Source organism: Mytilus edulis, chromosome 1 (assembly GCF_963676685.1).
Source record: "Mytilus edulis chromosome 1, xbMytEdul2.2, whole genome shotgun sequence".
NCBI lineage: Eukaryota > Metazoa > Mollusca > Bivalvia > Mytilida > Mytilidae > Mytilus > Mytilus edulis.
This window is the reverse complement of record NC_092344.1, coordinates 79,378,944-79,451,032: the sequence shown is the minus strand read 5'-3', so window position 1 is coordinate 79,451,032 and position 72,089 is coordinate 79,378,944. Positions and strand designations below refer to the sequence as shown.

General features: G+C 31.5%; 1 protein-coding gene across 6 annotated transcripts; it reads right to left on the bottom strand.

Annotated features, from left to right (window-relative positions):
• Nucleotides 1-13,919: 13,919 nt before the first annotated feature.
• LOC139491211 (serine/threonine-protein kinase TBK1-like) lies at nt 13,920-58,884 on the bottom strand. Of its 6 annotated transcripts, none has more exons than XM_071278701.1 (20): nt 58,767-58,884; nt 51,111-51,176; nt 48,268-48,400; nt 44,759-44,899; nt 44,103-44,232; nt 43,276-43,366; nt 42,664-42,757; nt 41,716-41,879; nt 40,453-40,563; nt 39,400-39,579; nt 38,683-38,894; nt 37,060-37,210; nt 35,144-35,348; nt 34,618-34,742; nt 32,915-33,031; nt 29,896-29,994; nt 27,880-27,979; nt 17,405-17,562; nt 16,953-17,024; nt 13,920-16,221 (listed from the first exon to the last, which is right to left on the bottom strand). In XM_071278701.1, exons 3-20 carry the CDS (start codon nt 48,358-48,360, stop codon nt 16,176-16,178), a joined length of 2,289 nt encoding a protein of 762 aa, XP_071134802.1. In that variant the 5' UTR covers nt 48,361-48,400; nt 51,111-51,176; nt 58,767-58,884; the 3' UTR covers nt 13,920-16,175. The 6 variants fall into 6 exon arrangements, with proteins under 6 accessions (XP_071134802.1, XP_071134794.1, XP_071134812.1 ...); XM_071278693.1 differs by lacking the exon at nt 58,767-58,884 and adding an exon at nt 58,410-58,521; XM_071278711.1 differs by lacking the exon at nt 58,767-58,884 and adding an exon at nt 58,401-58,501 and having other exon boundaries at nt 51,111-51,310.
• Between the last annotated feature and the right edge of the window lie 13,205 nt (nt 58,885-72,089).

Here is a 72,089-nt window from a genome sequence, read left to right as displayed (position 1 = left end):
TTTCTATTCACTTATACTTAAGTTATGGTGCGAAAACCAAGAAAAATGCTTATTTGGGCCCCTTTTTGGCCCCTAATACCTAAACTGTTGGGACATCAACTCCAAAAATCAATCCCAACCTTCCTTTTGTGTTCATAAACCTTTTGTTTAAACTTCATTGATTTCTATTTACTTATACCAAAGTTATTGTGCGAAAACCAAGAAAATGCTTATTTGGGCTGACCCGTGTTAAGAGAGAGCCATATCTCTTGCACGTTAAAGACACCCTTGTAGATTTCGAAAAAGAGTAGGCTAATGCCCCTACAAGGCATCACTCGCACCCGCAAAGTGGAAAGGGATTAATGTAAGTTGCAAAACTTGTTTCCCAATCCACTATAAATAAATATGTTTAAACTAATTCGGTATCGTGTTACCTTACTGGAAATGTTGGAAATGTGTGTGTGGTCAGGTGCGTAGCAACGTTTACATCAAAACGCCCGGGCGTACACTTGAATTTTGATAAAAAAAAATATATTTTAATCTAAATACAAGCGTGGACACAGATGAGTGTGGATAGTATGTTCGGATGTTATGATAAAAGGGGGTTCTATGTTTTCCTATATGGTGTAATTATACTGTGTTGCACGATGACAACCACCTGAGCATTAGGAGTATTGTTTATTTAATATTTATTTTTTATGTTCAAGACGGGCATGGAAGAAACAGTAATTACATTAGTTGCCAAATGATTTTGATAGAATATGTTCCTCATCTTTGATTTTGAATACAATTTGTAGGTAGAACAACACATTTATAGGTTCATTCTTTCATGTGTTTTTTTTTCTAAATGGGAGATGATATATAGATTTGATAACATGATATAAGAAGCCTGTAATTCAATGGTTGTCGTTTGTTTCTGTGTTACATATTCACTTTTCGTTTATATTTTGTACATAAATAAGGCTGTTAGTTTTCTCGTTTGTCGTTTTACATTGTTATTTCGGGGCCTTTTATAGCTGATAATGGGGTATTGGCATTGCTCATTGTTGATGGCCATATGCATGGTAACCTGTAGTTGTTAATTTCTGTGTCATTTTGGTCTCTTTGTGAATAATTGTCTCGTTGGCAATCATACCACATCCTTTTTATATTTATTTGCTTACTATTTGTATGGTTCTATTTATATTATTTTGTGGTGGATCATCAGTATCACATGTATCATTAGTAAAAGATTTTGTTAAAATGTTCCTCAGATTAGAATACATTAAATGGTTTTTAGTAATGACAATGCCTGACATGATGCTTGGGGCTAGATGATCTAGGAAGTAAACCTTTGTGCTGATTTTTATCAATTCTTTGATAATATCTCCTCCAAATCTGGTCGAAGCAAAGAAAATTTTTGACCAATATGACAAGGACTTCACCAAAAGAACCTTTGTGAGCATGCTTCAAAGACTCATAACTGCTCCAAAAGTAATCTGATAGAATTGTTTGGTTCGAGTCGAAATAGAAAGCTTTTACCTCCCTATTACATGTACTTACATTGTACATAGAGGTAATACTTCTTCTACAAATCCTTGTACATGCATAGTTGTCTGTCAAATCTTTATTTCATAAAGAATGAATTGCATAACAATGAACTGAGCTCAAAGCAAAGTACTTTAATAATACACTTAGACAAAGAGCTAAATCCAGTGATATACTTTGTACTACAGGTCCTTCATGAACATCCATTGACCAAAACCATATCTCAATAACATGCCATTCTACATGGTTGGATAAGAAGTCCTGAAAAAGACATGATTTTTTTTTATCGTATTTTAAGTATAGATATGCACAAGTTAAAACTTTCTTGTGGTATAATCATTCACTATCTAGCAACTATCAATTTGCTTCATGCACAAATCTATATAGGTTGAGTGCCCCTCTGTTGGAAATAAGAACACACCTCCACCTAATTTTAGTAAACTGATAAACAAACATTCAAAACTATCAAATGTTATCCAAGACTTGTCAGTGTCTATTTACCATTGCCACTGAATCAGTGATATATGTTAATCTAAATAAAATACAAATTACTAATCAATAGTACATCAGCCCTTTTTCAATTGTGAATAAAAGTGATGAATTTTACTTTTCAAACAACAGGTATCATATTATATAGATCTAAATATCTTTCAAAGTCTGAATCTACTAGTTGTGAATCTTCAGAGAATTCTAACAACTTTCCTTTTATTTAAATGAATTCATTATCTTCTGTGATTCGATATGTGATTTGCATTTTTGTCGAGCCTGTGACATTTCTATACAAAAGCAAGACATATATAATTCTAAATTTAGTCAGTGGTGTCACTCTTGAGGAGGAGTCGGAGGGGTCCTGATCCTGAAATCCTGGGCTTAAAAACATGAAATCCAGAGGTCCCGAATTGAAAAAACAATAAATCCCAACATCCCGAAATTAGAAATCCTGGATCCAACAAGGGTATATCTCGAAATCCCGAGCCTAAAAACACCCTATCCAGACGCCCCGAAAAAGGTCTCCCCCTCCCCCCCCCCAACTCTTTAGGATAAGTATGTGGTTAAAAGGTGTTTTTTTTAATATTAATAAAAAAATAATGATGAAATTATCTGTACAATTTTGCCATATTTAGAATTAAAAAAATCTTGTTGCACAAGTAGATACAGTCTGGGATAAAACTTTTATCCCAGACTGTATTATTAAAAGTTTGTTATATATCAATTACTTTGTCAAACCTTTATTGGATTTAATGATGGAAGAAGTTTTTTTTATGATTAACATGATTCATTAATTTTGAAAGCATTTTTTTTCTTCCATTGTTTCAGTATTAATCTGACAAAAGGGCTTATCTTTACGCAATTTAACATCCTGGGACCTTTTCACATGATAAATTTATAAACCTTAATAGATTTTTTGTTAAAGTTGGGTTGAGTCAATATTCGGAGAAGAGTAAAAATATCTAAAAAAAATGTTATGTTTTTTTTTAATCCTGTAAAAGATTGATAAAAAATGCATTCACTTTTTGCGGGGAGCAATTTTAGCTGAGAACCAGGATTCAATAGAAACCTTCCGAACATTAATTATTTCATGTTCATTAACGACAATTACCCCATGGCTCCTTTAAATTATATTTTAAAGAAACTGGTTTAGACATTTTGTCTATATCCATTGACCATTAGATTCCGAATTAACACGATGAATAAACTAAACATTAAAAATAAATCATTTAAATTCTTTAAGTACATAACATGTATGTTGTTTTGATGAGAATTTTTAATAACAGGAACGGTATCTCATTCTTGATAACCTGTTAGCTTATGGGGAATTCGCCCCGTTGAACCAATTACCAACAGGTGCTATGACTTACGGGCCCTCAGACCCCTCGCCCAGGTTCAGGCGTACACGTAAAAATGACCTAGCTACGCCACTGGTGGTGGTGGTTTGGGGTGGTAGTCTGTAAAGGTGAGAGTTTGTTATTTGCCTTATTTGGCCACAATTATTCAGTCTGTGTAACATAATGTTAAAAGATTTTTTTTTTGTCAATGCATGTGCTCTAATGTTCCAAGTCTAGAATTTCAATGACAATTGGAGCACAGTCGTTTGAATTTTAGTGATAAATAAACAAAAAAATTAGAAAAAAGTCGCTAGATATATATATAATAGGGGAAGTTATGAAATGGATTTTTGCGCCAAAATGTAAACATTGCAAAGGAGTATGTTTGGTAAGGTCCTAAAATGGCCCCCATTTTTAGTGTCAATTTCAAATTCGGATTTATTGACCAATATCACAATAAATTATAGCTTATACAGTGACTAGATAGGAAATAAGCCATTTTGTTGAAAATTTTACGTTTTTGCGTTTCATTATGACGTCACAACTCACAAGTTGTACTCATATTGATTTTTCACGAAAAAATCAATGAAAATGGGTAAATTTTCCATAGATTATTAGACAGGAAACATAGAGCGCATACGTCGACAACAAAGATCTTTTAATATAATGTTCAATGATGTTTGTGAAGACATTTCACATGTTTTATTTGAATATTTAGTTTGTCGACGCCTGCGCTCTATCTTTCCTGGTCCTTAAATTGGTTGAAATCCAGCTGTTTTTGTCAAATTTCACCAAAACCCTTTATTTTGACCTATTTGGGATATAAAAATCAACGTGTTAGAATAAAATTTTCACAAAAAACAGTTCTGTTAAACTTTCTCACATGTCTTTAAGGCAACTTAAAACATTTATTGTCTTATAACTATGAACTTTATAATTGGGGCCAAATATGGCCCTTACTGAACTTACTCCTTTGACCTCAACGGACGCAAAGGGATAGGCTACATGGATGAATTTCTATACCAGACATGTTTTTCTGTTCATCGATGGGGTAAGTACCTTCATTTTACCTATTATTTATCTAGCGACTTTTTTCTATTTTTTTTGTTTATTTATCACTAAAATTCAAACGACTGTGATTAGAGTTTGGACTTTTATCATTGAATTTTCATGGAAATTCCAAATGTGTGCTATGTGGATGATGTGTGACTGCAACTATCATATTTACTAAAGTTTTGCATTGCACTTTGGTGAATATGAACTAGCTTTCTGTATCTGTGAGTGCTCTTAGTTAGGTTGTAACTTTAGGTCTTTTCTAAGTCATTTCAAACTGATTTTTATGATACAGTCTGTTCTAATATTAATAAATGTGCTGTAACACCACTGTCTCAGGTTAGGCAAATGTTGAGCTATCATGTATAACCCAGGCACATTCTACTGCCTCAGCCCTGTCCCAACTGAAGAGCTTTGAAATTCAAACTATAAAAAAAAATATGTTGATTTGGGTTCAACCTATCATTTAATTTTTATTTCATTATTAACTTGGGGGGGGGGGGGGGGGAGGGGGCTCTAGTGAAAAATTCTGGATCTGCCACTGCCTTTGAGCTCTGGGCCCCTGATCAGCTGAAGGGATCAATTAAGTTGAAGTTGATTACCCAACTGGCAACTGCAAATTATACAAGGGATGATGCATTAATTACATCTTTATAAATTTGTAACACACAAACACCCAATATAATCTTACTTTTTTTCTACATTGTTCTTAGTGTGAGCTAAGGAGAACCAGTAACCAGTTAGTCTCTGTTATATTCTCCCCGATTGAAGGATATTGTTTTAACCTGTAATGTTCGTTGAAACCTCTTCACTATCTGGTCAGTTAGCTTGATAAAATCGGAATCAGCTTTTACATGCAATGACAGCATCTTTTCTGGGGACCAAAGTAAAAGTTCTAACTAGAACTATGACTAAAAGAACCAAACAAACTGCTGCCAGTGTAATGCATATCTGTTTGCAAGACATACTTGTTTACGTCTCGTCTTGTCGGCAAAGTTCAAACAAATATAGGGTAGCGGAATCTGGTTCAAGGCTGTCACATGAACCAAAAGGGCCGAAATGAAAGGTTTATAATATCGCGTTGAAATACGGATTGTTCTCCACGGATATCCATTTCAGATACCATTAAATTACACCAAAAATAAATCAGAATAACAACGTCTCACAACGTACTTTATGCACAACGAATATATATTTTATTCCTTTTGTTAGTTTACATATTGTTTATTTTTATGAGTTAACATCATCTTAATTAAATTCATTTACTTTTAAAAGGATATATTTCCTCCGTTGAGTCATTCTAATTATTATTTAAGATCGTTGCTTTCTATGTTTATTTATGAATTGCAATTTTAGCTAAATTTTAAATGATTCATAACGGTCGAAATCGTGGATGAGTTTAAAATATCAAAATTAGCTCCAGTAAGATTGCTTATTCACCAAACCTTTTTTGATATAACTATGAGAAGAAGCAAAATTTAAATAACAACAGACTACAAATTTCAAATACTTATTTTCTTTTTTTCTTTAATTGCAAACAAAATGTCAATTTTATTGTTGAAGGATATTACTTCGCGAGTTTTTATGCCTTGATATAGTTTTAAAAAATTGTTCATCCTTAATATTTTACAAGTATCAACTAGCACTAAAGTAGAATAAGAGTGCAAACACTGAAATGTCTCGCCTTCTTTACTAATCACTGATATTATGTTGATAGTCTTAAATATAAAGCTTTACTACAACTGTCATATAAACTTAGCATGATCCAAGAAAATGAGTCCAAGGTCATATATAAACCAAATAAGAAATACATGTACGCCTTACAATCATTCAATACACTAACTATAGTTGACCTATTGCTTATAGTTTCTAAGAAACAGACTTAACCAAGAAAACTAAACATTGACCAATGAACCATGAAAATGAGGTCAAGGTCAGATGAACCATGCCAGGCAGACATGTACAGCTTAAAATTCTTCCATACAACAAATATAGTTGAATATAATTGCTCATAGTTTAAGAAAAACAGACCAAAACACACACGCAAAAATTGTAACCGCTGAACCATGTAAATGAGTCCAAGGTCAAATAAAACCTGTGAGACTGACATGCACATCACAAAATATTTCAATACACCAAATCTAGGTGACCTATTGCACAAAGTGTTAGAAAAAAAGGACAAAATCTCAAAACTTAACCTTGACCACTAAACCATGAAAATGAGGTCAAGGTCAGATGACGCCTGCCAGATAAACATGTACACCTTAATTACAATCATTCCATACACCAAGTATAGTGAACTTATTGCATACAGTATAAGAAAAAAGACCAAAACACAAAAACTTAATTATAATCACTGAACCATGAAAATGAGATCAAGGTCAGATGACACCTGCCAGTTGGACATGAACACCAAATATACTAGACCGATATTAGATATACTGTTCCCAGCTCTAGGTTAAAAAAAAAAGAAGCAAAACATTGTTTTTTCATACACCTATACGCTTTTCGAATTCCTAACAGATGTAACCATTGAGGTCAGTAAAATTAATGTTCTTCTACTAACAATAAACGTGTTTAGTGTAAAGTATACTAGGTATATTATATAAACCACTAAATCGTCGTGCTGAGTATGATAAAAACTAGAGGCTCTCAAGAGCCTGTATCGCTCACCTGATTCTACTTGGGTTTTTGAAATCATATGAAAAAATATAAAATTTGGCTAAAAGTAACAACACTTGGCCATAAGGAAAGGAACATTCATGCTATGTTTGATTTCATTCAATTCAGTGGTTTCTTTAAAAGAAGACTTGTGTATGCATTTCCCATAGGGTCCTATGTTAAACTAAGTCCCCCACTGGCATCCATCTTGGATGATGGATCGGCTACAAAGTAACAACACTTGGTCAGCACCTCATAAGAAAAATTCATGCCATGTTTGGTTTCATTCCATTTAGTGGTTCTCTAGAAGTTCAAAATGTAAAATGTTAACGACGACGACGACGACGGACGACGATTTGTTTTGCACCTGTACTAAGTCAGCAACCGGATGTTCAGTGGTTGTCATTTGTTGATGAGGTTCGTAAGTGTTTCTTGATTTGTTTTTATACAGATGGTTTTCCTGTTTGAATGGTTTTCCACTTGTCGTTTCGGGGGCTCTTTATTGCTTGCTGTTCGGTTTGAGGAAGCGGGTGTGAGCAAGGACTCCGTGTCGAAGACCGTACTTTGACCTATAATGATTTACTTTTAAAAACTGTGACTGGGATGGAGAGTTGTCTTATTGGCACTTATACCACATCTTCTTATATCTATCCAGTACCGACAACAGATATAAAGTAATGAGAGAAAAATCACAAGAGTCTATAGCTTGACTTGATGATCCAGTAAAACGTATCCCACTGTGTGAGGTACACACTCATTCATTGCATTTCCATGTCATAAAGATATTGTTTAAGATGTATCATTTTCCCTTATCAACATCTTAATTTGTTAAAAGATTCTGTTTAAGGTGGTATGGGTGTCTTCCTCCATCTTGGATTGTAAAAAAACAGAGAACCAAAGGTCAAGATTTTCTATCAAGTCAGCAAAATTTGATGCAGGAATGCAGATATTTAATGTGAATTTTCATTTAAAAGAACAAGTTTATAAGAATATAAGTTATAAATATTATTTTTTTTGCAAATGTTGATTATTTTTGTCGTTTTTTATTTTTTTTAAATTGGCATTTTAAGGGGAGGTAACTCTAAAACAGTGCGTTTTCTGAAGGATTCTACATGCAATTTTCGCCGGAAAAAACGTAAAGTGACCCTATCTTTTCTTTTGATATTATCAAAGCACTGTCTGAGAGCTAACTTTTCCTTAAGTATTTAACAATTCTATCATTTTGTTTAGTTTCTAATCACATAATGGTGTATTTTTCTGTATAATTCATACAAAATGTGTCATTTTGTCACGTCCTGTAGCTTGAGAAAATGCGCGGTGACCTATCATTTTGATTATATTTTTCAACATATATCAATAGATACTACGTTTTGGCAAAGTATGAACAATTTCTATCATTTTTATTTTAGACTCCCATACCACCTTAAAGACTTATGTTTTCCACTTAATGTTTCACACACCATGATGAAAAAAAGATGTATGATCATGTCTATTCGGTCTTCAACAATGAAAAAAAAGATATGCAGTATGAAAAGCTACCATTTCAGACCATTGGATGATGTAAAACGGTAACACGTCAAAAGAGTTTTGTTTTTGTTTTGTGGTAATTTTCCATCCATCTTTAGTGTAGTTTCATAATTTATCTTCTCCTATATAACTTCATGATTAGTTTGTGAGATTGATTTCTCCTACATAACTTCATAATCAGTTTGTGAGATAGATTTCTCCTATGATTCTCCTATATAACTTCATAATCAGTTTGTGAGATTGATTTCTCCTATGATTCTCCTATATAACTTCATAATCAGTTTGTGAGATTGATTTCTCCTATATAACTTCATAATTAGTTTGTGAGATTGATTTCTCCTATATAACTTCATAATTAGTTTGTGAGATTGATTTCTCCTCTATAACTTCATAATCAGTTTGTGAGATTGATTTCTCCTATGATTCTCCTATATAACTTCATAATCAGTTTGTGAGATTGATTTCTCCTATATAACTTCATAATTAGTTTGTGAGATTGATTTCTCCTATATAACTTCATAATTAGTTTGTGAGATTGGTTTCTCCTATATAACTTCATAATCAGTTTGTGAGATTGATTTCTCCTATGATTCTCCTATATAACTTCATAATCAGTTTGTGAGATTGATTTCTCCTATATAACTTCATAATTAGTTTGTGAGATTGATTTCTCCTATATAACTTCATAATCAGTTTGTGAGATTGATTTCTCCTCTATAACTTCATAATCAGTTTGTGAGATTGATTTCTCCTATGATTCTCCTATATAACTTCATAATACTACCTTTTCCTTCCTAATATAAATCCGCTGAGCTTGTTGGATTTATTTCGAGATTTCGGCTAGGAACAATGTGAAGATCAAACAAGCACTGAATGGCATTATATTTATCAGTAAAATCTTGTGATCCACAGTTGCGCTTGATGATGAATTAGGAAGATATTTAAAGTAGATCGCTTATTGGAGTTTCTACATGTACCTTGGACTAAGAGAGGTAATCAGTGACTTAAAAAAAATATCAATAAAATGTCTCAAGATGTGTAATTTTTTATGTTTATACAGCCACCTAAATATTTTTTTTTCATATTTCTCTCAATTGTCTGGAGAATGGTAAAGATATAAATCGAGTTTACAGAAAAAAATCGAGTTTACAGAAAATCATCTGTTCCAGACAATATTTGATATCATCTGTCCATCTACATTTGATCGTTGTGTTAAGGTTGCCACATCCTGTAGTAGAAAACAATTGTGCAATGAAAACTGCACTTTCTCAAAAGGCATATAAGCCTAAGTCATCAATGTCACTCTGAGACACATTGAATCAATTGTCAGCACCATTTCCAACCCTGGGCTTTCATACTCTCTAGAATGTTAGGCTTGTTGAAACTAGAGTTAGAGTTGAATACACAAATATGTACCTTTTATTGAGCATGGTGTTGGCAATTGGTACATATCTTGGAAATCAACAATTATACAAGGATGATTGTTAGCAAATGCACATTTTCAGATTATATATAAACATTCAAGAAAGCTTGATTTATTCATTTAAAACTTTTAACATCCAGTGGCAAATATTTCATTAATATTCAGTGTATCAGATTTACAACAATACAGACAGCCAACCTAGATCAATTTGAATAGAGACTGAGACTTGAAAAACTAGGTAATATTATTGTTTGTATAATAAATTGAACAGGTAAAAATGCAAAACAAATACGGTAAAAAAATTTCATTAAAGGGCAATAACTTCCATAAGGAGTCAACTGTTGTTTTCAGCATGTTTACTATAAACTTATCATTTTTGCCATTTTAAGCTTTTCTCTATCTGTTATACTTTTCATGATATTAGGTAAGAAAAATCAGTAAACTATTGGGAAAAAATAATATTTCAGGGGCAATAATTCCAAAAACAAGGAGTTAGATATCTCTCTAATTTTCCGGCTGGATGCATCTTGTCATGCTTATCATTGTTGGAATTTGCACTTTTCCTTTAGCTCCTACAGTTTTTTAAACAACAACAAGGAAAATCAATAACTTCAAAACAAGTGAAAAACTAGTGGCTCTAAAGAGCCTGTGTCGCTCACCTTGGTCGATGTGCATATTAAACAAAGGACACAGATAGATTCATGACAAAATTGTGTTTTGGTGATGGTGATGTGTTTGTAAATCTTTCTTTGCTGAACATTCTTGCTACTTACAATTGTCTCTATCTATAATAAACTTGGCCCTTTAGATACAGAGGAAAATATTTTGTGAAAATTTATAAAAAAATTACCAAATTAATGAAAATTTTTAAAGTTAAAAAGAAAATTTACAAAAACTTACGAAAAATTGGTGAAAAATTGACTATAAAGGGCAATAACTCCTTAAGGGGTCAACTGACCATTTTGGTCGAGTTGACTTATTTTTAGATCTTACTTTTCTGAACATTATTGCTGTTTACAGTTTATCTCTATCTATAATAGTATTCAAGATAATAACCAAAAACGGCAAAATTTCTTTAAAAAATACCAATTGGGGGGCAGCAACCCAACAACCAGTAGTCCAATTCATCTAAAACTTTCAGGGCTGATAGATATTGACTTGATTAACAATTTAACCCCATATCAGATTTGCTATAAATGCTTTTGTTTCAGAGTTATAAGCCAAAATCTACATTTCACCCTAAGTTCTACTTTTTAGCCATGGCAGACATCTTGGTCGGTTGGCTTGGTCACTGGACTCATTTTTAAAACTAGATACCCTAATAATGATTGTGGCTAAATTTATTTAAATATGACCCAGTAGTTTCAAAGGAGAAGATTTTTGTAAAAGATAACAAAAACTTACGAAAAGTTGGTAAAAAATTACTATTAAGGGCAATTACTCCTTACGGGGTCAACTAACCATTTTGGTCATGTTGACTTATTTTTAGAAAGTACTTTGCTGAACATTATTGCTGTTTACAGTTTATCTCTATCTATAATAATATTCAAGATAATAACCAAAAACAGCTAAATTTCCTAAAATTACATATTCAGGGGCAGCAACCCAACAACTGGTTGTCCGATTCATCTGAAAATTTCATGGAAAATGCATTGTAGATCTTGACCTGATGAACAATTTAACCTCATGTCAGATTTCCTCTAAATGCTTTGGTTATAGAGTTATAAGCGAAAATCTACATTTCATCCCTATGTTCTATTTTTAGCCTTGGCAGCCATCTTGGTTGGTTAACCGGTCACCAGTCACATTTTTGAAACTAGATACCCCAATGATGATTGTGCCCAAGTTTGGTTAAATTTGGCTCAGTAGTTTCAGAGGAGAAGATTTTTGTAAAGTTAACGACGACAGACTTCAGACGCCAAGTGATTGGAAAAGCTCAATTGGCCCTTTGGGCCAGGTGAGCTAAAAATATCAGGGTAGATTAGATACAACTTTTTGATTTGAATAGTTTTACTGTCATATTTCTCTTATTGCTGAAATTTTAGAGATATAAGCAAAATCTGAAAAGGGCATAAATGAAGAACAGTAAAAGTGACGCTACCCAAATGTACTTGATCTGAGTTTTGTGGTAATAAGTATTGTGTATAAGTCTTTTACCATTTGGTTGAGGCTAACTCAAGTTGGTGAACAGAAATTAAAAATTCAACAATTTTTCCAATTGTAATCAGACATAACTCTAGAACAGTAAAAGGGACACCAACAAAATTCAAACTTGATCTGTATTATGTGGTAATAAGCATTGTGTATAAATTTCATAAATGTGGTGGGGGCAAACTAAAGTTATAGAACAGAACAAAAAAATCAGCAATTTTTCCATTGTAACGGGCATAACTCTAGAACCGTTATAGTGACGCCACCAAAATTCAGTCTTGATCTGTGTTTTGTGGTAATATGCATTGTGAATAAGTTTCATAATGTTTGGTTGAGGCAAACTCAAGTTAGAGAATGGAAACCATCTTTCGGACATACAGATGGATGTACAGCCTCAAAGGTAAATCGTAATGCCCCCCTCTGCTATGGAGGGGGCATAAAAAAAATAGTAAATACCATTTTCTCTAATTCTTTGTCAATTTTATCTCTTCTGATACCCATGGTATAAAAAAAAATAATCAACATGCAGTTGCTGATGATCTCAGAAGATGATTGGATGAGTTTATGGTTCATAACCTTTATCAACTCATTGGATGAAACAAAATGTCCTCTAACAGGTGTTAATTTTATTTGACAACTTTTGTGAATCTATGTAGGAAGTTCTATTTGTTTCAATTGGATAAATCTTATAATACACTTGTACCAATGAAAAAATCTATATATATCTAAATCTGTGCATTACGTTTGCGCGCATTACCACTACATTTGCGCGCAAAAATCATTACGTTTGCGCGCAGCTTTCGATTACAATTGCGCGCATTTTTTTGACAGGTAAACCCAGGTAAAATACAGGTAATACAGGGTGCGGGAATTTCTCGCTACATTGAAGACCTGTTGGTGACCTTCTGCTGTTGTTTTTTTTCTATGGTCGGGTTGTTGTCTCATTTGCACATTTCCCATTTCTATTCTCAATTTTAATAATACTTATTTATTTATGATTTGTTCAATTATTTACCCTGCTCACCAACGATGAGGTGGAAGTGGGATTTCGAGCAAGATAATTCCGTTTTATTTTGCACACTGGCAAGCACTAAATCCTAGAAATCTATACAGATAAAATTGTTAAAATGCTTAAACATAGCTAATCTTAAAAAAGGTAAAGGTATAATTGATAAATTCATTACTTCACATGTTGTTACGTGCCGAAACTCCATGTTTGAGCCTTGTTGTAACTTTAAAAAAATAGTAACTTAAATTATTTACTAATTTTTAAAAACGATCACTATTCATTGAAACACTTTTTATTCTGAAACATTCGCAATGAAGTTACATGTATGTCTTAAGCTTTACTACGGAGTTTATAATGCTCACTTGAAAATTTGTTTTACAATTTTATATGAACAAATTATAATTTGAATTAAGAAATATTTTCAAAATTAACAATTGATAGTCATGTTTATTATGAAAATGAAAAATATATATAGTCAATTGTAATTTAATTTAAATTTTTACCTGAATTTACCTGTAAAATGAATGCGCGCAAATGTAATCAAAAGCTGCGCGCAAACGTAAAACATTTTAATCCCCAAATGCGCGCAAACGTAGTGCGCCCATCTCAATGCACACTTAATCTATATGATTAAAGGGTGTAAGGTATCTATGGGTATGTATGTACAAAATAAAATCTCCATTTTGATAAGTTATATTAAAACAAATAGATCTTCAAGTCACTTTGTTGAAATGTATGTAAGGCTTAATGATAAAAAAATAACATCATTCAGAATTTTATCAAAAAAATAATAACAATCAATTGAGAAATATATAAAAAACACAATTTATTATTAACATCAACTAAACTAAAGTCTAGTTTTGTTGACAACATATTATAAAATGCCACTGCATGATCCATTCAAATAGTTCTATGTAATTTTGTCAAACAACAATCTCCATATTGGTTGACATGTTAAATAAATCATGCAAATTTTGAGGTCACTTTGTTTTTTATGTTTATTGAGGTTTTTTTCTTTATAAAAACATTTTCCAATATAACATATAATTATAAAATATTTAAGATTTAATAAAAGATATACAATACACAAATTTTATTTCACATCACAATAGCTGAAAAATTTGGAAAAAAAAACCAATGCTAAAAAGGGTAAGGTGTCATAAATATTTAAAGTCATGCCAAATTGGAATAGACTGCCTAGCAGATGAGAAAATCAATAAAACAATACTACTGTTCTAAATCAAATATAAAATCAATTCATACAACACTCTGGAAAATAGAGATGAAAATATATGGCTAAAAATTCAATATTTATTAGGCATTATCAAAATGTTATGTATTGTCAAACGTTTGAGCTTGTGGTAAAATAGTAACAACATGAAAACATGAAACATAAGAATTGTCCAAAATCAAAACATGAAATATGAGAATCGTCCAAAATCAAATTTATGGCAGTCCTTGAATTACTATTTATAATCATCTTTAGAAGTCTTATGAAAATCCTTCGACTAAAGAAGATGTTTGAGTAAGATCATGGACTGTTTACCTTTTTTTTTGGTGGACAAAACTAGATCCATGCATAAGAAAAGACATCTTAAAGAGAAAATCATAAAAGTACAATAAATCTCTGATCACCATTCCTTATCCACAAAGCATATAATCTATATATAAAAGATATTTTAAATAAGAAAAACAGTCTGAAGTATATCATTATATCTACATGATTGATATCATAATGATAACAATATCAACATGTGTTTATAGATGACACTCTAAAATTGCCATATTCAGTGAACCATGAAATCTGGTTAAAAAATCCCAATTTGTAACATGATAACAAAGTTGTAAGTCGATATGACCATTACATCATGGTCAACTGAATTAAAACATAAAATTAAGATACAAATGGTTGAATTGCACTGATTATTTCTTAGATAATGTAAAATGAAATTAAGAATGGAAATGGGGTATGTGTCAAAGAGACAACAACACTACAAAACAGCACAAAACAGGCGAGGCCAACAATGGGTCTTTAACACATCCAGAATATTGCACCAAGAGGTGTTTTTTTTTTTAAGATGGCCCATTAACAAAAACGGTCTATTCTTAAATTAAATTTAGATACATGGAAGTGTAAAAAGGAAAAATACTTAAACAATTCTGAAATGCAATGTGCAAAATCTCAATAGGTGTTTAAAATTCCAAATATCTTGGTAAACAAAAATTTGCTGCCATCAAGAAAATGCTGAAAAAAATACTAAAGTTCTAAAGTCTGTTCTACTTGATCCAAAATTCCAATCAAGTTTGAATTGCTCACATCATGTCACACATCAGAATATGTGAACTACTGATTTTATCAAGAAAATAGTTCTATGAAAAAGTAGTTATTTTTCTGTCTGTAGAAAGTGCCATAATTATTATTTACAAAAATAAATCAATAAAATTGAGAATACAACAAAAAATTCAAGAATCAAAAGTGTCAAACATTTAATATAACATAAAAATCATCTTTATATCTGAGACAATATGTTTTTTTCATGATAGTAATCATCTCTCTGATAGAAAATAATTCATTTCATCAGTACATATATGAATATAAAAGCTTATCACAGAATAAAGTAAACAGTAAATTATTCTTAATATAAATAAAATTCCAACACCATCAAATGCTGTTGAAGTTTATCGTGTCAATTGTTGATAATTCCAATACTTTCTACTTACCAGGGAGAATACAACCATATTAAATAGAAATATGAGTTTACTCACAAATAATACCATATCTATATTTAAATTACTTTTATCCAACCTTACAATACTTGCAACAATATCCCAATCATCTCCATTAATAAGTACCTACATATTTTTTTTAATGATCATGGAAATTTAAGCTGATGCAAAAATCAATGTCCCAAGTTCATTCTATAGGAAAATTTTTGTGTAATAAAGAATCTATAGGATTTTGATTACTGCCATCCATTTTATATTAACATATCCCTGCTGGTTGCTATGGTTCCAGATCCTATACTTTATCCATGTAGTTTAATTCTGACATCAGGTGGGTCTGCCTGAAACAGAAATATACATTTTTCATTTTTTTTTAAAATCAAAAGGTCATGTTAAACATTTTTCTTAATTATCATATAATGATTTAAGAGTTACACCAAAAAATATGTTTTTACAAAAATATCAAACAAAAGATTTGTCTCACCTGTCAGAAGAAAAAACCCAAATCTGATGGACATCATACTTCAAAATTATCCTTATACTAAGATATACTGATAGTGATTTGTCTTTATAGAAAATATCATTGATCTATCACAAATATTTTTTATTGGACTGATTAAAGCAGAAACCTAAACATTGAAAATTGCTAATTAATTGAAAGTCAATGACCCATATCCCAGAGACTGGAAATAGTTGTTATACTAATAAGTTCTAAAAGTAATACAACTTTATAAAAAGAACATTGATCTATCACAAGTAGTTCCTGTCAAACTGACTTAAGCAGAAGACTTAACAATTATTGACGCCACTGTCAAAAAAAATAAACATTATCTCGCCTTCCACAAGTTCTAAACTGCCCCTTGATGTAACAATGACTGTTGGGTGTAAGTAGAGATGCCAAGAAGACAGTAACTGTATATGAGTTATTCTTTATATAAACAGAGTAAATGAACACTGAATTATTCAGTAGAGAACATAGTTTAGACATTTACAAGTATAAAAAATTACATTGACTATGCATGTGAAATGACCCAGTAATTTTGGTAATAGATGTGATACATAACCAACTTACTCCGTCAACAGTTTGTTATTTTCAGAGAATGCTTTCTGTGTCTCTTCCATTAGTTTCTGGGATTCTTCAAAGCTACAAAAATAAACTAAACTACTTATATATGTTTCTAGTGCATGCTTTACACTGTTAGCTTTAATTTACTCTGACAATGGTTTATAATGTTTCTAAGACATGTTTTTTTTTTAATGTAACACCTTTAAATTATCAAACAAAAGTATTTACAGTTATGTTAACAATGATGCTTTACACATATGCAATATGACATAATAAATTTTCTTAAAAATATTTCTAACAAAATCAATGGACTGAAAAATAAAGAAAATGTTGAGTAATGTTTGCATCTTTTTTCTTGCAAAGTATAGAAAACCTCTAGCAAAAAATGCCACATGAGGCATGTTTCAAAACATATATCATATATCTTTTTTTTATAATACATGCATTGTAGATCATACCCATTATTAATCTGTAAAACAAATTCTTTTGGAGAAGACAGTGAGCACACTTTAGGTGACATACTGTCATTTCTATCAATTACTCCATTGGATAATACTCCATGGTTTTTCAAGGCACATTTGATATCTGTTAGACTCTGTACAACTTCACCAGATGTCTGAAAAAAATACAAGGACTTTTAAATTAGATTGATTTAAAATTTAACCTCTTCTTAACTACTGCTTGAACATCAGATAACCCCTGTGCCACTAGTCTTTTAATAGATTTTGATAATCTAAGTGTCCTCTGTTGAATATGCACATAGACCACTTCTGAGCCACTAGTTAATTCTTGAATGTACTTAATGTACTTTTTTAAAATTTAGTTTTATTCTCTCCAACTTCAATTCTTCAAACATGGTTTTATGTTTAGATTTTTTCATAAATCAATTCATTGTATTTTTTGTAATTTTTGTTCTAGGAACATTCAAATTAAAGCTTTGCTTTGGCTATTTTGTAAGATGACTATTCAACTCAGAAATTCACTGTTTTTTCTTCAAATGTTGTTATTTGAACAAAGTCCCATCAGATATACATTTTTCTTCCATTCAAAGGGTTAGCAATATAGTCTTGGTCTTTAAGGATGTACTTAGGTGAGGTTTTGGAATTTGTGTCAAATGTTCGAACTCCTTGGTGTTTTTCCATACAATACAATGTAAAATATTTTGCCCCATAACACCCATTTACTTTTTCATATAAGACTTAATAGCTTGTAAAAGGTCATTTACCAAAATTTTAGAAGATTCTTAATATTCTTTCTTTTGTTTTGAGACCTAATAATACCAATGCAAATATAAGGTAAAAGTCTGAGTCAGCCTTTTCCTGCCATATTTTAAATCTCAAATATCTCAAAAAGGAGGTCATATTTTTAGCTTATTTTTATCCTTAATTGATGCTCTACCAGCTTATAGTATCAATATTAACTTCTTAGTTTATTAATTTTCACCTCACCTCACCTAAGTACATCCTTAAATCCTCTAATTTATCAAAGAAAAGAGAGACACTAGTTAGCCAATTTTAAAGATATTTTATAATTACCAGAACCAGTATCCAACACTGAATCTATTCACTTATAATGGTAATGTACAATTAATACAATCTTAAATTTTAACATTTTCCTATTTTTTAAGCAAGATAAGGAGATTAATTTCAGACTTATCAACTACATCATCATTCTGGCTGTAGATTCAGAAGATCTTCCTTTTTTGATACCCAATACATAAAAAGCAATTCCTCAATAAATAAAAATACTGTCCTGTTATAAAGGGAGTTTAAATTTTTTTTTTTTAATTTGAATACTATAAAAAACTATAGGCTCTCAAGAGCCTGTGTCGCTAACCTGTTGCGGTATTTACTGATGTCTGCCATCTTGGTTGGTAGGCAGGGTCATTAGACACTTTAAAAAAAAATAGATACCCTAGTAATGACTACCGGTAAAGGAGTTCTCTGACAATTTTGGTCACGTTGACTTATTTGTAGATCTTACTTTGCTGAACATTACTGCTGTTTACAGTTTATCTCTATCTACAATAGTATTCAAGATAATAACCAAAAACTACAAATATTCCTTAAAATTACCAATTCAGGGGCAGCAACCCAACAACCAGTTGTCTGATCCATCTGAAAATTTCAGGGCAGATAGATCTTGACCTGATGAACAATTAAACCCTGTCAGATTTGCTCTAAATACTTTGGTTTTTGAGTTATAAGCCAAAAACTGCATTTTACCCCTATGTTCTATTTTTAGCCATGGTGGCCATCTTGGTTGGATGGCCGGGTCAACGGACACATTTTTTGAAAACTAAATACCCCAAAGATGATTTTTGCCAAGTTTGGTTAAATTTGGCCTAGTAGTTTCAGAGGAGAAGATTTTTGTAAAAGATTACTAAAATTTACGAAAAATGGTTAACAAGAGTGCACATGCTGAAATGTCTTGCCTACTTAACTAATCATTGATATCATGTTGATAGACCTAAATATAAAGCTTTATTACAACTGTCACATAAACTCAACATTAACCAAAGAATACAAAACATTGATCAATGAACCATGAAAATGAGTTCAAGGTCAAATAAACCATGCCAGGCAGACATATACAGCTAACAATTCTTCGATACACAAACACTTTACACTTAGCAATGGGCCGTGAAAATGAGGTCAAGGTCAAATAAAACCTGCGTAACAGACATATAGATCATAAAATATTTCCATACACCAAATATAGTTGACTAATGCATAAAGTATTAGAAAAATAGACCAAAACTCAACCAGATGCTCCGCAGGGCGTAGCTTTATACGACCGCAGAGGTTGAACCCTGAACGATTGGGGCAAGTATGGACACAACATTCAAGCTGGATTCAGCTCTAAATTTGGATTGTGATTAAATAGTTGACACAGCATAGGTTTCTGACACAGAATGAATGTGTTCTAATGAACTTAAAATTTTTGTTTTCTCTTAGAGCAATTCACTATGCTGTTGAATATAAATCCTCTCAAAAAAATGTTTGAAGAAATTTTCTTTTTTATTTATGAAATTTCAAATGAGAAAAATTGAACCCAATTTTTTTAATCACATCCCCCTTTCCCTTATTCCAAAACTAATCTCAATTAAAATTTCTTATGGAGTTTGCAACAATAACTACTCATTTAAATACATCATAAAATATTAAGATGTAAAAAAACTGCTTGTTATCACTGAATGGTAAAGATTATTTTAATTTATCAGTTGGTAGTAAAAAGTGAATATACATTGTATATTGTATATAACAAAGATTTAAGTTGATTCTGGACAAAGAAAGATAACTCCAATTAAAAAAAATCTTGCTATTGCACAATATTTTGCAATTAGATATTTCTTGCTTACTTTTCTGGACAAAGAAAGATAACTCTAATTAAAAAAAAATTTGCTATTTCACAATATTGTGCAATTAGATATTTCTTGCCATTGCGCAATACTGTGCAATTGAAAAGACTTGCTATTGCACAATACTTAATATAATAATTTTAGATCCTGATTTGGACCAACTTGAAAACTGGGCCCATAATAAAAAATCTAAGTACATTTTTGGATTCAGCATATCAAAGAACCCCAAGATTTCAATTTTTGTTAAAATCAGACTAAGTTTAATTTTGGACCCTTTGGACTTTAGTGTAGACCAATTTGAAAACAGGACCAAAAATGAAGAATCTACATACACAGTTAGATTTGGTATATCAAAGAACCCCATTTTTTGATGAAATCAAACAAAGTTTAATTTTGGACCCCGATTTGGACCAACTTGAAAACTGGGCCAATAATCAAGAATCTAAGTACATTTTTAGATTCAGCATATCAAAGAACCTAACTGATTCATTTTTTGTCAAAATCAAACTAAGTTTAATTTTGGACCCTTTGGACCTTAATGTAGACCAATTTGAAAACGGGACCAAAAGTTAAGAATCTACATACACAGTCATGACAGTTAGATTCGGCATATCAAAGAACCCCAATTATTCAATTTTGATGAAATCAAACAAAGTTTAATTTTGGACCCTTTGGGCCCCTTATTCTGTTGGGACCAAAACTCCCAAAATCAATACCAACCTTCCTTTTATGGTCATAAACCTTGTGTTTAAATTTCATAGATTTCTATTTACTTATACTAACGTTATGGTCCGAAAACCAAGAAAAATGCTTATTTGGGTCCCTTTTTGGCCCCTAATTCCTAAACTGTTGGGACCTTAACTCCCAAAATCAATACCAACCTTCCTTTTGTAGTCATTAACATTGTGTTTAAATTTCATTGATTTCTATTTACTTAAACTAAAGTTATTGTGCGAAAACCAAAAATAATGCTTATTTGGGCCCTTTTTTGGCCCCTAATTCCTAAACTGTTGAGACCAAAACTCCCAAAATCAATCCCAACCGTTCTTTTGTGGTCATAAACCTTGTGTCAAAATTTCATAGATTTCTATTAACTTAAACTAAAGTTATAGTGCGAAAACCAAGAAAATGCTTATTTGGGCCCTTTTTGGCCCCTTATTCCTAAAATGTTGGGACCAAAACTCCCAAAATCAATACCAACCTTCCTTTTGTGGTCATAAACCTTGTGTTAAAATTTCATAGATTTCCATTCACTTTTACTAAAGTTAGAGTGCGAAAACTAAAAGTATTCGGACGACGACGACGACGAAGACGACGACGAAGACGACGACGAAGACGACGACGACGCCAACGTGATAGCAATATACGAAGAAAATTTTTTCAAATTTTGCGGTCGTATAAAAACTGAACTTTGACCACTGAACCATGAAAATGAGGTCAAGGTCAGATGACACCTGTCAGCTAGACATGTACACCTTACAATCATTCCATACACCAAATATAGTAGACCTATTGCATATAGTAAATGAAAAACAGACCAAAACACAAAAACTTAACTAAAACCACTGAACCATGAAAATGAGGTCAAGGTCAGATGACACCTGCCAGATGGACATGTACACCTTACAGTCCTTCCATACACTGAATATACTAGACCTATTGCTTATAGTATCTGAGATATGGACTTGACCACCAAAACTTAACCTTGTTCACTGATCCATGAAATGAGGTCGAGGTCAAGTGAAAACTGTCTGACAGGCATGAGGACCTTGCAAGGTACGCACATACCAAATATAGTTATCCAATAACTTATAATAAGAGAGAATTTAACATTACAAAAAATCTTAACTTTTTTTTCAAGTAGTCACTGAACCATGAAAATGAGGTCAAGGACATTGGTCATGTGACTGACGGAAAGTTCGTAACATGAGGCATCTATATACAGAGTATGAAGCATCCAGGTCTTCTACCTTCTAAAATATGAAGCTTTTAAGAAGTTAGCCAACGCCGCCGCCGCCTGATCACTATCCCTATGTCGAGCTTTCTGACTATAAAGGGCAATAACTCCTAAAGGGGTCAACTGACCATTTCAGTCATGTTGACTTATTTGTAAATCTTACTTTGCTGAACATTATTGCTGTTTACAGTTTATCTCTATCTATAATAATATTCAAGATAATAACCAACCAGATGCTCCGCAGGGCGTAGCTTTATACGACCGCAGAGGTTGAACCCTGAACGGTTAGGGCAAGTATGGACACAACATTCAAGCTGGATTCAGCTCTAAATTTGGATTGTGATTAAATAGTTGACACAGCATAGGTTTCTGACACAGAATGAATGTGTTCTAATGAACTTAAAATTTTTGTTTCTCTTAGAGCAATTCACTATGCTGTTGAATATTAATCCTCTCAAAAAAATGTTTGAAGAAATTTTCTTTTTTATTTATGAAATTTCAAATGAGAAAAATTGAACCCAATTTTTTTAATCACATCCCCCTTTCCCTTATTCCAAAACTAATCTCAATTAAAATTTCTAATGGAGTTTGCAACAATAACTACTCATTTAAATACATCATAAAATATTAAGATGTAAAAAAACTGCTTGTTATCACTGAATGGTAAAGATTATTTTAATTTATCAGTTGGTAGTAAAAAGTGAATATACATTGTATATTGTATATAACAAAGATTTAAGTTGATTCTGGACAAAGAAAGATAACTCCAATTAAAAAAAAATCTTGCTATTGCACAATATTTTGCAATTAGATATTTCTTGCTTACTATTCTGGACAAAGAAAGATAACTCTAATTAAAAAAAAATTTGATATTTCACAATATTGTGCAATTAGATATTTCTTGCCATTGCGCAATACTGTGCAATTGAAAAGACTTGCTATTGCACAATACTTAATATAATAATTTTAGATCCTGATTTGGACCAACTTGAAAACTGGGCCCATAATAAAAAATCTAAGTACATTTTTGGATTCAGCATATCAAAGAACTTCAAGATTTCAATTTTTGTTAAAATCAGACTAAGTTTAATTTTGGACCCTTTGGACTTTAGTGTAGACCAATTTGAAAACAGGACCAAAAATGAAGAATCTACATACACAGTTAGATTTGGTATATCAAAGAACCCCATTTATTCAATTTTTGATGAAATCAAACAAAGTTTAATTTTGGACCCCGATTTGGACCAACTTGAAAACTGGGCCAATAATCAAGAATCTAAGTACATTTTTAGATTCAGCATATCAAAGAACCTAACTGATTCATTTTTTGTCAAAATCAAACTAAGTTTAATTTTGGACCCTTTGGACCTTAATGTAGACCAATTTGAAAACGGGACCAAAAGTTAAGAATCTACATACACAGTCATGACAGTTAGATTCAGCATATCAAAGAACCCCAATTATTCAATTTTGATGAAATCAAACAAAAGTTTAATTTTGGACCCTTTGGGCCCCTTATTATGTTGGAACCAAAACTCCCAAAATCAAACCCAACCTTTCTTTTATGGTCATAAACCTTGTGTTTAAATTTCATAGATTTCTATTTACTTATACTAACGTTATGGTGCGAAAACCAAGAAAAATGCTTATTTGGGTCCCTTTTTGGCCCCTAATTCCTAAACTGTTGGGACCTAAACTCCCAAAATCAATACCAACCTTCCTTTTGTAGTCATTAACATTGTGTTTAAATTTCATTGATTTCTATTTACTTAAACTAATGTTATTGTGCGAAAACCAAGAATAATGCTTATTTGGGCCCTTTTTTGGCCCCTAATTCCTAAACTGTTGAGACCAAAACTCCCAAAATCAATCCCAACCGTTCTTTTGTGGTCATAAACCTTGTGTCAAAATTTCATAGATTTCTATTAACTTAAACTAAAGTTATAGTGCGAAAACCAAGAAAATGCTTATTTGGGCCCTTTTTGGCCCCTAATTCCTAAAATGTTACGACCAAAACTCCCAAAATCAATACCAACCTTCCTTTTGTGGTCATAAACCTTGTGTTAAAATTTCATAGATTTCCATTCACTTTTACTAAAGTTAGAGTGCGAAAACTAAAAGTATTCGGACGCCGGACGACGACGACGACGACGACGACGCAGACGCCAACGTGATAGCAATATACGACGAAAATTTTTTCAAAATTTGCGGTCGTATAAAAACAGCAAAATTTCCTTAAAACAACCAATTCAGGGGCAGCAATCCAACAACGGGTTGTCTGATTCATCTGAAAATTTCAGGGCAGCTAGATCTTGACCTGATAATTAATTTCACCCCTGTAAGATTTGCTCTAAATGCTTTGGTTTTTGAGTTATAAGCCAAAAACTGCATTTTACCCCTGTGTTCTATTTTTAGCCATGGTGGCCATCTTGGTTTGATGGCCAGGTCATCGGACACATTTTTTAAACTAGATACCCCAAAGATGATTGTGGACAAGTTTGGTTAAATTTGGCGCAGTAGTTTCAAAGGAGAAGATTTTTGTAAAAGTTTACGGACGCCGGACGCCAAGTGATGAGAAAAGCTCACTTGACCTTTCAGGTCAGGTGAGCTAACAAGAATGTGTCCATGGTACACGGGTGCAGCTCTCGCACTCTCATTTTACATGTTCAGTGGACTGTGAAATTGGGGTCAATACTTTAATTTGCGTTAAAATTAGAAAAATCATATCATAGGGAACATGTGTACTAAGTTTCAAGTTGATTGGACTTCAACTTCATCAAAAACTACCTGGACCAAAAACTTTAACCTGAAGCGGAACGAACAAATGAACAGAGACACAAACCAGAAAACATAATGCCCCTCTACTATAGTAGGTGGGGAATAAAAATAAAGAATTCTTAAACTTGTTAAGACATGGTTTTATCAGAATTCAACTTAAGCATTTTCACTTATACTGTTAAATTTGAAACTGCAGTAAATATAGCTAAAATTAAAATCGTCTGATATTAAAAGGGAAGACAACCAGATACTTTGCAATTCATTTTTTATAACAAAGAAGTTGAAACAGTAAAATAATCTAACTATGTTGGATATAGAGCTTCTCTAATTTTGATGCTATTTCACATTTCTTGATAGGTGTGAGAAAAATATTTCTACTCAATAGTGAAATATCTGTTCTCAGAAAATGATTAGTTGAAATTTGATTATGACGTCAAAATGTTTTGTTTTCTTCTGAATTTTCATGTTGTGACGTCACGAAAAAAGGCAACCATGCCTGATGACGTTGCATATAAAGAACACAAGTTTCTGAAAATCTTTGAAAAAGAAGGATAAAAATCATCAGAGAAACCGACTCCCACACTATAACTCATGTATTACGATATTTCTCCACTCTCCACAGTTAAATTTTAATTATTTAAAAAGCTCGGCAAGCCTTGCGCTTTAAATAATAAAATTTAACTGTCTTGAGTGGAGAAATATCGTAATACAATTGTTGCAGTGTAGGAATCTATATTTCACTTACTTATATAAGACTTTCTTTCTTTAATTCTAGGTCTTGATTCAAAGAGCAGATTGCTCTGAGGGATACGATTGCCATTGTTTCATTGACACATGTATGCATGTAGCTGGATAATATTATTTTCAAAACTAATTCAAATGACAAACAGACTTGAAAATAGTTACAAAATAGCCAAACCCTGATAAAAGTGTATGAACAATGTAATTAGGTCTATTGTGTTTTATTTTTGTACTATCAATACCAAGTTTACTTTCCACAGCAGTCACTGACTGACTCAGAGTGAGAGATGTCAGAGAAGGTATTTTATTTCACTCATTGGTTATTATATTTTATTGGGTGTCTGTTAGCGATGCGCCGACGTATAGTCATCAATGTGCTGATGGATCGTCGTATGATGTAGATGTAGATTTCAATTCGTATCTTATCACCTTTTTTCCTACGTTAATTCTAGGAGGAACCCCATTCCTAACTCTTTAAATATTTAATTTCCTTTGGGTCAGTCATCATGGCTCCTTTCCGTACACATTTATCGGTTTAAATTGCATTCGTTTTTAATATAATACGATGTTTATTGACAGAACGAGCTAATACTCGACATCTTGTTTATATTCAGAATTCACGGAAGTTACTGCCGGAAGGGAAACAACTCGAAACGACAATATGGAAGACTCCATTTCGCCTGAAGGGGTGTTCTACAATGTGGAATATATTTATTTTAATCTAAATGATGCATATGATTTAAAATTATGCAACAACAATAACCCTCAATAGCAGACATACATAGGTAAGATCCCATGAGTTATAAATTAATTAATTGAGTGGGAAATCCAGAGCAACCATTCAATCTAAAACACCTTAAAGGTGTAACACCACTAATTCGGGCCCGGCCAGAAAGCACATACCAGAAAGTAGTACATATTTAACACAAAATAGTTCCTACGCATGGACATAACTTTCAAAACATTTAGAGTATTTTATTAATTTTGGTATCAAATGAAAGCTTCATGACTGGTGATCATTGTAGAACAATTTTTGACTGATAAATTTAAATAATAAAAAAATGGCATGAAATTTAAAAAGGAGGGTACATTTTGCCTTTTTGTCAGATCAGAAGTACCTGTTTTGGTACATCCGAAGTTCTGGGAACCAGTTCTTTCTTATATGCAATGTAAGGTATGTTGATTTTTTCAGTACAGGACACCAGAAGGTGTTGCTTTGACATGCAATGATTGTCACTTTGTTTGAACTTAAGATAAAAGAGCTGTGACCACTCGAAATTGAGGAATTTAACATAGAAAGCAATGGGGCCATTAATTAGTGGTGTACTTCCTAAAGTCAAGAAAACTATACGCATGCGCATAATTTCCAAATCAAACCGTGTGGCAAGATATATTCCAAATGCTTATTAAACGACTTAGATGGTTCTCAATTTCTTTATGAAAGTACAATCTCAAATATCAGTTTCATAACGGTAACATATAAGAAAAACTCCACTTCAGTTCTTATATGACAGAAATAGATTTATCGGTATTCAGAGAACTCTCGCATTTTATCAAAACTGGGAATTCCCTCTGACGTGTTTCTAAATTTATAACTACACTAAATATAAATACTGCTCAATTCTGATTTTCCGTGTTGTTAAAAACACACATCGAAGTCAAGGGAATTATCAAACATGAAGATTATGAAAAGAACATTATAGGAAAGTTGATTAAGTTCAATCCCTTTGTTTGTTTTTACCTTTTAAAGCAAGACAGTCACAAGAATCTGAGATGTTCCTTAATGTTTAGAATAAAACGGTTGACGTGAGGGAAATTGCTCTGAGCCACCGGTATAAGTCTACAGATTGCTTGAAAGCAATCGTATCCCAAAAACTATCTTTCCATGATAAGTATGAGTCAACTTGTATTAAAGTGTTGAAAAAATATTTCCTCAATTAAATAAATATAATACAATAAAAAATGTTTCACTTTAATGTCAAAATCCAACATTGACAATCAGAGCTACACATATAAAACTTTTCTTCCTGTTTTTATAGATAAACAAATTTTTCTTCCTGTTCTCACAAACTTTTAATTTATTATTTTCTACAAACCTTCCTTAACTTTTCAACAAAAGGTTTCTGGTGTAACTGCTCTATCTGAAGTAGATCTTTCTCTATCTTGTTGGTAGAACATCTCATTTCAACAGCTGAGCTAAAAAATGAATCAGTTTACTCTAAGATAAAATACAAACATCTTTATTGTTATTTTACAACAAAGAAATATAATGATGTGATGCATTGATAAAAATAATAACTACATATAAAAGTCTGAATTTTTTTATGAATAAACTTTTATATCAAATAAAACAACAAAGTTGCAATGTTGCACATGTTTTATCATCCAAGGTGTACAGGCAATAATTAAACAAGAGTGCACACGCTGAAATGTCTCGCCTCTATACTAATCATTGATATTATGTTGATAGTCCTAAGTATAAAGCTAAGCTTTATTACAACTGTCACATAAACTTAACATTAACCAAGATAACTAAACAAAGACCAATGAACCTTGAAAATGAGGTCAAGGTCAGATGAATCATGCCAGACAGACATGTACAGCTAACAATGCTTCTATACAACATATATAGTTGACCAATTACTTATAGTTTAAGAAAAATAGACCAAAACACAAAAACTTAACACTGTGCAATGAACCGTGAAAATGAGGTCCCGGTCAAATAAAACCTGTGCGACTGACATAAGGATCATAAAATATTTCCATACACCAAATATAGTTGACCTATGGCATATAGTATTAGATAAAAAGACCAAAACTCAAAAACTTAACTTTGACCACTGAACCATGAAAATGAGGTCAAAGTCACATGGCATCTGCCCGCTAGACATGCACACCTTACAATCATTCCATACAACAAATATAGTAGACCTATTGCATAAAGTATGAGAAAAACAGACCAAAACACAAAAATTTAACTATAACCACTGAACCATGAAAATGAGGTCAAGGTCAGATGACACCTGCCAGTTGGACATGTACACCTTACAGTCCTTCCATACAACGAATATACTAGACCTATTGCTTATAGTATCTGAGATATGGACTTGACCACCAAAACTTAACCTTGTTCACTGATCCATGAAATGAGGTCGAGGTCAAGTGAAAACTGTCTGACAGACATGAGGACCTTGCAAGGTACGCACATATCAAATATAGTTATCCTATTACTTATAATAAGAGAGAAATCAACATTACAAAAAATTTGAACTTTTTTTTCAAGTGGTCACTGAACCATGAAAATGAGGTCAAGGACATTGGACCTGTGACTGACGGAAACTTCGTAACATGAAGCATCTATATACAAAATATGAAGCATCCAGGTCTTCCACCTTCTAAAATATAAAGCTTTTAAGAAGTGAGCTAACACCGCCGCCGCCGGATCACTATCCCTATGTCGAGCTTTCTGCAACAAAAGTTGCAGGCTCGACAAAAATCACTTTATTTTGTTCATAAAACTTTTTATTAATATTTTAGACAAATGAAGGTTTCAGAGCAAATGCAATGTGTTTTCCATTATAGTTAATACTTCCAAGGGGCATAACTTGTTTAAACTATTTGATTAGCATTTTTTTTTAAAAGTGACAAAGACATTGCTAATTTAAGTTTAGATATAAGTTTCACAAAATTCTGGCAACATTGTACACATGAGACACTGACAATGCAATTTTCCATTTATCAATATTTCCAAAGGGCATAACTCTTTTACAGATAATTGATCTGCACTGATTTTTGAATTAGTTAAAGACATTTGTGATATAAACTTATGATATAAATTTTATAAAAATCTGTACGCTCTAAGGCAATTTTCCATACAAATAATATTTCCAAGGGGCATAACTCTGTTAGAAATTATTGATGGTCACTGATTTTAGAACTAGTCAAAGACATTGCTAATATAAACCAATGATTTAAGTTTCATTAAAATTCTGGCATGAATTGTACACATGAGAGTGTATAAAATATTGACTTGGGTCCTTTTGAAATATTCGGCTTCTGTTTTCAAAATAAGCAATTTTTCTTATGATATCTTGGCAAGGTAAAGTACTTACTGGTACCATTCATTGAATTTATCAAACTGTCGCTCAGCATTTTTATGACATTTCTCTATAATAGATTGGGTTGTCACACATATCTCTTGGAGATTATTCCTGTAACATAAATATATGTCATTTAAAATGTATTTTTTGTAAACTATTATATTATTCAAGCCTTGGAACCTAAATAAAAATTAATTTTAATACATTAATTTGTAATAAATAAACAACTAAAATTTTTTTATTATCTAAAGGAGGCAAATACTCCACCATTCTCATCCTGATCAACATCAAATAACCTAAACAAAAATCAATTAAATTAGGGATCAACATGTAAGGGCCTTTTAAACATGAACCAAGTTTCTATTGCATCAATGTTGTTTATCACTCATCCTACTAATAATCAGTGATTTTGCTAGCGCTCATCACTTTTATAATTTATGAAACGGTTTTTGCATTAAAAAAGTATTTCAAATCAATTTTGTCACTTAAATTTTGAAAGTGTAAAAATGTTTTCACATTAAAATACTATAAATTTACCTGTCTTTAAGATTATTGACAAGTTAATGACCCCAGGTAATTAACATTTGCAACAGTTGTTACAAGTTGTGATTACAACTAATCTGCTTACTGCCATCCGATGGGTCACTACTCCGTTAATTATTTATAAACCTCATAATTGACCATTATAATTGTTTTCCCCAGGAAAATCAGTCGGTCTGCATTTCAACATGACTCATGATTGTAAAGTTTCGTCACTTGATCAAATTTTTTTCCCCCTGGACAGTTCGCATTTGTATTTCAATATTTCTCAAACTATCACAATTTTTTGTCATAGATTCGTCATTTGAACGCAATTTCGTTATATTTGATATAAATTTTCATCAAAAAGTTTCGATAATTTCCATTTAAAATATAGAACTTTATTCAAAACATTCAGAAATATTTTCACTAGTCAAACAGGTGCTTTCCGTACTGTGTGCTACACATGTGTGAAAGTATTCCTATGACCACTAAAAACGTAAAATATGAAATCATTTAGTATCAATTAAACGAGAGAAACAAATATATATCTCTTACTAAAGGAATTTAAATCAAATTTTTTTTATTTCCTGATGAATCTGGACTTGTTTTGAATTTATTAACCACTTCCTGTTTTCATTTCATTTTAAAACCGAAAGTAGAAAACACTATCCATTTACTACTCTCGATTTGTTTACAACCTCCTTACAGTCTTTATAATCGTTCCAAAAAGGATTGTATACAGTTCCAACTTAATAGAAATCATATCCAAATACAAATTTAGACGTTTTATAAGGATTATGATTATGCAGTTAAATTCTGCTGTGATTCCTTGTCTAAAAAAATGGAATCCAACTTTTGTTGATCAGGAATGTCTCCTGGAACAAACTGAAGAGAAATTGTGAACTAAATTTCCAGATCCCCTGTCAGAATTTTTCATAATAAGAGCCAATATAATCAATTCATACAATAACTGCCAATCATGCCCAAGTCCTTTAAAATCTGAAACTAGCAATATACATCCTTGGTCCCTTGCTGTTACACAAAAACAGGTTGAAATTATTAGCGCAAAAGTGACTAAAGCCCTCAAAATCCCAGCTTAAAGCCTGCTAATAATCATACATTATAGAAATTATACCTGCCTCGTAGATAGTTCCTTAGATTCATTTAAGAATAATAATCATTTAATAAAAGTGTTATGAACTTGTTGTTGCTTTATTGGCCCTGTTATGGAGTCTTGATCAGATGTATCTGACATTGACTTAAGTAGTTTCACAGCCAATATACCTAACAGTGAATCTATACCAGGGTCAATACAGAATAGGAACAGCCAGTTAAAGATACTAATATATAATTTGAGTTGTTATTCATTACAATTAAAAAAATCATGGAAGCCTATTGAATTATTGCCCCATGATTAAATTGCATTCCCATTAATCTGTTGTTAAAAAAATAATATATTTTGAAGTGATTTTTCTTTTTTTGAATATTGTTCTGTTATGTTTTTTGTTTTGTTTTGTGAATTTACTTTTAAAAGAAGAAAATTGTGCTTTAAAACATCATGCTTTTTTAAAGAAGTAAGTCTGTTCAGATACATTATAATCTATCATCAGTGTTTTTTTATAGTTTAATCTCCTTGTTATAACATATTTCTGGTAGAAACAAAGAGTGAACAAGTTTTACAATCATGATAATAATTTGCAGACTAATAAGGAGGTTGAATTATCTCCCTTTCAATACTTTTAAAAATTATGAGAATTTGAATTTGTTTGAATACCATAAACAGCAAATGAGTGTATTCCTTCTTTTTTTTTTTTATATATATAAAACATGTTGAATAATGGTATTTTGTTTTTTATAGTGACTTTGTCACTAGGAATGTTAAGTGTGCCTGCTTCACCAGCTGTTATAATTTGAGCTGATTAAGTATTAAAAAAATAAAATGTCATTATCTTATTTATTAGCAATATGTCTCAACAATAGGTTTTTTTGAAGTTTAAAATATGATATAAGAAGAAGAAACACTTAAAAAAAATGGCTTTGATGGACTGGGCCAGAGAAATTTTCCTTAAAAAACAGGCCACATTAGGTTTAGTTAATTTTATTTCTCATATCAATGAAGATTTCACAAGAAATGGTCCTATTAGCATTTCTGCACCTACCGGTACCTGATTTTTAAAATAGGTTTAACTGGAACTAAAAAATCTCATTGAGAAAAATCTAAATAAGTTCCTACAGAGTGTGAACATTTGTATGAAATTGACAAGAATTATATTAAATTGTTTCTTTTTCAACATAACAACCATTAATAAAAGCCCTATTATGAGTTTTATGGCAATGATGATCTTAACCAAATAACTCTTGTACAATCACCCTAAGGAATGTTTTTGGTAAGTTTTGTTTTATCGCTTTTACAGATTAGAAAAGGCTGATAGGAGGGATGGACACACAGACAGGAAACATAATTTTATGTGTGCTACACAAAAATCTGTCAATTATATTGTACTCTTACTTTCTGAACATATGAAGTTGTTCTGTAATGTGGTCCAATGAACGATTCTGTCGATTTTCTTTAAAGTTATGAACAATCTTTTTCAGTGTATCAATCATCATCTCAACTTTCTGTGCACTATAAAAATGCAAAATATAAAAGATCAATTTAAATTACAAAGAAGTGTGGTGAAAAAGCGATTTTTATAAATTTTCTGATGAGAGCTGAACACAAATATTATGCATTCCTTTAAAGACACTCACAAGTTTACACAAGAGTGCACACCCTGAAATGTCTCGCCTTCTTTATTAATCATTGATATTATGTTGATAGTCCTAAATATGAAGCTTTTTTACAACTGTTACATAAACTTAACATTGACCAAGAAACTAAACATTGACCAATGAACCACGAAAATGAGGTCAAGGTCAGATGAACCATGCCAGACTGGCATGTACAGCTAACAATTCTTCTATACAACAATTATAGTTGACCTATTCCTTATAGTTTAAAAAACCAGACCAAAACACAAAAACTTAACACTGAGCAATGAACCGTGAAAATGAGGTCAAGGTCAAATAAAACCTGTGAAACTGACATATAGATCATAAAATATTTCCATATACCAAAAATAATTGACCTATTGCATATAGTATTAGAAAAAAAACAAAAAAACTCAAAAACTTAACTTTGACCACTGAACCATGAAAATGGGGTTAAGGTCAGATGATACCTGCCAGCTAGACATTTACACCTTACAATCATTCCATACACCAAATATAGTAGACCTATTGCATACAGTATAAGAAAAGGAGACCAAAACACAAAAACTTAACTATAACCACTGAACCATGAAGGTCAAATGACACCTGCCAGTTGGACAAATACACCTTACAGTCCTTCCATACACTGAATATACTAGACCTATTACATGTACTTATAGTATCTGAGATATGGACTTGACCACCAAAACTTAACCTTGTTCAATGATCAATGAAATGAGTTCGAGGTCAAGTGAAAACTGTCCGACGGGCATGAGGACCTTGCAAGGTACGCACATACCAAATTTAGTTATCCTATTACTTATAATAAGAGAGAATTTAACATTACAAAAAATCTTAGATTTTTTTCAAGTAGTCACTGAACCATGAAATGTGGTCAAGGACATTTGACATGTGACTGACGGAAACTTCGTAACATGAGGCATCCATATACAAAGTATGAAGCATCCAGGTCTACCACTTTCTAAAATATAAAGCTTTTAAGAAGTTAGCAGCCGCCGCTGGATCACTATCCCTATGTCGAGCTTTCTGCAACAAAAGTCGAAGGATTGACAATAAAAATGATAAAAACATTTATGACTATGCAATATGTATGACAAATACTTGTAAAACAAAGGTTAAATCTGAATGCTACTTTATATAACTTGTTGTTCACAAACTGTCAAGTTGATAGAGGTATTTAAGTAGGGTTTCAAAAAGGATTGATTTTTTTTTATATAAATCAGACTGTTAGATTTCTTGTAAGAATTGCTTTCCATTTGACATTTTGCGGGTCTTTTATACGTTGCTATGCAGTAAAGGTTTTGTTCATTGTTGAAGTCCATACAGTGAGTAACATATAGTTGCTTTTAACATCTGAGTCATTTGGTCTTTGGTGGAGAATTGTCTCATTGGCAATCATACCAGGTCTTCTTATGTTTTATATTATAAATTTGCCCCTACCATCTATCTTTATCATCAAAGCAGCCAAACCTATCCTCCCATACATTCTCCAACATCCTGTTCTGTAACTCTTTCTTTTCTATATTACACAAATTTAGTACTGTTTTATCCAGATAATTCTTCAACTGTTGGACAGAAAACCAGTGCATAAAACAATACATGAATGATATATATAGGTTTACAATAAATAATACAGCAGCTAAAGGGAAATGTTGAGCAATATTTTCATACAAAATTGGCTGTAGAAGTAGCCTAGTTATACATCAATGTTTATGACAAATACATAAAGTTTAACAGTGTTCACAATCTCCATATTCAAATGACATTAATGACTTGGTCAGTACAAATCTATGAATTTCAGAGTACCTAAGCAGGTCATAACAACAAACTAATTGCCATTGAAGTCTAGATACCTTGTAATACTTCCATTGAATTTGCTTTCCTCTATCAACTGTTGATACAAATCAATGAACTCAATTCACTGATACAGAATATAATGTATAATATAACCTGTACATAAACCTACACTTTGCCAAGAGGTCTCCAGGTCACCATGCTGACTACCATAGATGACTTTAGATTTATTATCTATCCCATACATAGCACTAAGTGTTCTCACTTGCTCTAATTGTCCCTTTATTTGTCTATACCATAGCTCTGAGGTCTGATAATGTTGTGTCTGATGTTTATTATAATCCAACAAATGTGTGCACTCATGGTGAAGTTCATGTCTAAAATACAGAGAAAAAAACATTTAGATTGCTTGATTTCACCCCATCAGCACATAAGGTTATATCATGACTTGAAATAGAAAGAAAGCTGTAGTTAGCCTGTGAAAGTTTTGTAAAGAATCTATAAATTGAGATGTTGGCTATAAACTATTAATGAGCTAGTAAATCAAGGACAACAAAAGACCAAGTCTAAAGAAAAACACATATATAATACAACTTATTTTATGATACAGTAAGAGTTGAACTGCAAATGATCTTGCTTTTTATGTGACCAATTAAAAAGGGTAGTGATGTCAAGATTTGAGTTCAAATGGTTAAGAATATCTAACAAGAGTTTAGTTAATTTGCTATCAATAAAAAACAATAACAATGTGTACTGTATAGCCCGACAGTATATATAACAAAATAATAGTAATATAAACAGTTATCTGAATAACACAGATTACAAAACATTGATATTCTAGTTATAGAAGACATTTCACACTTATGTAATTTGCTTATTTTGATCTAATAAACAGAAACTTATATAAATGATTGTGTAGGAGAGTGATTTAAGTGCAAAATTATACCAATTTATTATGTCAACACAACAATAAACAAGAATATGTCCATAGTACACGGATGCCCCACTCGCACTATCCTTTTCCATGTTCCATGGACCGTGAAATTGGGTAATAATCTAATTTGGCATTAAAATTAGAAAGATTATACTAAAGAGAACATATGTACTAAGTTTCAAGTTGATTGGATTTCAATTTCATCAAAAACTACCTTGACCAAAAACTTTAACTGAAACTCCCACTTTCATTTTCTATGTTTAGAGGACCGTGAAATTGGGGTTAAAAGTCTAATTTGGCTTTAAAATTAGAAATATCATATCATAAGCAACAAGTGTACTAAGTTTCAAGTTGATTGGACTTCAGCTTCTTCAAAAACTACCTTGACCAAAAACTTTAACCTGAATGGACGCACAGAGGAACGGACGGACGAATGTACGAACGGACGAACAAACAAACAAACGATCGAACGCACGAACAGAGCCACAGACCAGAAAACATAAGGCCCCTCTACTATCGTAGGTGGGGCATAAAAATGTGTGCCATGAGAACATGAAGTATTCTTACATAACTAAATTGTGTAATTAATCAATATTTGGATTGTCTGAATAGTCCAAATCTATTTGTGATTTAGTAGAGGGCCATTGAAAGTGTTACATTTCTAGCAAAGAAATTTGAGGGTCTTTTTTCCCAATATTGTGATGCTCAAATGGAAATTTTCTTGATAAAGGGACAATCCCCCTTAGGTGATCAGATGTGTACTATTCTATAAAGATTTTAATAGTTCTCTGTTTTAAAATGAAATAACTATTAAGAGTTATCCAAATACATAAACTGTTGAGTATTCCTTATATTATATAGCTGGGATAAATTGTTTTGGTTTATAAGCTGTCTTTTAACGTTTTAATTTCTTTCCAAAACTTTTTAATGTACTGCAGATTCATTTATTTTGGTGGGTATAAATTTCCTGCATTGAGGAAAGTTGCACTTTCCTGGATTTTTGATTTCATGCTTTTTGCCAATCTTTCCATTCAAAGCCTGTAGAAAATTTGTAATTCATTGGACATGTTAATTCATGATTCATCAGTACCCACTGAACCCACAATAATTGGTATCCAACGAATAATAATGAATTCACAGTACATAAAACTTACATGTAACTGAGAACACAGTGCCTGAGAAGCTTCTCTTTTAAATGAAATCGTTTGACACACCAATAAATGTAGTGGACAACAGCGTTACACACTTTGGACAGCTGGTAGTCATTAGCAACATGAACTGTATTACCAAATCTTGGAAACTCAGCTGTAACAGATAAAAAGATGTAAGGTACACATTCCAACAAGAGTTGAAAACTCAGCAGTAACCATATATTCAGATGTAAGGTACCATATTACAATCCTGGAAATCTCAGCTGTAAACCAATAATTAAATGTAAAATGCAATTGTTACAGACCTGGGAAGCTCAGTTATAAACAATTATCAGATGTAGCTCACTAATACATCAGGAGTGGAGTTTTATAGTTCTACAAAGTATTGTAAGGTCCCTTTACATAGGACGGTTATAATTAAGATTGTGCTGTTGTAATGGGTCAGGTTTTTTTTTTTGTATGTCAAATTTGATCATTGGTAATTTCACAGCATTCTAATGATTGTTATGTCAATGGGTCATAATATTTTTCTTCCAATATGAAGTGTGGAAAAACTGTCTGTGTACCACTCTGTGTATCTCATTAATAGGATTGATCCCATGTTGTTATCAATTTTAAACTCTAAATCATTTTTGCCATCAGTTAAAAAGATGACCAAGATTGTTTGTAAGACAGATGAAAAAAATATATATGAATAGTTGATAGTTTTTCTGTGAAAGATACGTATGGGCCATTATTTGTGAAAGATATGTATGGGCTATTTTTTTTGCAATTCATAATATGAATAGGGCATTTTTTTTTATTCACAGGCATTTGTCAGTACATTTTGTACCAATATTTCAATACTGAGGTCCTGCTGTGAGTAATAACGATTTTTCTTTTTTTTTTTAAATACTCTATCCACTATCAAACTTTCTGCTGTTATGTAAGACATGTAGAATATACCAGCTGACATAAAATATTTTTGATTATACATGTACAACCATTATTCATCAAAATTTTCAACTTCCTGAAAAGTGCATGAAAAGAACTGAAAGATATATATTTAAACTAAAATGTGAAATAAACAAAATTCATTAAAAATATATGTAAGTTTGAATGAAAACCAAACAAATACAGAGATGACATTTAGAAACTGTGAAATAAACAAAGCTATCATCAAAAGCTTCCTTAAAAATTCATAAAATGTCACAACGATATTAAAAAAGTAAAACTGTGAAATAAACATTTAGAAACTTTGAAACAAACAAAATAAATGAAAGATTTGTGCCCTTTCAAAAAGATATTTAAAAGTTTGAACGAAAATCTAACATATATAGACGTCATTTAAAAATTGAAAAAACAAATATAGACGTCATTTAAAAATTGAAAAAACAAATATAGACGTCATTTAAAAATTGAAAAAACAAATATAGACGTCATTTGGAAATTGAAATTTGAAAGTTATTGTCAAAAGCTTACTTAAAAGTTCCTGAAATGTCTAAAAATCATTAAAAGTGAAATAAACAATTGAAAAACTGTAAGAAACAAAATGTAATAATAACTTCATGTAAATGTCCAACAGATGTTAAAAACATCATTTAGACACTGTAAATTATATAAAGTTATAGTCAAAACAATACATACGATAGATAGCAACTTGAAACTGTCTTGGTTCCATTACAATCTTAGAAAAAACATAGACAGGAGTCTCCTCACTAATAGTTTTAGGATAATGCCTGACTGGTGATATTTCACTTTCAATCAATGTTAATAAGACCTCTCCTTCGAAGATTAATATCTGGTTCTCTGCAGATATCTCACTCTGTTCGGCTATTAGTTCTTGAAATCCACTATACCTGAAGTCAGAAACAATTCAAATGTGTTTGCTTCTATCAATGTTGTTTATATTTTTCAAATTTCTAACTCGATCATAATTTCTTCGACTGGTTGATTATTTTTCATTGATGTGTGGTTATTGTGATCTCAGTTCTTTTTGTCAAAAGTCAATTAAGACATTAAATTTCCTTGATTTCATGAGAATTTGCTATTGTCACGTCATTAAAAAGGGAAAAAATGCTAGATGACAAATAGAAATAACATCTTTTTGCAGATCATTGAAAAAGAAAAATATTCCCATGCAATACAGTATTTATCTGCTCTTCACATGAAATTCAAGGACTAACACTCATCATTAATTGGTCCTAGCTTGATATTTTGTTTAATGTCTTGAACCCCTTTGTGACAAGCCCTATACACACCACTTATTAAAAGTAATAACTTTGTATGATGATTTAGGTTTATTCCTCAAAAACGACCGCTAAGTTAAACGAAATACTTGCCTTACACAAGTTTGGTACTTACGATGCTTCAGGTTTTATATAAATCCTCAAAAGTGACCATTTGTGAGGACAAAATACATGAATAATAATTTTCTCATCTATTTTCTCCACTTCGTTAAACAATGTATTAAAATTCCACTTTTTCTTTTCATTACTCTCTAATAGTCCAGCTAATATTGGTGTTAGATGCTGCTTTAAACCACTGAAATAAATTAAACAAATATACACGCATACAACTTCTACATGGTACTTCAGAATGTATATTTTATAGCTTAAGACTAATCTGTTAATAAATTCTAAATGTTGTGAGAACACATTAAACTTCTTATCTACTAGCATTAAAATGTAATAATATTTAACCACAATCATCATGCGGTCTCCCCTCAGATACAGTAGCCAATATGTTTAGTGTAAAAAAGTTTTTCTAGTAAAGTCTTCTCACATTGTTCTCTTTGACACGTTCCCCATTTCCATTCTCAATTTTATTCTTGACATAATCTAAATTGTCCATCCACTTTTTTAAAATACAACTGTAAAAGTTGAAGAGGTTACTAAACAGACAACACTAAGCCCCAACACTCGACTACTCCAATTAAATAAACCTACAATGTAAACTAAAAACACATGGTGCAGTTTGATCATTTATTTAATGTTTGTTGATTTTCTTATTTATTTCAAGAGCTAAAACAAAACTGCTGAAGTACTTAAAAATTGTCTATTTTGAAATGTAATTTGCCCATTTCCTTGCTTTTTCTATCAATCATATTAATATTATTAATTGTTTTAATCCAGCATCTATACTGAAATAGAAAGTGCATATTTGGGTTTATGTATATTACAAGGACCTAATTAATAATTGTATGCCTATATATATAGGAGGTTGGGTTTGATTAATCTATCTTTTGAAAGAATGATTTTTCTTTCTCTGTTCATTTCAAGGTTATCATAAACATTGATAGCTTCTCTATGATCATCATCTTTCAATTGTAATGAAATGGTTTAAAAAAAAAATCAATATTCTGGTACAAGAATAGTATAATAACAGTGAAAGATTATTTTAAAATATGATAATTACAGCGAAAGACGACATGTGGCTGGTAGTTCTTTACTCCATTCAATTGGACCATTCTCAGTTTTCTGTACTCCAGATATAACTCCACCTTCTTTGTTTCTTGTTATTTCATACCTATTAAACAAAATAACGTCTTTAACAGAGTCATATTTACTTTTAATCTCTGTCAATCTTATATGTTTAGTTCCATGACTGACCAAGCATCTCTGTTTGAAAATCAAATTATTATAACTTTGGCAGGAAAACATTCAAAATCAAAAGTAAGACTCATAAAAGCAAATGAGTGATTAAAAGAATTTTTTTTTTCAACCTATGAAGCTGGGTGATTAAAACATTTAATTCAACAAACAATCTAAAATATCAAACAGGAGATTCATATCATGAAATACAACAGCTTGTACAAAAGTTTTGACAATCCCAATTAATAAATAATTTGACTTATTGGCCAGAATAGAAATATAAGCAGACTTTCTGACAATTCAAGAACAAGAACTCTGAAACAAACCAAAAAATATCCAAAAATATTTTTAAAATATTTTAAAATTGAAGGTAATTTCTTCAGTAACTTCAAACAACTAACTCAGGTGATATACACAGTTGGATAACTCAATAATATCTTACAACAAATGTCAAACTTGCTTCTAATGAAAATTAATTAGTTACATTTAAACGACAATTTTAATATAAGGTCTTCCTTCGAAGAACAAAAGTTCAAATTTTTCCAATAAGAATTGAAATAATTCTATTATGCCATGCTCAATGCTGATTTTAACATGGGTAGGCATATCTATATTTGTCAAAATTTTACACCAAACTAACACTTGGTATAAAGATACATTGTATTGACAAATATAATGCCTACCCCTGTTAAAACGAGCATAGAGCATGACATGAAAGAATTATTTCTTGATTAGACATTTTGCTCTATGAAGATAAAATGTTTACATCACCAAAAAGAAATGTATTACAGTCATCTGCAAAATATCAAATATATTTACCTTGTCAAAAAATTAGGTATTTCTATTATTATAAGTACAAAAGAACCCTATATTACTCATGAACCATATTTAAACTTGAAAAAAAAAATTGTTCGTGCAGGAGGAGTAAAAATAAGGCAGTGGCTATTTTTCCAGCTCCGCCAAAATCGCCTCTTAGGTGCTATTTTACCAGCTCCTACAAAATAGCCTCCTTGGTGCTTATGAAAATTAAACGACCAAAGCAACCAATGACCACCATATAAGGTGTTTTTTATGTTATAAATCTCACATCTGACGCCTGTTTTTCCTACCACCATGAGGTCTGAATGGTAATTGGCCAGTAGCAGCATGATAAAATGTAACCCCAAGACTCCAGAGGTCCACACTTGAGTCAAATCCTTCATTTTCTGGGTTCCTGATTCTCATTACAGCTCTACCATACATATCTGGGTGCTGAAAACAAACTAATAATCAATAATAGACTTCAATTTCAATTTCAATTTAAAAAAAAAATAATAAGATAAGATTAACATTCTATAATCTGTCTGGTTTTTCATTTCAAACCCTCAATATGTGTTAAAGCCTATGGGCATCTACCCCCATCTTGAATTGTAATAAAAAACAGATACACAATAGGTGTTATTTCAATTAAGGGGAGATGACTCTGAAAAAGATTATTTTTTAAAAAATTCTTCAGGAAAGGAAATTTTCCTTTTTCATGTTATGCATTCTATCTTAAAGCAAGAAAAAGTGAAAATTCTGAAGATTTTTTAATAACTCAATTTTTCAGAGTTAACTTCCCTTAATACACAATGATTAAAATTAAATTTAATTCAGTTAAAAATATGAGTAATTACAACTTGATATCAGATTAATTTGTTCATCAGGAAAAATGTATATTGACTACATTTTTTCTTTTCGGACATTTTTTCTTTTTGGACATTTTTCTTTTTGGACATTCTGATACATTGTATCATTTTGTAAGAGCTCTCATAATTATTTTTCAAAATTTGATCAATTAGATTTCCTTCTATACACATTATGATGCTTTATGTATGTATAAACAGTACAAAATGTGTTATTTATTCACAATTTGTAGTAAGAAACAATCTCAATGCACAATATATACTACATTTTGGCAAAGTATGATTTTTTAATAATTGTAGTCTATTCTCCAATACCACAGTAAGGTCAAAATGTAGCAGGCATACAAATTTATTATATTCAGTGATTTTACCAGGTATTCTTCTGTTCCATACAATGACATAAATTGTTCTTCCTCATTTTCTAATTGTTTAGCAGCACCAAAGTCAGTCAATTTATAAACTGATCTGAACAAAAAAGGAAAAAAAAATAATTATGTTTGTGATTCTCTAGATCTGTACAGCTAAAACAATATGGAAAAACAAGTTAACTATTTGTCTGATGGCAGCTATGTGTATGTTTCTATATGTAATGGGGTGTTTATGTCAATTTATTTCTATTATTACAGTTTACCAGAATTAATATATTAAATTAAACTGTTTACCAGAATGTTTTCTTGTAAATTTATAATTAGTGGTGTCCTTGAAAAAAACTTCCAAACATTGAAGAGATCTAGTTTTCAGTGTTTGCAAGGAAGGTTATTTCTTGTCACTTGATTACCCACTGCAAACTTGGTTTAAACCATCATTTGTCTGTAGGAGTGCCTGTTTCAAATCAGGTTGACAATTCATGTACTATATTATATTTATTTCCTAATCATTGCCATTGAATTTGAACCATGGCTATTCAAACTATCTTTAGTTAGTATATTTGGTATTTCATCAGTAACAAATATTAATTTTAAATATCAAAAGAGGCTATTTACTTTCCATCTTCTTTTTTGTACAGTAAAATATTCCCTGGTTTAATGTCTCTATGAACAATACCATTCTCACGTAAATGTTTCATCCCTGCAGCTGTCAAAAATAAATATCAAACTGTAAATAATCAAAAGTAGATGTACAAGACATTTTGACATAATTTCTGGATCAAACATATGAAAGCATTAGACAAGACAATTGCCATTGGAGATTTGATTAAATTTTAGGTGCTAACCTTTTCCATTTATCTGAGTTATTTTGTCTTTATACATTTATTATTGACATTTTGTTCATTTTTCAATCTTTTATACTAATGAAATCAACAGCGAAATATTCTTGACGCCAACTTGTGGACATTTATTCTTAATACATTAATTAAGTTCATTCAACAAATTGAAAATGATATTATCAAACTGAAGTGCTAACAATTTATCACTGTCAAGATGACAAACATGAAGTAAATCCGCTTAGTAGATTCTGAGAAAAATGTGACGAAAATATTGTTGGACAAACAGACAGATGGACAGACTAACAGAGAAGATGTTTGCCATATTAGGGGAATAATAATAAAAAAAAAAGAGGTATGAGTAAATTTTGAATGGAAGAGAAATCTAACTCCACTATCTGACATTAGAAAATGAAAAACTTAAAATTTCACTCTTGGCATTAAACAATGATAGAATCCTTCACAATAAACTCTAAATGTCCCTGTTAAATATTTCAACAGAGATTACAAAATATCTATATACAGAAGTGGTACAGCATATATATCTTCATATCTGATATGATACTACATATATCTAAGGTTCATATTAAAACACCAGATACTTACTGACATGTGAAAGTACGAGTAGAAACTCATCTTCATCTAAACCAAATGCATTAGAGCTGTCGTCTAGTAATGTGTACAAACTTCCACAGTTAGATAGCTCCATTACAATAGCTCTATCATGAGTGCTTTGCTTGAAACATAAACAGGAGAAGTGATATTTTCTTTGATATAGAAAAATGCAAATAAAAATTCAATGATATAACTCATGAACACAAGAACAAACATAAAAGATATCTTGAGAACAACAGTCAACTTAGTCTAAATTGCAATGTTTAGTTGCAACTTTGTCTCAATTGTCTTGAGACACCTGTAGTTCAGTTTTTGTATTTGGTAATTCATGTATGTCATATTTGTTTTTTCGTTATAAATTAGGCTTTTAATTTTTGCTATTGAATTGTTACATATTTTTCAATTTTATAGCCAATTAAACAGTATGGGTTTTGTTCATTGTTGAAGGCCATACTGTTGCCTATAACTGCTTACATCCAGTTTCATTTGATTATTAGTGGATAGTTGTCTCATTGGAAGTCAAACCATATCTCTATATTATAATAATGAGTCTTGACACTCCCATTATATAAATAAAGATAAAAATCCTATTATAGTGTATCCCTAGCAAAAAATACCAGATGCTGCATACATGATAATGTTAATACCTCTTCTTCAATAGCTAAAAGTTTGACAATATTTTCATGATTTAACATGTCCATCACTTTGTATTCTCTAATTTGAACATCAAATGGCCTCATCTGTCCTGCATGAGTGAACACTTTTACAGCTACATCTTCACCATTCATCTAAAAATAGAAACCCATTTTCTTATCTTACTACAGTTAATGTAATATAAATGGAAATGCATATTTTAAATACATAATGATTATAAAAAAAAGAGAGGCAAAGTTAAAACATCAATGACTCTCAGACTGATTATATTTATGGAGAATGTTTTCACCAAGTTCTTGGGCCTACAAAGTATTGAAACATACACAGATATACCGATAAAAAAAGGACAGATGGACAAATGTCATTTCAGTTGTAAAGGGGAACCAGGTGCTCCGCAGGGCGCAGCTTTATACGACCGCAGAGGTCGAACCCTGAACAGTTGGGGCAAGTATGGACAAAACATTCAAGCGTGATACAGCTCTGAATTTGGATTGTGATCAAATTTTTGACATTACATGGTTTTTTTTTACACAAAACAAATGTCAAGATTTTACAAATCAATTAAAGATTTCTTCTTCAAACTTTTTAAATCTAAAATTAAATAGTTGACACAGCATAGGTTTCTGACACAGAATGAATGTGGTCTAATGAACTTAAAAGTTTTTTTTTGCCTTTGAGCAATTCACTATGCTGTTGAATATTAATCCTCTCAAAAAAAAATGTTTGAAGAAATTTTCTTTTTATTTATGAAATCTGAAATGAGAAAAATTTAACCCCCCCCTTTTTTTTCACATCCCCGTTTCCCTTTCTCCAAAACTGATATCAATTCAAATTTCTAATGGAGTTTGCAACAATAACTACTCTTTTAAATACATCATAAAATATTAAAATGTAAAATAAAGTGCTTGTTATCACTGAATGGTAAAGATTGGTTGGTAGTAAAAGTGAATATACATTGTTTATTGTATAAAACAATAAAAAAAACTTCATCAGCAACATTTTATTGTATCAACAATAAAAAAAAACTTCATCAGCAACATTTTATATTGGCAAATTTCCAATGAAGTTATTTACATAAAGTTATTGGCAAATAAAAATAGAAAATGACATCATAGTCATGTCTGGCAAATGTCCAACATACATTATCTAAAAACATTTTAGATAAGATAAGGAAAAAAAGCTTCATCAGCAACATTTTATATTGGCAAATTTCCAATGAAGTTATTGACATAAAGTTATTGGCAAATAAAAATAGAAAATGACATCATAGTCATGTCTGGCAAATTTCCAACATATATTATCAACTACTATTCTATACAAAGAAAGATAACTCCAATTGAAAATTAATTGCTATTGCACAATATTGTGCAATTAGATATTTCTTGCTATTGTGCAATACTGTGCAATTGAAAATTTCTTGCTATTGCACAATACTTGATATGGAATCCTGATTTGGACCAACTTGAAAACTGGGCCCATAATCAAAAATCAAAGTACATATTTAGATAAAGCATATCAAATAAGCCCAAGAATTTAATTTTTGTTAAAATCAAACTTAGTTTAATTTTGGACCCTTTGGACCTTAATGTAGACCAATTTGAAAACTGGACCAAAAATTAAGAATCTGCATACACAGTTAGATTTGGCATATCAAAGAACCCATTTATTCAATTTTTGATGAAATCAAACAAAGTTTAATTTTGGACCCCCATTTGGACCAACTTGAAAACTAGGCCAATAATTAAAAATCTAAGTACATTTTTAAATTCAGCATATCAAAGAACCCCAAGGATTCAATTTTTGTTAAAATCAAACTAAGTTTAATTTTGGACCCTTTGGACCTTAATGTAGACCAATTTGAAAACGGGACCAAAAATTAAGAATCTACATACATAGTTAGATTCGGCATATCAAAGAACCCCAATTATTCAATTTTTGATGAAATCACACAAAGTTCAATTTTGGACCCTTTGGGCCCCTTATTCCTAAACTGTTAGGACCAAAACTCCCAAAATCAAACCCAACCTTCCTTTTATGGTCATAAACCTTGTATTTAAATTTCATAGATTTCTATTTACTTATACTAAAGTTATGGTGCAAAAACCAAAAATAATGCTTATTTGGGCCCCTTTTTGGCCCTTAATTCCTAAACTGTTGGAACCAAAACTCCCAAAATCAATCCCAACCTTCCTTTTGTGGTCATAAACCTTGTGTCAAAATTTCATAGATTTCTATTCACTTAAACTAAAGTTATAGTGCGAAAACCAAGAAAATGCATATTAGGGCCCTTTTTGGCCCCTAATTCCTAAAATGTTGGGACCAAAACTCCCAAAATCAATCCCAACCTTCCTTTTGTGGTCATAAACCTTGTGTTAAAATTTCATTGATTTCTATTCACTTTTACTAAAGTTAGAGTGCGAAAACTAAAAGTATTCGGACGACGACGACGACGACGACGACGACGCCGCCGCCGACGACAACGACGACGCCAACGTGATAGCAATATACGACGAAAATTTTTTCAAATTTTGCGGTCATATAAAAAACTATGTCTGTCTGCTTGACTATCAACAAAAACAAATAAAATTGCACATTTTTTTCCAGGAACGTTGCTTCATTTATTTTCATGGCTACAAATTTTCACAGCTTATAGATGTACCTGTATTTCATTTAACATTTAACTTCGTGGTTCACCTGTATCAACAAAATTAACTAAAATTTATATACCATGATCAATAATGAATAAAATATGGAACAAGCTGCCATCATGATGATTCTTTGTTGTTTAAGATCATAAGTTGACAGACTTTATTTGTTTTTGGTTCATTTTTTTGTACATTATTAAGGCTGTTAGTTTTACATTTATCATGGCCTTTTATAACCGATTCAGAGGTATGGGCTTTGCTCATTTTTGAAGGATGTATGGCAATCTTTAGTAATTAATTTCTGGATCATTTGGGGTCTTGTGAATAGTTGTCTCATTGGCAATCATACCATATCTTCTTGTTTATATATCTTGTTTAAATTGCCTTCCATGTTGTTTAAAAACTGCATTCCCTCTTCAAAAATAATACATTGTAACAAATAGAATCTGCATTAGTAGCAGAGAAAACAACTGTGATGTTTCTGTCTAGCTACATCTACAAAAACAAGAAAAAACCCATATTCTATTTATATCACATTTAGAATTATCACCAAGAATTCACATGTTGTCATGTATGCTATGCATACTTCCACTGAAAACAAGAAGTAAGTGTCTGACACATCTGAAAAGTGCTATCACTTTACAACTCATCACTGACTAACTGCTGAGTATAAATTTGCAGCCATCTGGTCAGAAGGGGTTAAAATACACAATATAAAATAAAATAGACAAAAATAAACTATTTTCTGTAAAATCATGTGATGAGAAAAATATCTACAATAATTACAAAAATAAAACATTTTTTTTTAAAGTGGTGATCACTTAAACAGTAATTGTTAACTCGAAAGTAAATCCTACCCTGCTGAATCCTTTAAATACTTTACTGGTAGCCCCTTGGCCCAGAGGAAGTGTTGTGTCCCAGGCATAGTTCTGTGACAGGCGATAGCTCATAATATTACATCAAAGTCCACTATCGGTATACATGTTGATCCTACAATTATTCAAAAACAATGTTGATAATCAACTCAACATGTCTGATAGATTCAAAACGTGTTCTAATAATAATATTTGTTCAGGTATAGGGAATATATATACAATGCAAATTAAATTTGGAAACATAGGTTCATTGAGAAATTTTCATTCAACTTGGAAAATGCTTTATGTTCAAGATTTTTTGACAATTCTGCAGACCTTGCTAATTGAGTTTGTTTACTTCTTTTTATTCAAGATTTTTTGACAGTTTTGCAGACATTGCTATTTGCATTTGTTTATTATTTTTTATTTAAGATTTTGTGACACTTGACATAACTTAAACAACAATCACTTTTGTTCTGAGGTGTCAGACATTTTCTCTGTTAAACGTCTGGTGACATTTATATTTTACAGAACATCTGTGATATCCAGTAGTGGTGGACAAGTGTATATGTAAATTGGTCTTGTATATCTTTTTGGGGCCTTGGTGGCAGAGTGGTCTAAGTAGTTCCTCTTATGTGCCACTATCATGTCAACACTGATGTTGTGAGTCTTCACCCCACAAATGACAGGTGCGTTTCACTCTTAACTGACTAGGATTATTAATTCTCCTGCCTAAGGTTGGTGGTTTGTTCTAGGCACCCTGGCTTCCTCCACCAATAAAAAAGGACCACTATGATATCTAGCCTATAGTGCTCAAAGTGGCATTAATCCCCAATAATCAATCAATCAATTAATCTACTATATAACTTGATTCTTGGTATACCCCTGTTATATATATGTTCCGGACCATATGAGTATTTGGACCATACATTTATGGTCATGACCATATGGGTATACTCATATGGTCCGACCGTACGTGTATGGTCGAACCATATGAGTATAAAACTTGTTTGGTTATTAACGGGCTGGACCATACGAGTATTTGAACCATATAGGTGTTTTTTTTAAATTACATTATACATGTTATAAAAGTTTCAATAATACAAAAGCTTTATCTTAAAAAAATGATGGTTTCATGACAATGCATTATTTTTATAATTCAAATACTACGTAAAAATTAAATATTGATGCCATAGTTAGTTTTCATCACTAACTTCATTCTTGCAAGTAGGCTTGGGGTGGCATTTACTTCCACATGGTATCATAGTTTTTTTGCATTTACAAGTCTTGGTTGTGAACGACACTTTTCATTTACACCTTTTGTTTGCGTTTGAAAAGCTAGCCTTTTTGTAGCTGCGTACAGTGATACAGAGGTCTTGGGCCATTCCAATATGTCTACGGTGTTTTTAAGAAGCTCTAGATCTCAGATATCATAACATGATTGCAATACACCATATTCACAAGAAAACTTAAATAAACTATGTTACTTTCCAGTGACTTCTTGTGTAACAGTTCATTAAGAAATTTTTGGAATTTATTATTTTAAGTTGACATATTGCCATCACTCGTAATAACAAATCGGTAATGACCGTCGGTAATGACCATCAGTATAAAATGTGTTTATTATAGTTTTGACAAGTAAGCAAAATTAACTATGTGAAACTTCTAATTTTTATCTAGCTAATCTTTTTTATGATAATATAATAATAAAATTACCTATATGATAGCGTCTTTTTAATGAACGGTTATACCATATGAAGAGTTTAGAAATATTAAAAGTAAACTGTAACAGAGTGTTAATTACCCCGACCATGGGAGCACTGCGTTTGCGCGCATTTGGGGATTAAAATGTTTTAAATTTGCACGCAGCTTTTGATTACATTTGCGCACATTCATTTTACACAAATGTTTTACAGGTAATCTCAGGTAAAAATATAAACAAAAATTAAATTAAATTATAAACGACTATATTTTTCTTGTATTTTCATAATGGATATGACTATTAATTATTAATTTTAGAAATAATTTGTCATTCAAATTATATATTAGATATAGGAACATGTGGTGTGAATGCCAATGAGACAACTCTCCATCCAAATAACAATTTATAATAATAAACCATTATAGGTTAATGTACGGCCTTCAACACAGAGCCTCGCGGCTCACACCGAACATCAAGCTATAAAGGGCCCCAAAATTACTGGTGTAAAACCAATCAAACGGGAAACCCAATGGTCTAATATTGTTCATATTGAATTCTAAAACAAGTATAAACTCCGTTTAAGCTAAAGGTCAAGTTACAATAAATGGGCTATGTCACAGATTTTCTTAAAATTTTGCAAACACCTTTGCCTGTTGAATTGTATCTGAAAATCAAAAAAAAATATGCCGCTTTATCTCTTTTTTCCCTAATAAATAAGTATTATTTCCTGTATTTTACCTGAGTTTACCTGTAAAAAAAAATGCGTGCAAATGTAATCAAAAGCTGAGCGCAAACGTAAATTAATGATTTTTGCGCGCAAATGTAATGGTTATGCTCGCAAATGTAATGCACCGCCGACCATATGCGTACGGTCGGACCATATGAGTATATACCCATATGGCCATGTTCATATGCGTATGGTCCAAATACTCATATGGTCCGGAACATATATATGCATATATTGTACCTGTCAAACTTTTTAAAAATCTCTTCTTTTTCTATTATGGTGTACTGGTTACAAGATAATTAACTTTTTTTCTTCTTTATAGTTTGCATGATTCTGAATATTGTACTTACCTGTATTTATTGGGTAAAAAAAAAAATAGAAGCTAGCATTAATTTCTTTTTTGAAAGAATAACTGACCTGTTGAGCTTTTCCATATGATACAAACATTGACACACTGTTAGAACATTTATCTTCTGTTTATACCTGTGACAAATTAAATACACAAATTTTTAATAGTTTGCTAATTTCATGAATTTAATTACAAAAAAGGCAAATATATATATAAAATAATGTATAAGCATCAGTCTCAATATAAATTGTAATGTTCTGATAAGCTTCTTTTTAATATATCTATGGTAGAACAATGCAGCTCAAATTGTATCAAAATAAGGACAACTTTTTGACTTACAAGTCTTCAAATTTTTATTTATAGTGATCTGATAAACATACATTGTATCCACTTTTGTGACAACAAGAGCAAACCTTAATGCAACCCCTACTATGGTAGAAGCATAAAAAGTTAGGCAGGTAAAAATACACAAATAGAGAAATTCAAATGTTGTTTGATTAGCAGAAAACCTTATCTAAAAGATTACTTAAAATGTATACCTGTTGTCCTTGATCATCAATTATTTTTTCCAACTTTATTATGTACATGTACCTCTGATCATAAGTGAAATTTTCACAACTTTTTCATGTGCAAATTTCCCCCACTTTTTAGATGTGAGAATTTTCTCAATTTTACAAGTGCAAATTTTCACATCTTTTTCAAAGATTTGTCTAGTTGTCACTTCACAAATCCTTGAATTTTTAATGTGCAAATTTGAACAACTTTTTCATGTACAAATTTTCACAATTTTACACGAGTGCAAATTTGAACAACTTTTTCATGTACAAATTTTCACAATTTTACACGAGTGCAAATTTGAACAACTTTTTCAAGGATTTGCATAGTTCTTAACAAATCTTTTTCCAGCTTTTTCCTGTACAAATTTTTAATTTCCATGAGGCATGAATCAAATACATCCCAAAATTTCTGACTTTATCATATGGCAATTTTTCATAATTCTATTGTGGTCCATATTTTATATTATGGAAAATATTATAATGTCATATCTACAGTTATTTCTTTTGCTGGTCACAGATTACAACACCCTAGGTAAAAACATCCATGTCCTTTATTTTTAAAGGTAAATTCAGATGTTGTGTAAAATTAAAATCTTAAGTAAGATTTTCTTTTTTCTAAATAGTTTTTATAATATTATAATATTATAATACATGTAATACAAATAACATGTAATATAACAAAAATTACTAGAATAAAAAGTCCAAGTACAATTTTTCCTAGGATAATAAGTGCTAGACATATTTTACTTCACTGTAGCCACCGTGTATCATCGTACAGCGGATATAAGTACTAACCAAGCGGGCGTGAGCGATTTTGATCTTACACAGTAACAAAAAATCTTTGTTTTGTTCACATAATACCAATGTGTACTTCAACCTAAACATAATTGCTGTTTTAAGAAATGATTTGGTCGTAGGTTGATGATTAGAGATGTCTCATTATTTTCACAAAACAAGAGAGATTACTAGAAGCATGTGCAAATACTTGTGCAAATACCTGTAAAAGAAGTTGGCCCTCGTCTCATCCGATATAATTCTATATTCATTGCAACTCTTTTTCTGATAGAAGGTCAATGTAAGGTCAAAATCGATCATGCCCGCTTGGTTAGTACCTATATCCGGTGTACTGATGATACACGGTGGTAGCTATGGACTTATTTCATAGTAAAATTTATCCTCACTCTCAGACTTAAGTTCCTTGTAAAATAATGGTCATGGACTTGATTTACAAAGAAAAAAAGTTTGGCAGACAAATTACAACTAGACCAAAGGAAAAGGTTCACAAAAAGGTAAATTGGCCCTTAATTTTTGATGTCTTTTTTTAATTGGGCCAATAAATTATATATTTAACATACATATTTGTGATAATACTACAGTGTATTAAGACAAAAAAATAATTTTGGAACAGCTTTTAAATTTCTTGAAGCTATGACCCCTTAAACAGTGTTAACTAAACATCATTTATATTTTATCAAAAGGACAATTTTGGTTAAGTAAGTAAGTAAGTAAGTAAATTTTATTTAGAGTCGGCATATATATACATTATAACAGAGAAAACATGAGCTCTGGTGAGCTCTTTAACCGACTATCACAATAAAAATCATGCAGCATCATGCAAATACTACCAAATAAAACATGCAATATAATGAAGCAAACTTCTATTTGATTTGTGAGCCTCCAGAGTCAAAGCTCATGTGGCAAGCGCCTCTATGTGCATTGAAGCGGGGGAATCAACAAATCACTTGACGATCATAAAATATAACAAACTAAAAGCATACAAACAATAAATAAATAAAAATAAGCACTAGCATTTAATGGCAGATATATATTTAAAAAATGCATAAAAAGCAGAGCAAAAGGCCATTATAAAAAGAAAGAAAGAAATTTCAGCTTTGAGACAGCACTGGATGGAAACGACATGAACTTAATTTATTTATTATTTTAATTGTTTTTGGCAAAATTAACCTTGGCAGATAATGCACAATTATTATTGATGATACAATGTATGAATTAACTGAATGAATTGCCCCACCTGATCTGGATTCTTTTAGGGACTAACGTGCCATATAAGACATTGTGATGTAAAGTTTATTGCATTGTGACATCAAATTTTACAAGGAAAAACCTAAATTAGAAGATATTGTATGGGGGTGGGGGTTATGTGTCTATGAGGGTTAATTAACTTGTAATGGGGGTACCTTCATGCCGAATAACGATAAACATTCTTGCCAAATGAAGTTAACAAGAATTTTTGGTGCATGACGATTAAATTCATGATGATAAAAAAAATCCACTGATTTTGACGAAACACATTAGTTCTTTTCCGAAAATGTTGTTAACAAAAAGTTATATTGTAGTGAGCAATCAGGCTAATGATATTTTGACGAATCATGAAAATTTAAAACAGATTTGACGCTAACGGTTTCCAAAATTGACAGTTTTATGACGGACAGCAAAGGGCATTACTACCCTCTTATTTATCCACTACTACACAAATGTACTAGATGTACATCTGTTAGTTCAGGAAGACAGGGGAAACACGGGTATTTGTTTCTATCTGATAACTACATGTACTATCCATATACATAATATATAAAAGCTTCTATTATACCTGTATATGGATAGTCGACCTCCCAATGGATAGACTTAAGAAACAAGTTTCTGTTGCTGTAACTGTGTAAGGGCAGAGACATGTTTTATGTAGTTATATCTGTGTCTAGTATTAATTAGTAAGGGGAAGCACCGACAAAATACATACATTTGATTTAATAAGTCATCACCTTTGCAAGAACACCGGTTTTCATTTTCTATAACTAGAATATCAAAGTATATGCCTCATCATTTGCTACACGGGTATTAAACGCCAAAAACATGTTTTGTGTTAAACTTCTTCTTCTGCAAAATGTAAACATAGTTGTCGTGATCTCACTGTATTGTTCACTGTAAGATTCATCAAAACTATCACTAATAACCCAAAAACATTTTTTTTAAGAACAGAACACAGCAAATTATAATTTGAGATAATTTATTAATTTTAGAATAGCTTTTCTGAAATTACCTTCATCTGGACGATACTTGTCAAATATTCGAAACCCAAAGATGTAAATGACTTTATATAATTTGGATATACGTTTTAGTATGTTATAATTAAAAAAAAAAAGCCGGTGATAAATATTTGTTTGTTATACTTTTTTTTCAAAATGAAATACTTGATTTAAAAATGTAGTTTTGGCCAGGTTTTGAAAAGTACAAATCCGCACATTTATCATGCTATAGAACGGGCAAGTTAATAAACTAGAGGTTTCAAGGAGCCTAGCTGTGTCGCGCACCTGATATGTATGGATACCACTTATTCTCTCTTGATTATGTTTATGTTTACAACTGATTCTTAAAATATATGCAATCCTTTTAATTTTACTTAAGTTTCAGATGTATTTATAAGCCGAAAAATACACTTTACCATTAAAGTCCTATTTTAGCCATGTCGGTCGGCAGGCAGGGTCATCAGACACTTTAAAAAAACTAAATGCTCTAATGATGATTGTGCAAGTTTGGTAATTATTCTAAATAGTTTGAGAGAAGATTTTAGTAAAAGATTAAAATCTTTTTTGAAAAAGTGTTAAAAATTTACTATAATTAATGATAACAACTCATTTTGGGTCAATTGACAGTTTTGGTTACGTTGACTTATTTGTAGATCTTACTTTGCTCAACATCATTGCTGTTCAGTGGCGGATCCAGGGGGGGGGGGGGGTTCCGGGGGTGCGCACCCCCCCTTTATTTTTGCCGATCAATGCATTTGTATCGGGACATATGTTTTGCACCCCCCCCCCCCCCTTTGCCCTGGGTGCCCTGGGTTAGCACCCCCCCCCTTTCGAAAATTCCTGCATCCGCCCCTGCTGTTTACGGTTAATCTCTATCAGTAATAATATTCAAGATAATAACCAAAAAAACTGCAAAATTTCATTAAAATTACTTATTTAGGGACAGCAACCCAAACAACCCGATGAACAATTTCACCCCCGTATCAGATTCAGTTTCAGCGATAGAAGCCAAAAACTGCATTTTACCCATATGTTCTATTTTTAGCCATGGCGGCAATGTTGGTTGGCAGGCGGGGTTGTTGGACCCCAATAATAATTGGTTAAACTTTAACCAAGTAGTTTCGGAGAAGAACATTTTTGTTAAAGTTAACGACGACGGACGACGGACGCCAAGTGCCTTGAAAGGCCAGATAAACTTCACTCACTTAAGTTTACCTGGCCTTTCAAGTCAGGTGTCTGAGCTAAAAATACAAAAATAATCCATCGATATACTCCAAACTTTAACACTTTTCAAATTAAGTTACTAAGCAAATCTAAATTAACGGACCTTACAAGCATGTACAACAGTAAAATTGAAAAAAAACCATTACAAATCTTTCAACGGATAATGAAAAGTCATAACTTTTTGATGTTTTGCCGTATTGTTCAAAGTAATAAAAATTTGAAATATGCACGCAGAGACATTGTATGTTTATTTATATCAAAAGTTCGTGTGATCAGTACAGTTTGCTTGAAAAATTAGTTGTGGAAATGTTTTTTTTTGGTGGAAATAGTATCACGCAAAGATCTATGTGGAACACTACGAAAATTGGTGACTGGATGGCTTTAGATTTAATATGTACATTGTTCGTGAATTTTTTGATTTTGTTGTATCAGTATGCAGCAAAATGTAACATACTTTTTTATTTTTGTGTGCAACTTTCTCGATATATAACGTAAATAATACATTTTGTGTATTTGTATGTATATTTAAATAATGTTAACAAATGGCAGTGTTTTAGAAAAAGTAGTATGGAAAACGATTGATTTTGTCGACTTCTTTATAAGAGGAGTGACTCTCAATTGTTCTTCCCACATGCGCTTAGAGACAGGATTTGGATATTGTTTTCCCCATTGTTTGTACTGAACATTCAATTTTCTATTTTTATATCATATGCTTAACACTATTTTGGTTGAATTTACCACTTCTGATTCAATCAATTATTTTCAATATTTTTTCTGAAGAATTGAAAGTAAAACAAAGGATTGCATCAAAGCTGATAAATTCACACAGAACATGGGAATCCAATCACAGTAGCGTTAACTATAAGTATACGGTATAATTGAAAACTAGTAATCAGTTTCGATGGGGTGGGAGTGGGACAAAATATTAAAATCTTGACTCAAAGCCCATGTGGGTTTTCAATCTGTACTATATCCCCGCATTGAAATGTTATCTATGTATAATCTATCATGTTTTAATACGTATTGAGATGACTAAAATGTCACCTTATAACCGTTAATAATAAATATAATAATAATGATGACGATAATAATATTAATAATAATAAATTACATAAAGATTACTTTTTTTGCATGTGAAATAGTTTTAACAGGTTGAAATTTTTATCAGAACCCCATTTTACATTTCTATATTGTATTTTCTTGATGAAAAGTGATAATATCATCAAGAAAATTAAAAAAAAAAAAATGAAAATAGTTAAAAAGTTTTAAACACTTAACTTAAAAAAAGTAAAATCATAAAAATATCGGACGCCGTGGAAAATTCAAAATGGAAAGTCCATAATCAAATGGCAAAATTAAAGGTTCAAACATATCAGACGTGGATAACAACTTTCATATTTCAGACTTCGTACAAGCATTTTCTAATGTAAAAAAAATGGTGGATTAAACCTGGTTTTAAAGCTAGCCAAATCTCTCACTTGTATGACAGTCGCATAAAATGTCATTATAATGACAACAATATTAAAAACACAATTATAACATCAAAATTAATGAAATAAAATTGTTCTAATGTTTGGGTTTTACACCAATTATCGTGCTTGCCTGTGTGCTTTAAATTTTCGTTAGCCTTTCAAAATATGACAAATTAAGGCCACAGTAGTATATCGTTGTTCGAAGTCATAAATCGATTGATGGAAAATAAATCCGGGTTACAAGTTAAAACCGAAAATATATATGGCGTTCGTATCTTTTGCTATTCGACTAATCGAAGTATAATTAACCTATATATTATGTTGTATGTTCAAAAATAAGACAAAATAATATATTTATATTTTATGGCACATGAAGACAAAGTTATTTACTACAATTTTTTTTTATTATTGTATCAAAAATTGGTTATACCTGTTCAAACTGCCAATCTTGCAAAATAAAAGATCTTGATGATGTGCAATCTGCTGGTTTTGTTTACACAATAACAAAAGTACAAGAACCAGAATCCAAACTGACCGCTTTTACCATTACTTTAAACTTGGATTACAGAATTTGCCAGAACCGTCACATCATAGAAATGCGACCCTATGACAAGAAATACGTTCGTTTGGTCCTATAATATGCATAGGCGGGTAATTTTCTGATCGTGTATGCATATATACTACTTTGACTTTCCTTGTCGTGAGAAAACATTTCAAAATATTTTTCACAAGACATTTAGGAAATAATTATCAACTATAAGCTGCACACACGTACACACAAACGCCAATAACACACAAACATACGCCAATATAACACATACGCATACGCATACACAAGCTCATATATATATTTATACATGTTATATATAGATAATCATAATATATCATATATATATATAAAAAAAAAAAAAAAAAAAAAAAGAAAAGAGATGAATAATTTTTACCATATTGTTCCATGCAGTGTTATACGGATATACTATTCTTGCGACATTTCAAAAGCGCTTGCTGATATTAACAAACATGTATTTTTAATAAAACTAATAATAAATATGCTAAAGAACAACTTTTACCTGCACAATAATTTATCTCCAAGTCACCTTAATCATTTATACTTCCCTGTTTTTATGAAAGTTTACACTATTAATGTGAAACAAACTAGGTTATGAGTTTCAGTATTTCCGCATTAGGGAAGTACATTAACGATATAATAGTTTCTATTCTAAAATCAAATACCTTTTGAGGTTTCCAATTCCAACAGACACACACGTATTTCTTGAAATTAGGAAATAATTTTTCATTTATTTAACAAGAATTCTGACACGATATAAAATTTTGAATCTATTTAAACTGTATGAATTTAAAGTTTATTATTGGTTACTCATTTCATAATATGTTACAAAGCAGTTGCACTCATTCAAGGTACTTACGATTTGTCATCTTATAATCTCGATTTCAGGAAATCACGAATTAACCTTCAATTTTGGAAAATGACATCTCAATCACACATAAACTTACAGCTACCTCTTTACAAGTAGAGAAAGTTCCCACTATGAACTGGCTACCGAAGTTGCACCGTACAAATTGACAAATTAGATTTATTTAGTCTTCAAGTTTTTCCATGACTTAACTGTCTATTCTACTTACAAGAACAATTGGTACATTAAAAACCTGATAAAAAAATGTTCAAATAAGACCATTGAAAATAGTTGAATTAGTAACTTTAATTTTTGAGTTACAAAACGTTCGTTGGAAGTACTTGATAAATTGCTTGCTTATATTGGTTTCAAAGTTTTGATTTTTCTATTCTATATACCATTTTGCCTCATAACCTCATTAGAAAAAAACCAATCACACATCAAATTAAATAGACGTTTAAAAAGTCAGAATGCGAATATATCTGTTCAAACTCTTTCATGTAATTTTTTAGTAACAACAAACAAAAGACGTATTGCCAATGTGGACTTGCTTTGATACGATAACTGCACTTCATCTTTCAGGGTAACACGATGGTTCGCTTTGGAGATTCCGTATATCGTTAAGTTCCATGTGAGACTATAACTGCGCAACACTTATTGCGGACCTGTTCTGAGTTGTTATTAGTTACAACTTGTGGCTAAAATCAGCTAAGACTCATCGTAACAGCATAACATACTCAAATTTAATAACACTTTTAGATATTTGGATGATATATTGGCTCTCAATAATGACGTCATCAGTATCACTTTTCTAACGAGATTTAGTTTTCTGAACTGCATGGCTTTAAATAAATAATATTAACATTGAAGACTGCTCTTTCCTGGATTTTGATATCTATATCTTTAACATGTTTAACGAGAAGCTTAATACCAAAATTTACAATAAGATATTAAATAAATTTTCATTTCCTTCAATTTGCATATGTTGACGCTCCTTTGTCAACATATTTATGCCTTTACTGCATATTTGAAGACAGAGATCATGGGAATATAGTTAATAAATTAGCACCTGTCTGTTTACATGATTTATTAAACATGTTAAATGTAAACATTTATTAATATTCTTTTAGATATAGTAATATACTAGATTTTCCACATGTAAAAACTACACAGTTTGGTAAGAAATGTTTAAAAGCAGCTGCTACTCTGAGGAACTGCCTATCTGACCATTGCAGGACAGAAACTATTTTTTCTCAGTTTTAGAGCCTTATAAAGTCCCCGAATGCCGTTGTTCTGCATGATGATAAGCTTTTAAAACTTAACTTATTGCTCTAAATGATTGCATTATGACTTATTTTTTGCATGTGTGTTATATTCTATATGTGCTTAATTTTAGTTGTGCTTACATTTTAGTTATGCTTGAATTCTGGCCTGTTTAGATGTGAAGTTAAGAAATGCCTTGCATGTATTTCAATATACATGTGCTGTTTCTATTCATTTGAAATAATTTGCTGTTTAATTATATATCGTATGTGATTTCAGTGTGTTTGTTGTTTATATGTTATTTATTTTCGGTAAGAAGCTCTCAAGAGCTTATGTTTGTATTGTTATATGTGAACCGAATCAAAATAAAACTTTCGTATTCGTATTTGATTTTAACGAAAGAAATCTCTGTATTACTGAATAATTATTATAACAGGGTTTTCGATATCATAAATAAGCCAAACATTTACTTAATTGTATAATCGGTACAAGGACATCATTCATAATATAAAACAACCGTACAGACATCTTATACGTTCAGGTATTTCACCTCTAATCTTTTATGAATATTTTCTATATAAAGCATGACAATGTCGTCATTCACCTTATGATTTGACCAAACCTTTAAATACATTAAAGATGACAAATTTTGGAATTAAAATACATTCACTTATATAGGGTCATTGCAAAGGAAATAAGCACGTTTTTTTTTTATTCTAAAACAGAAAGGTACGGGTTATGTTCTTCTCATTTATTTTATGATGGTATGATAGTAAACCTCTAACAAGGGGTATTGTGTTTGATTTTTTTTTTATGAAGACATAATCTTCCAATCGATTTAAGTCTGGATCTAACATGTCAGTAACTGCTAGTAGTCCTTTGTAATGCATCATTTCATTTTGCTTAGTTTATGCTGTTACATATTCTTAAATTGGACTGGGACTTCGGTTAAGCTGAATTTTACTGTGCGTATGGCTAGAAGTTAAAGCGAGGGCTGATATCTCACACAAAATATTTACGCCGCTGCAATTTTGCGCTTGTCTCAAGTCAGAAGTTTCTGGCATTTTCTAGTCTTGTATGTTTTTAAAATTTTCGGTTCATTTAAGAGATTCGGAATTTTATGTGGCATCAACTTTTAATTGAACTAGTAAATACTTTGTTTAGGGGCCAACAGAAGCAGGCCTCCGGGATTTTCTTGCTGTGTTAAAACCCATTGACGGTCCTTGGCTGTTTCTGCTTTTTGATTGAGTTGTTGTCTCATTGACACATTCCCCATTTCGTTCATCAAATTTATTGTTATAGATTAAGGTTCCACTAAAGTCAAAATATAGGACACTTCATAAATATCTAAACTTTGCCTGTATTTAAAAACCTACAATGAATAAAGTCCTCAACTATGGGAACATATCTTCATTTAAACATACTCAACACATGTATACAGTCTGTGAAAATTGTAAATAAATTTTTATTTCATGGCCAAACTGGTTTTTGGGGAGAACACTAAATTTTCCAAAAAATCTGAAGGCCTGTGAAATGACTTAATTTGTTTAAAATTGGTACGAGTGAATACTGTAACATATAATGCAGTAGTACCAATCGATTAACCTTCCTGTGAGCCGTGAACTTTTTATCCGCAGGTGCTGAATATATATTGCTTTCTTAAAGAACCAATATTTAATGAATACGTACATAGGTAGATATGCCAAAGAACTATCAGCTTGCCCTTTAACAGTTTGTAAAAATAATAATGTTCGCTTTTAACCAAACACGTTATTCAAGAGACATACTTATATAACATACACATACTTATATACTCTTTGACAAAAAGCCAGCAGAAATGTGATTGTTAAACTATACACAGACTATATCTCTGCAAACTTTGAGATTCAAAAACAAAATTCATAGTTCTTGAGATGGAGAAATTACGAGATAAAGATATGATTATAATGTAACAAGAGGTCTAAACAATAACAAAGACCGATAGGATATATATAATTTAAAGAATGGACCAATAATAGTTATCAAAGGTACCAGGATAATAATTTAGTACGCCAGACGCACGTTTCGTCTACATAAGACTCAGTGACGCTCATATTAAAATATTTATAAAGCCAAACAAGTACAAAGTTGAATAATTTAGAGTTACACACCATCAAAAATTTGTTACAAAGAATGTCGTGTAGTCATCAGCGAATATTGTTTTCCTTCTGATTATATTGTGCAGAAGATACAAGACTTAAACAAAAAATGCGAGAAGGTTGTCGACAAAAAAAAAGCAGCGTCGCTATGAACGCTTGGCAGCCACAATCCAGTTATCCTTGTGGTAACTTATCTGGCAACCTGTTGCTTCAAACTCTTAAACATTTTGAAAGTAAACTTGCCCAGTCTCTGGTGTCCAGAAAAACGATTTGTGTCACATTTTAACCTGCTGATGCCTGAAATTCTCTAAAGCTAAGATCACAAATCTATGTACGCTACGACAAGATCTGATGACGTCTTTTAAACGTTTAAAGGGATGATTGAAAGCTACTCACTGGAAACCTTGGTTTAACAGCTTCCTAAACAGCAATGTTCTATGAAGGAATTCATAATGAGCCAAAATATGAGTTACAGTTTTAAAAAAAAACCTAAAAAAAAGTAACAGAAACATTGAGGGGACAAGAACTAGCAATTTTGTTTGATATTTATTTGGATAAGCTCGTGAATATTATCTATAAAAAAACTTTTTAATAGTTTCAATTACTGGGATTTACTGATTTATCGATAGAGGCAGATTCTGTCGTGGATATTTGTAACATCATTCAATGATAAGAAATTGGAAATGTATTTGTAAGCTAATTGCGTAAAGTAAACATTCACATTACATCCAAAGAGTGTTTATCATTAGGGTCTCCTATTGCGACTGTCATACAAGTGAGAAGGTTTATCTTCAAGTAGCTATTGCATCAGGTTTTATCCAAATTTTTCACATAAGTAAATGCTTGTACCAAGTCAGAAATTTGGCAGTTGTTTTCCATTAGTTTAACATTTTGATTTTTTTCGAAATACTAAGGACTTTCTTATTGCCTTAGCCGTATTTGGCACAGCTTTTTGGAAATTTGGATCCTCTATGCACTTCAAATTGTACTTGTTTGGATTTAACGAAACGCGCGTCTGGCGTAGTATTAAATTACCAGTCTGGTACATTTGATAACTATTGATTCTGTCATGTGATAAGGGTCTTTTCATTTTAAATATCCCCTGCAGTTCTGTATCTTTGTTATTTTTGTTTTTTGTTTCTGTGTTACGGATATCATCAATAGATTTAATCATCTTTTTATATCTGACTATTTTCCTTTATTTAAAGGTGTTCTTGTTTTCAAGAAGTCCATGCACCACACATTCTTCACCCAACTATCCATTGTCCTAACTTCTTATTCAATATTTAGGTTTTTTCCTCGTTTGCTTTTATTTCATTTTAACTTAAAAAGTAATATCACAAAAATACTGAACTTAGAGGAAAATCAATTCGGAAAGTCCATAATCACATGGCAAAATCAAATAACAAAACGCATCAAAAACGAATAGACAAGAACTGTCATATTCCTGACTTGGTTCAGGCATTTTCAAATGTAGAAAATAGTGGATTAAACTTGGTTTTATAGCGCTAACCCTCTCATTTTGATGACAGTTTCATCAAATTCCATTATATTTACATTGATGCGTTTACTAAACAGATACAATTAATAAAACAGTCAAAATATGGGTACATCAGCCATCATCGTATAACAATTTTAAAAGGAACAAGAACAGAACACAAAAAACATCTATCTACAAACACATTCATTGATCCGCGTGTCCGACACTAGACAATTTTATACGTCACATAAATTTGTCGTTCAATGTGCATGCAAACAATTTTAAAATTTACATAGGCAAAATGAATGTTAGCATATAGGGTTGAAAAATCAAAAGTATGTAAGAATAAATTTCAGAAATAGACCAAGATAAACACATCTGATGTTAATTCATATATATGATTTCGAATAAAATAATTCTTAGATTACAAAAACACAAGAGGATCCGAAAACTCTAAAAAGGACACTAGCTATGACTGCCAAAAGCGAAAAACGTCGAAATGACTAACAACATTATCAGAACCCAGCATGAAAACTAAAGACAGAGCAAACTTGGGTAATCTCAGGTGCTCCAGAATGGGTAAGCAGATTTTGATCCACATGCGACCCCGACGTGTTTCTTTTATAGATATTGATAATAAATTATATCAAATGATAAGCCATCACACACTATCGGATTGGTGATTGACTCTTTCTAAACCCTAAACATCACCAAATTAAGTTAGACTTAATTAATTACGCTTGATTGTCATTGTTGTCGGTAAAAATGTAGTGGACACCAATATATATAGTCATTTCATTCAGGACCAATGCAGTGTTTTCTTCGTGGATATACAAAAATAATGATTTTTTTTCACATGTGAACATCTATTTCGAAGATACTAGTACTACCTCTTGAACTTGAATAATTAGCACAAGGGCTATCGATTTAGGAAACACCTGTATAGAATGATTTCACGTCAGTCAAATATTCTAAACTCTCGTTACAATTTTGAATATATCTGTTCCAAACCATACGAGTATTTAGACCATATGCGTATACTCATATAGTCCGACCATATGCAAATGGTCTGACCGTACGCGTATAGTCGGACCAGATGTGTATATACGTGTATGATTATTAACGGGCCGGACCATATGAGTATTTTGACCATATTGGTATTTTTTTTAAATACGCATTACAAACGTTTCAATAATACAATAAATTTTATCTAAAAAAAATAATGGTTACATGACAATGTATCAATTTAAAGGCTACATTAAAATTAAATATTTATGCAAAAGTTAATTTTTATAGCTTATTACATTCTTGCATGTAGACTTATGGTGACATTTACCTCCACAAGGTAACATAACTTTTTCGCATTTGCGCGTCATGGTTGTGGACCAACAGTACAACTTATTCACAAAACAACATTATCACTATTAGTGCAATCATTTATGATGTAGAATTTTCGAAGATGCAAGGCTTTTTTTAATGTAGATTTATGTGATAAATGGACTTGCAACAAATGAAAAAACGTAATTGGTGACTTTAGTATCTATGATATTTTCAGATTGAAATACAAACTCCTCATTCTTCATCAGCTATTCAAACTTGTAACAAAAACGTTTCTCAAAGTGTCATATTGTATTCATAAAATTACGTTTTCCCTTAATTATAACAAATATTCTTGTTCTACTCTTTTCTGGCTCAAAAATGTCATTTTGACATCATTTACGCGTCTGGCGTACTAGATTACAATCCTGGTATCTTTGATAACTATTTACACCACTGGGTCGATGCCACTGCTGGTGGACGTTTCGTCCCCGAGGGTATCACCAGCCCAGTAGTCAACACTTCGGTGTTGACATGAATATCAATAATGTGGTCATTTTTATAAATTTCCTGTTTACAAAACTTTGAATCTTTCGAAAAACTAAGGATTTTCTTATCCCAGGCATGGATTACCTTAGCCGTATTTGGCACAACTTTTTGGAATTTTGGATCCTCAATGCTCCTCAACTTTGTTCTTGTTTGGATTTATAAATATGTTGATATGAGCGTCACTGATGAGTCTTCTGTAGACGAAACGCGCGTCTGGCGTACTAAATTACAATCCTGGTACCTTTGATAACTATTTACACCACTGGGTCGATGCCACTGCTGGTGGACGTTTCGTCCCCGAGGGTATCACCAGCCCAGTAGTCAACACTTCGTAGTTGACATGAATATCAATAATGTGGTCATTTTTATAAATTTCCTGTTTACAAAACTTTGAATCTTTCGAAAAACTAAGGATTTTCTTATCCAAGGAATAGATTACCTTAGCCGTTTTTGGCACAACTTTTTGGAATTTTGGATCCTCAATGCTCCTCAACTTTGTACTTGTTTGGATTTATAAATATGTTGATATGAGCGTCACTGATGAGTCTTCTGTAGACGAAACGCGCTTCTGGCGTACTAAATTACAATCCTGGTACCTTTGATAACTATTTACACCACTGGGTCGATGCCACTGCTGGTGGACGTTTCGTCCCCGAGGGTATCACCAGCCCAGTAGTCAACACTTCGGTTTTGACATGAATATCAATAATGTGGTCATTTTTATAAATTTCCTGTTTACAAAACTTTGAATCTTTCGAAAAACTAAGGATTTTCTTATCCCAGGCATAGATTACCTTAGCCGTATTTGGCACAACTTTTTGGAATTTTGGATCCTCAATGCTCCTCAACTTTGTACTTGTTTGGCTTTATAAATATTTTGATATGAGCGTCACTGATGAGTCTTCTGTAGACGAAACGCGCGTCTGGCGTACTAAATTACAATCCTGGTACCTTTGATAACTATTTACACCACTGGGTCGATGCCACTGCTGGTGGACGTTTCGTCCCCGAGGGTATCACCAGCCCAGTAGTCAACACTTTGGTGTAGACACAAATATCAATAATGTGGTCATTTTTATAAATTTCCTGTTTACAAAACTTTGAATCTTTCGAAAAACTTAGGATTTTCTTATCCCAGGCATAGATTACCTTAGCCGTATTTAGCACAACTTTTTGGAATTTTGGATCCTCAATGCTCCTCAACTTTGTACTTGTTTGGCTTTATAAATATTTTGATATGAGCGTCACTGATGAGTCTTCTGTAGACGAAACGCGCGTCTGGCGTACTAAATTACAATCCTGGTACCTTTGATAACTATTTACGATTATACAATTAAATATTGCTATACTCCAAAGGATATAGATTTACACTTTTTATCTATTGTACAATTGATATGATACATATTTTTATACTGCACTTGAATGATAACTTTAAACTGACTGATGACAAATGCTCAGTATATAGATAAGATAAGATAAGATATATTTTATTTCCAATAGTGGACCCATTACAGGCATAATCAGTACATTGATTTTTTTATCACACAATTGCAATAGAAAATAAACAAAAATAAAAATAGAAATAAGTTTGACAAAAAACATGAAATATAAATTGAGTTTATAATACATGTAGTCAAATATCAAAACCTGTAAGGCTCTCAAACATGAACTAAAACTACCGGTTAACCGGTTAATTGGTGGAACGACTATCCGAATAACCGGTTAGGCAAAATTGTACTATTTGACAACACTCATAATATATATATATATTGATAGTCAATATTCCAACAGACATTATCTATATCAAAATGTACGTAATTAGTGATGAAGTGTCACGAAAATGGATAAATAAAACCAAGGATAAAGATTCCTACGATTTATATGAAATTAAATGGAATACATTTCAAGTAAATGTTATTTCTATTGAATTTATTAGAGTGTTAAATCAAACTTTCCTCCGCAAGTTAAACTTTATCAAATCCTTCTCTTACTTTATCTATTTTTTAGCAAGTCTATGAGTATATGAGTATAATAACATGACCATATGCGTATAATCGAAATACTCATATGGTCCGGAACATATCCAATATAAGTCTCTACTAATGTTTTGTAATAATTGACACCAATTATCATTTCATTAAAGACTCCTCCACACGTTGGTTCACACGTAGCTTCTTATGCAAAGGTTGATTCAGGACAAGTTTGTAGCGATTGCCCCTGTCAGGGATTTCAAAAGATGAATGTATAAGGTGTATGCTCTTTTAGCAAAAACTGGTCCAAACCAGAAATTAAACAGCATCGAGGACTCAAAATTCTGAAAGTTTTTTTTATCAAAACGGCTAAGGGAATATATTTCTAGGGTAGAAAATCCTTAGTAATTTTGAACAATTTAAACTATTAAATGTATAATGAATAAATAATATAAAAATATTTAAAACTTTCTAGTTTTTAAAAATATTTTTATATTATTTATTCTGTTACTGACGATTTTTTAGTACATTTTTGTACTACTAATTGCCATACTGACGAGTTTTAGTTATAATTTACAAGAATTGAAAAAAAAGTTCTATAAAAATTAAAACCCAATATTAATTCTCATTTGAGGAAATACTACATTGCTATACCCTTGAATTTTACCTTATTTATGTTTATAGTTTAATTAACCGAAAAGTACTGATGTAAAAAGAGACACATTCTGTCTTATCGATTTATAAAATCCTTCAATGATAAAAAATTGGAAAGTCGGTCGTAAGATACTTGCAGACAGAGTTAACATTCACATTACATTCCACGATTGATTATCATTAGGATTTTCTGTTAAATATTTTCTGTGATACGAATATTTTCAATAGATTAAGCTATCTTTTTCCGTCTGACTATTTTCCTTTATTTTAACGTGTGTTTGCTTTCACAAACACGATAGAACATAAGAAGCTGGATATATGAATTCCATTTCACAATACGAAGTCCATGCTTCATTTTCCATGTATTACTCCCAACCATCATTTGTCCAACTGTCTTAACTTCTAATTCAATGCTTTTGATTTTTGTTCATTTGTTTTGATTTTGGTTTTAATGGCTTGACATGTTAGCTCATATATATGATTTCGAACAAAATCATTCTTACATTACAAAAAGACAAAAGAGAGGCGAACGATAGCAAAAGGATATTCTTACTCATAAGTCGAAACTGACAATGACATGACAAAAACAAATCAAATTCTATTAACAGTACACAAATCACATCATAGAAAACTAGTCTGAGCAACACGAACCCCACTCAAAATAGGTATGATCTCATGTTTCCTAAAAGGATAAGCAGATATTGCTTCTTATGAGACACCTTAATTGTTACTATAATAGAAAACAGTAATAAATTATTAAGTGATAAGGCATCACACAATAGCGGATCGGTAGTTGACTCTTATCTAAACCCTTAGAGATCACCAAATTAAGATAGGCTAAATTGCGATCTATTGGTATTTTGATCGGTAAAAATTTACACTAATATTCATGACATTCAAAATTCCTCCACACATTGGTTCACCACTAGCCTCTTACTCAAAGGATGATTCAGACCATGTTCGTACTGATATCACCTGGTATTTTAAAAGATGACAGAATAAGGTGTGTGCTCTTTTCACAAAAAATGCCCAAAAGGATTATGAGGAAAAACGACTGAAATCGACACTGCATAAGTTCAACTGTACCAATAAAAATTGGTTGACCAATACGATATGTCTATGTATCAATTTACTTGTTGTTTGTTTTAGATCGTTTGAATCAAAATTTGTCTTCTGATCTTTGATTTTGTCGAATTATCTCCAAAGAATTTAATTTTTTCCCTTTGAAGTTTATATATTTTCGACTGTTTTTTTTTATCTAACCGTCCTTGATAAGTCTTGTTTTCAATTTTAAATAACTCAACTTTGATACCAGGAAGAACATGTTGTACGCTAGACGCACATTTCATCCTCAAAAGTTTCACCAATGACCTTGTTAGAATATATCTGAAGGCCCAAGTAAAGACCTACGTTGAAAATCATCGCGGACATAAGATTACAAAAGGTTTTTCCAAATATAGATAAGGTAATCTATTATTGTGACAGAAAATTCTTAGTATTTTTTGTTAAATGTTTTATTCACAACTACTAGTTGTCATTCAATCTAATTAAATATTATCATGCATTTCTATACTGATGAGTTTTCATTTGAAGGCATTTAAAATTTGAGAGAATTTATCATAAAATGTTTATAAAAACAAATACGCATAAAAAACTCATCAGTGACGCTCGACCAAAACCGTTACAAAGTATGAAGCCGAAAAGCATCGAGGAAAAAGTAAAAGAACAAAAATACCAAACGCCGAGGAAAATTCAAAACGGAAAGACCCTAATCAAATGGCAGAACACAAACCCCAAAACATTAAAAGGCTGGATAACAACTGCCATATTACAGGCTTGTAACAGGCATTTTCGTATGTAGAAAATAGTGGATTGAACCACAATTTAAAAGTAGCCAAACCTCTCACTTGTGTGACAGTCGCACGAAATTCCATTGACTACACTGTGAACAAATCAAACAAGTATAATAGGTTATTATTTCAAAAGGGGTACATCATTCTACATAATGTTGTAACTTCAATCATTTAAAAAACAAACAACTATGAAGACTGTACTTTGACCAATAATGGTTTACTTTTTACATTTAGACCTGGAGAGTTGTCTCATTGGCACTAAAACCACATCTTCTTTTATCTAAATATGTCAAGAAAGAAAAAGAAAAAAAGGCATATAGACAATGAACATTTGCGTAAACGAAAGACAGGGATACAAAAAATACCATAGTATAAAAACACAATGACGGGACGAGAACCAACATTCCGAAAGGTTTTGCCCAAAACAGGTCATGTAAAAAATGGTTTTAATTCTAGTAATTAATTATTGAAAATTGAAAATTATCGACAAAGAAATTGCCAGGCAAATGAAATAAATTCAATTGGAATATCGAAGTTAAGTTATATTTATCCAACACACATTCGTTTACTTGTTTTGAGAATGGCTATATGTCATCGTTTGTGGAGTGATACACAATCTGGTATGATTAATGAGCTCTGATCGAATAAATGTTGAAACACATAGGGTTTTTGCTTTTAATTCCGTTCATTAGAATACTGAAAGTGTCAATATATATCTATAGTATCTTGCATTAATTTGTAGGATCCTTTACTATAGATAATTGAGCTGATCTGTAACCATAACATCTTCATGCCTTATATATCATGTACTGTAGAACGCTTGATTTAAACTGACGAGGAAAGGTAACACACGGCCACTGAAAGCTTTATTTTTGTGAAGCCCAGATGGTCGTTTGGTCTAGCGGGACGGCTACAGCGCAGGCGATTAGGTGTCACGATATCTCAGGAGCATGTGTTCGAATCCCGGCGAGGGAAGAACAAAACATTTAAGAAAGCAAATTTACAGATCTGACATTGTTGGGTTGATGTTTAGACGAGTTGTATATACATAATGTACACAGCCATGTATCACCATCATTGCTGGTGATCCGATGGATACATCTGTTGTAGAGTTGTCACTGACTCAGACGTACTTATCTATATATAAATATATTATGGATATAAATAATGTGTCTTTTCCAAGAACTTTGTAGCTCAAGTATCTTGAATTCGAATTATTGGCGCAAGGGCAATTGATTTACATAAACCGTTTGTAAACAACTGTACACAAAGGTTTTACGTCATACAAACTTATAAAATCTCGTTAATAATTGTTTTATACATCCAATATATATCTTCATTCTTTATAGGTAAAATACTTTGTAACGTTTAAAAAATGAACACTTTGAAAAAAGCTAAATCGAAATTATATCTGTTATATACAAAATCGATTGTCAACAGAGATTTCAGTTCGACTATTTTTCAGACAGATGTACTATTCAAATATATTGCAACATGATTCAACCCATTGTTCAATAGCTGCGTCTGATAGTTGTTTGAGACAAACATCAAATTGGTAATTTACATGCTGAAGAAATATTACATTGTGTTTTGTTTTTTGTTATGAAATTATGTCACACTCTTTGAGGAATAAAACTACAGTAAAAAGTCTTTTCTATTGAGAACTTTGTTGTATGCAATCTTTTATGAAGTACAGCAAACGAACAACACACTAGCATAGCATTGCTTCCTACATGGAACTAAGTACTTTCACTTTTAACATTATCTTTAATATTGTATAGCTAATTTGTGTCTATTTTTATTTTTGTTTTTGTTCGATTTCATAGTATTGTAATGATTGCCATTGTTTATTTTTTTATGCACCCATTGTTACATTTTGATAGATATTAAAAGGAGAAGGACTTATTTTCAAAACTAGTCAAACTTATTAAATATTAATATATTGTCTCAAAAAGAAACATCATCAGTGGTTGACTTATCTTAGTTCTAAATGTACAAACATTGTACTGGTATAGTTAATATTAGACGTTTAACAGGGCATTCAAAGATCAGGAATTTTATACTTTAAATACATGAAATAGCGGACAGTTAACGTTTTAAATCATCTTTAA

Excerpts from the sequence above, each read along its gene's own strand:
- LOC139491211 (XM_071278701.1), bottom strand. The coding sequence starts at position 48,360 with ATGAGCTATCGCCTGTCACAGAACTATGCCTGGGACACAACACTTCCT. Across the intron at positions 40,564-41,715 it reads AGGAAAAACAGGCGTCAGAT|GTATGAAATAACAAGAAACA; the intron begins GTGAGATTTATA and ends TTTGTTTAATAG. Across the intron at positions 33,032-34,617 it reads TTTGATGATAAAGATAGATG|TGCACAGAAAGTTGAGATGA; the intron begins GTAGGGGCAAAT and ends GCATTTTTATAG.